Source organism: Phyllobates terribilis, unplaced genomic scaffold (genome assembly GCF_046119375.1).
Source record: "Phyllobates terribilis strain yellow unplaced genomic scaffold, ASM4611937v1 Scaffold_1__5_contigs__length_1240528914, whole genome shotgun sequence".
Lineage (NCBI taxonomy): Eukaryota > Metazoa > Chordata > Amphibia > Anura > Dendrobatidae > Phyllobates > Phyllobates terribilis.
The window spans coordinates 1201827664-1201899752 of NW_027362761.1; the positions used below are offsets into that span (position 1 = coordinate 1201827664).

General features: G+C 45.6%; 1 protein-coding gene across 1 annotated transcript; it reads left to right on the forward strand.

The window, feature by feature from the left end:
- Positions 1-40890: 40890 nt before the first annotated feature.
- Positions 40891-44937, forward strand: LOC141218976 (vomeronasal type-2 receptor 26-like). Its single transcript, XM_073666009.1, has 2 exons — positions 40891-41029; positions 44039-44937. Exons 1-2 carry the CDS (start codon positions 40891-40893, stop codon positions 44935-44937), a joined length of 1038 nt encoding a protein of 345 aa, XP_073522110.1.
- The last annotated feature ends 27152 nt before the right edge of the window (positions 44938-72089 follow it).

Consider the following 72089-nt stretch of genomic DNA (forward strand, 5'->3'; position numbering starts at 1 on the left):
CCTGTCCATGCCTACTCGTCCAAGTGTCTGTGGTGAAATGCACCCTGTCACACACAGAGTTTCTCAAAGAAGCGGTGATGTTGTGTGCGACATGCTGGTGGAGCGCAGGCACACCTTTCTTTGAGAAGTAGTGCCGACTGGGCATCTGGTACTGGGGCACTGCGACGGACATAAGGTCTCGAAAATCCTCTGTGTCCACCAGGCGGAAAGGCAGCATTTCTGTAGCCAAGAGCTTGCAGATGGTGAAATTCAACCTCTTAGCTTTCTCATGGCTAGGAGGAAATGGTCTTTTACTTGTCCACATCTGAGGGACCGAGGGCTGGCTATTGTGCTTAGACGGGGTTGATAAGGGTGTCCCCGGCAAACTGCCGGTCTGTGAGGAAGATGCAGGCGGACATGTTAGGTTGCCTTGATCCAAAGGTGGTGCTATCGATGTCGGACAGCGCTCAAGACCAGCTGGTGTTACCACCTCCAAAGAAAATGATGACCTGCCAATCACGCTGGCTGTTGCGGGTAAAGAGGTGGCAGGTCTGCGCCCCAAAACAGGTGTGACTGCTGTCCCCCCAGTCACAGAGGATGAAGAGGCCGCGGATGCACAAGATATGGCAGACGGTGGTTGGCCCGGACGGCTAGGCCGCATTTTAGCACACTGAGCTTCCCACTGCAACTTATGCTTCATGTCCATGTGCCGGTTCATGCATGAAGTACTCAAACTATGTATTTTTTGGCCTCTACTTAGCTTTTGCTGACAAATGTTACAGATAACACGAGTTGGGTCATCTTTATCGATCTGAAAAAATGCCCAGGCTATGCAAGGCTTAGCACCCATGCGACCTGAAGAGCCACCACGACTTGTGGTGAGAGGCAGAGTTGTGTTTGAGGATGCAGTTGTTGACGTGCTTCCAGTACTACGTCTCTGTCCAGGAAGGCGCAACCTGACCTCGTCGTCACTAGCATCTTCCTCCACCTCCTCTGCTGACCTCATCTCTTGGCTGACTGTGGGTTGACAGTAAGTGGGATCTCCGACCTCATCATCATCACCCTGTGCGTTATCACACCCGTCGTCCTCAGAGCCAACCTGTTCCTGCCCTGACAAAAAACTAAAGTTGTCGCTCCAATCAGGTATTTGAGTCCTATCATCGTCTTCCTCATTGTCTCCACCAACAGGAGTTACAGTTTGGGAATGAGGGTCTACATTATGGTCAGAACCTTCTGCGTCTGGTCCTGGATCTGACTCATAAAGATTCTGGGCATCAGTGCAGATCATTTCCTCGTCTGGATTCACAGAAGCGCTGGAGTCGACCTCTGATTCCCAGGCTATAGTATGAGTAAACAGCTCTGCAGACTCAACCATCTGTTCTACCTCATACTCAGACGGGCAGCTGGAGATTTGGGAGCTGTGAGGAAGCAAGTGCGATTTGGGTGACACCTTTGAGGACTGGAGTATTTGTGATGTTGAAGTTGATGTGGAGGAGAGCCCACTTAAAGGAGCACTTGATATCCGTTGAAGCACCTGCTGTTTTTGTGCCTCATCTGGAATTTGTAGCGATTGGCGTGGCCGTAAGAAAGGGATCTTATCACATTGTCCGCTAAAAGAAGTAGACATTTTAGTTTGGCTGGAAGATGGTCTTTCTTCTGCACCTACCCCACGGACACAACCTTTTTTCCCCTTCCCAACACGCCTATTCCCCTTTCCACCAGCAGCAGGCCTTTTTCCACTCATTTTGGTGGTTAACTAATTCACAACTCTGGAGTTGTTTGCACAAAAAAACAATGGATGGTAACCGAGCAGAGCTGAGTGGCCAAACTGTGGTATTAGGCCAAAACTATTGGCTGGGTTAGATGCAGAAAAAAATTATTTTTAATTTGCAACCTGATGGATGTCAGTATAGATGGACTAATAGACCAAGTCCCACACACCGCTAGAAGCCCAAATATTTTTTCAGAGCTAGATGCAGAAATTTTTTTTATTCAATTTGCAACCTGATGGAGGTCAGTATAGATGGACTAATAGACCAAGTCCCACACACTGCTAGAAGCCCAAATATTTTTTCAGAGCTAGATGCAGAAAAAAATTATTTTTAATTTGCAACCTGATGGAGGTCAGTATAGATGGACTAATAGACCAAGTCCCACACACCGCTAGAAGCCCAAATATTTTTTCAGAGCTAGATGCAGAAAAAAATTATTTTTAATTTGCAACCTGATGGAGGTCAGTATAGATGGACTAATAGACCAAGTCCCACACACCGCTAGAAGCCCAAATATTTTTTCAGAGCTAGATGCAGAAAAAAATTATATTCAATTTGCAACCTGCTGGAGGTCAGTATAGAAGGACTAATAGAACAAGTCCCACACACTGCTAGAAGCCCAAATATTTTTTCAGAGCTAAATGAAGAAAAAAATTATTTTTAATTTGCAACCTGATGGAGGTCAGTATAGATGGACTAATAGACCAAGTCCCACACACTGCAAGAAGCCCAAATATTTTTTCAGAGCTAGATGCAGAAAAAAATTATTTTTAATTTGCAACCTGATGGAGGTCAGTATAGATGGACTAATAGACCAAGTCCCACACACCGCTAGAAGCCCAAATATTTTTTCAGAGCTAGATGCAGAAAATTTTTTTATCAATTTGCAACCTGATGGAGGTCAGTATAGATGGACTAATAGACCAAGTCCCACACACTGCTAGAAGCCCAAATATTTTTTCAGAGCTAGATGCAGAAAAAAATTATTTTTAATTTGCAACCTGATGGAGGTCAGTATAGATGGACTAATAGACCAAGTCCCACACACCGCTAGAAGCCCAAATATTTTTTCAGAGCTAGATGCAGAAAATTTTTTTATTCAATTTGCAACCTGATGGAGGTCAGTATAGATGGACTAATAGACCAAGTCCCACACACTGCTAGAAGCCCAAATATTTTTTCAGAGCTAGATGCAGAAAAAAATTATTTTTAATTTGCAACCTGATGGAGGTCAGTATAGATGGACTAATAGAACAAGTCCCACACGCTGCTAGAAGCCCAAATATTTTTTCAGAGATAAATGAAGAAAAAAATTATTTTTAATTTGCAACCTGATGGAGGTCAGTATAGATGGACTAATAGACCAAGTCCCACACACTGCTAGAAGACCAAATATTTTTTCAGAGCTAGATGCAGAAAAAAATTATTTTTAATTTGCAACCTGATGGAGGTCAGTATAGATGGACTAATAGACCAAGTCCCACTCACCGCTAGAAGCCCAAATATTTTTTCAGAGCTAGATGCAGAAAAAAATTATATTCAATTTGCAACCTGCTGGAGGTCAGTATAGAAGGACTAATAGAACAAGTCCCACACACTGCTAGAAGCCCAAATATTTTTTCAGAGCTAAATGAAGAAAAAAATTATTTTTAATTTGCAACCTGATGGAGGTCAGTATAGATGGACTAATAGACCAAGTCCCACACACTGCTAGAAGCCCAAATATTTTTTCAGAGCTAGATGCAGAAAAAAATTATATTCAGTTTGCAACCTGATGGAGGTCAGTATAGATGGACTAATAGAATGATGCTATGCCCAAAAGATTTTACTTCACTAGGTGCAGTAAAAAAATTGGTGTTCTATACACAGGTGGTATATCTTGCAACACAGATAGGCTACTCCACTGACTAACACACTCTGCAATAGGCCAAAAAGGATTAGCTTTGCTAGATTCAGCCAAATGCTGTGAAAAAAAACTTGCACAGCACTGGCACAGACCTGCCTGGCAAAAACTGATAGGAACTGATGTAACCTAGTCCTGAAAAGGACTCCAATTACAATTAGTCTTTACTCCCACAATCTATCTATTTAAGAGCACAGACCTGCTTGATAAAAGTCGTAGGAAATGCTGTAACCTAGTCCTTAAAAGGACTGCAATCACAACTATTCCCTACTCCCAAGCTATCTGTATATTTGTGCGAAAATTGGCTTGAAATTAACAAGGTATAGCGCACACATCAACAGCGGTGCCGTCTAACACGCAGCTGCAGCAGTGAGAAAATGGTGGCGACGGGGAAAATGGCTTGGTCTTATAGGGCAAGGACATGTGACATACACTGCCAATCACACATGCCCTTGCTTGTGTGAAAAAAAGCACTTCGCTCCGTGTGTGCGCTGCTGATAGGCTGACAGATTGCACCTCCCCACTGCAAATGCGGGAAAGAGAAAAAAAAATGGAGATCTTCATTGTTCCTGCAGAGATCCATCCCCTGCCCCTCCCCCCGCCCCGCTGTACACTCAAACTGCGTATTAACATTAATTTTCATCATTACTGAGAAAAAATCCAGTTATGATTTTGGTGCACGAACAGTTATCGAACATAACCTCGAACAGCCGAATTTTTCTCAAATTGTTCGTGTTCGCCGACCGGCTCGAACACCGCCCAAAACAGCTCGAATTTGAGATTGGCGAACAGTTCGAGTAGAACAACGCTCATCTCTAGTGAGGAGTACCACACATACCCGGTTTGGGGGGTGAGGGGACCATGCATACTAGAATTGAGGGGTGAGGGTACCATGCATACTAGGATTGATGGGAGAGGGTTTGCCATACATGCCAGGATTGGGGGTGAGGGGTACCACACATGCCAGGATTGGGGGGTGAGGGGACAATGCATACCAGGATTGTGGGGTGAGGGGTCCATGCATACCAGGATGAGGGGTACCATGCATATCAGGATTGGGGATGAGGGTTGCCATGCATACCAGAATTGTGGGGTGAGGGGACCATGCATACCAGGATTGGGAGGTGAGAAGTGCCACACATACTAGGATTGGGGGGTTAGGAAACCATGTATACCAGGATTGGGAGGTGAGGAGTACCACACATACCCGGTTTGGGGGGTGAGGGGACCATGCATACTAGAATTGAGGGGTGAGGGTACCATGCATACTAGGATTGATGGGAGAGGAGTGCCATACATGCCAGGATTGGGGGTGAGGGGTACTACACATACCAGGATTGGGGGGTGAGGGGATAATGCATACCAGGATTGTGGGGTGAGGGGTCCATGCATACCAGGATGAGGGGTACCATGCATATCAGGATTGTGGGGTGAGGGACCACGCATACCAGGATTGGGGGGTGAGGGGTGCCATACATACCAGGATTGGGGGGTGAGGTGACCATGCATTCCAGGATTGGTGGATGAGGGGTGCCATACATGCCAGGTTTGGGGGTAAGGCGTACCACACATACCAGGATTGGGGGGTGAGGAGTACCACACATACCAGGATTGGGGTGAGGGGACAATGCATACCAGGTTGATGGGTACCATACATACCAGGATTGAGGGGGTGAGGGGACCATTTATACCAGGTTTGGTGGGTGAGGGGTGCCACACATACCAGGATTGGGGGGTGAGGGACCACGCATACCAGGATTTGGGGGGTGAGTGGTGCCATATGTACCAGGATTAAGCGGTGAGTGGTACCACACATATCAGGATTGGGAGTTGAGATGACCATGCATACCCGGATTGGGGGATGAGGGGGCTACACATACCAGGATTAGGTGGTGAGAGGACCATGCTTACCAGGATTGGGGGGTGAGGGGTGCCACACATACCAGAATTGGGGGATGAGGGGTGCCATGCATACCAGGATTAGGAATGAGGGGTGCCATGCATACCAGGATTGGGGATGAGGGTTGCCATGCATACCAGAATTGTGGGGTGAGGGGACCATGCATACCAGGATTGGGAGGTGAGGAGTGCCACACATACTAAGATTGGGGGGTTAGGAAACCATGTATACCAGGATTGGGAGGTGAGGAGTACCACACATACCCGGTTTGGGGGGTGAGGGGACCATGCATACTAGAATTGAGGGGTGAGGGTACCATGCATACTAGGATTGATGGGAGAGGGGTGCCATACATGCCAGGATTGGGGGTGAGGGGTACCACACATACCAGGATTGGGGGGTGAGGGGACAATGCATACCAGGATTGTGGGGTGAGGGGTCCATGCATACCAGGATGAGGGGTACCATGCATATCAGGATTGTGGGGTGAGGGACCACGCATACCAGGATTGGGGGGTGAGGGGTGCCATACATACCAGGATTGGGGGGTGAGGTGACCATGCATTCCAGGATTGGTGGGTGAGGGGTGCCATACATGCCAGGTTTGGGGGTAAGGCGTACCACACATACCAGGATTGGGGGGTGAGGAGTACCACACATACCAGGATTGGGGTGAGGGGACCATGCATATCAGGATTGGAGGGTTAGTTGTAACACGCATACCTGGATTTGGGGGTGAGGGGCACCACACATACGAGGATTGGTGGGTGAGGGGACCATGGAAACCAGGATTGGGGATGAGGTCGCTACACATACCAGGATTGAGAGGTGAGGGGACCATTTATTCCAGGATTGGGGGGTGAGGGGTACCATACATACCAGGATAGGGGGGTAAGGAGTACCACACATACCAGGATTGGGGGGGTGAGGGGACCATGCTTACCAGGATTTGGAGGTGAGGTGTATCATGCATACCTGGATTGGGGGGTGAGGGGTACCACACATACCATGATTGGGGTGTGAGGGGAGCATGCAAACCAAGATTTGGGGATGAGGGGTCTACACATACCAGGATTGAGGGGTGAGGGGACCATGAATACCAGGATTGGGAGGTGAGGGGTACCATATATATCAGGATTGAGGGGTTAGTAGTACCACACATACCAGGATTGGAGGGTGAGGGGACAATGTATACCAGGATTGGGGGGTGAGGTGTACCACACATACCAGCATTGGGAGGTGAGGGGACCATGCATTCCAGGATGAGGGGGACCATGCATACCAGGGTGAGGGGGACACCATGCACCTAGATTGGGGGGTGACGGGACCATCTATAACAGGATTGGGGGGTGAGGGGACCATGCATACCAAGATTGGGGGGTGAGTGGTGCCATGCATACCGGGATTGGGGGTGAGGGGTGCCACGCATTCCGGGATTGGGGGTGAGGGGAGCCATGCATACCAGGATCGGCGTTGAGGGGTGCCACGCATAATGGGATTGGGGGGGTGAGGGGTGCCATGCATACTGGGATTGGGGGTGAGGAGTGCCACGCATACCAGGATTGGGGATGAGGGGTGCCACGCATTCCAGGATTTGGGATGAGGGGTGCCATGCATACCAGGAAAGGATGGTGGAGACAGGATGGGGGCAGCGCAAATACCAGGAGGGGGGCAGCACATATCAGCATGGGAGACCATATACCAATAAAAATGCTCGCCACCCGGGAGTAGAACGGGTTCAATAGCCAGTATTATTAATAATTAATAGTGATGAGCGAGTATGTTTTGTTAACCCTTTCGCCGAGTATACTCGGCCGATCACCGAGTATTTATAGCGTGCTCGGGCTTTAAGTTTTCGTTGCTCCGTGACCATGATTTGCAACTGTTTGACAGATTTAATACATGTGAGGAATGCTGGAAAAACAGGCATTCCTCACATGTATTAATTCTGTCAAACAGTTGCAAATCATATTCACCGAGCAACGAAAACTTAAAGCCCGAGCATGCTATAAATACTTGGTACTCGGCCGAGTATACTCGGCGAAAAGGTTAAGAAAACATACTCGCTCATCACTAATAATTAACTTATAGAGACGCAATTTGGGACATTCCAACTGGATGCTATTATGTATGGAGGTAGAAATGCGTTACTATTGTACTGTTGCCACTAGGGAGGGGTTATTAATATTGTATTTAAGCACAAAGTTGGACTTTACAACTGAATGTGATCACAAGAGGAATTTTAGTATTGCACGGGAACTACAAAAGGGGAGATAAACATTAATTCTGTATGAGAGCCACTGAGGCATTTGGAGCATATTTGGGGCATTTCTACACTAAAGAGGAAAGAAAGGGAGACGTCACTATTGTAATATATTTTATTTGTTTGGATACTGTTACTATAGGGACAACTAAAAGGAGAGGTACTTTGACTCTACAAGGCACCAGTGCGGAACTATTGTACTTTTTTTCACAGTGCAGAAGTGGGGAAAAACTGTGGAGGGTCCTGTAGAAGTCAAGCCTACAACCTGCAGTAACCACCGCTCCACCATACCGCTGCACGACCAGCCCTACCCTCACCTACTGTATCCTCACCCATCCCTTGTAGATTGGGAACCCTCGCAGGCAGGGTCCTTGCTCCTCCTGTACCAGTCGCTGTCACATTGTGTTCAAGATTATTGTAATTGTTTTTTGCTATGCATGCTCCTTTTTCACATGTAAAGTGCCATGAAATAAATGGCACTAGAATAATAATAAATAATAATAATAATAATAATCAGTCATGGATGTACTGTATGTGTGGAACTTTCTTGAAAAGTGAGACCTAGATGGAAGTAGTAATAGTGGTCTATGCTGGATGAAATAGGAAAGAGTAAATGAATGACTTCATTTGGATGCGTTGAACAGATTTACCCTAGATATCAATGGGGGGTATATTCACTACTGATAATAATCAAGTTTTAGCAGCAAAGTGGTATTTAAAGTATAATCTTTAATAAATAAGATTAAAGGAACAAAAAAGTACAAATACTGAAACTAAGACAAAAAAACAATAGAACTCTCGACCTAGTTGATCCTTAGACCAAAAGGCTGACAAAACACACATGCAAAAAAGATCAAACCAGTAGGTAGCTCTGCCACTAGTATAGAGATCAATATTCCCAGTACTGGCAATTAAGTATACTTTTGACCTATATGCCCTATCAAGTCTGTAACAGCAGATCAGGGGCACCTACCATATATTCTTTTGGTCCCAAGTACAATGTTATAGGCAAAGAATTTTTTTCATACACAATGCAAACTGTACCAACAGACACTTATGTTAAAGGTGTGTCCGATAATGGTGATTAGTACATGCATAGTTTATGTGCTTATAGCAAGAAATCAGTGTAAGTTGAGATCACATATAGTATTGGTAAGGCAATTCATAGAACACCATGGAGCCTTCTTGTATGACAATGAAACAGTGATTATGCCAAACCATAAATAGCAATTAGTGATGAGCGAGCACTAAAATGCTGGGGTACTCATTGCTCGGGTCGAGCACATTGGAATACTCGGGTGCTCGACCCGAGCAATGAGCCCAATCTAAGTCTATGGAAAACTCGAGCATTTTTCAGGTGACTCCCTCCGGCGGTCTGCAGAGGTCCTAAAAATTGCCCTAAATCGATGGGAACAGTACTCAAATGAAATGGGAACAGCATGGGGAAGACCCCTGGAAGCATTTCTGACTCCCAGGTCATCGCTGTCAACAACGTTGTCAGAGTATTATGCCACTTTTACGGACTCCACACCTTGGGCTATATTCACACGTAGCATTTTTGATTCGTTTTTGCACTTTTGCATTGCTTTCAACCAAGAGAAATGCATTCACCAAGAAATGTAATTTTAACATTTTACAACCTTATCTGTCCATGCGGTGTGTGACACATCTTCAGACACATGCATACAGTGCTGAAAAGACATGGGAACAGCATGGGAAAGACCTTTGGAAGCATCTCTGACTCACAGCTCATTGCCTAAAAGTGTGCCCATCATAAGTGATCCTTGGCACATGCGAAGATGCCTCCCGCCATGCACCTGTCATTGCAGACTTGCAACAATCACCGTCAACATCCTTGTCCCAGTGCAGCATTCAGTTGTCCCTACTCCATTCCTTGGAATGCAAGCGCAAGTATGCAGCCAACCACCCACCAACCCACAGGCTGCAATACTATACTGCCAAATTTTGACAGCTGCTTGGACTTCAAATTTGGCCTTTTAGGCTCGTGGAGGCAGAAGCTGTTCACAATCTTATGGCGGCGGCCACCGGGTATCCATACTCGGTTCCCATGTATTTTCCTGCCAGGGACAAGCGGAAGTGAAGCGTTCTTCACATGCATTTCCGCATGCGGGTTGTCAAGCGCTTTCCAAGCGATTTTAGCATCACTTGGAAAGTGCTTGACAAATTGGTCACACTATATAAATCCATGCAAACAGCATGGATTTATATAGTGTGACCGTAAAGAATGGTAAAAAATAAAAAAATAAATCTATACTTACCTTCTGATGGCCCCCGGTCTCTTAATTCGATGCGTCTCGGCTTGCCGGCAGCTCGCGATAGACTAAAGGGCCTGCTGACGTCAGCGGTCGCGTGACCTGTCACATGACTAAATGACGTCATGGCAGGTCCGTATCAGACCATCGCGAGCTGCCGGCAAGCCAGGATGCATCGCTATGGAGACCGGGGGCCATCAGATGGTGAGTATAATGTATATTTTTTATTTTATTCTTTTTTTTCCAAGGTTCTATGGTACCCGGGTCTGAAGGAGAGTCTCCTCTTCTCCAAACCCGGGTACCATCCACACATTAAAACGCATGGATTCCGCATCTGCAGATGCAGTGATGCGGATTCCATGCGTTCCAATGCAAGAGTCAATGGCGGCAAAAACGTTGCGTTTACGCAAAAAAATTGGTAGTGTTGCGGATTTTTCCGCAATGATAATCTGCAGCGGAAATTTCCACAGCATGTGCACAGCACATGCGGATTATCATTGGGGAACATGGCAGACCTTCTACTAAGCATTTTTAAGCGTTTCTGCAGCGGAATTGTAGCTGCGGAAACGCTTAAAAAACGCATAGTGGGCACAGAGCCTTAGGCTCGTGGAGGCGGAAGCTTTTCATAACCTCATGCAGGCTGCGGCCGGGTGTCCATACTCGGTCCCCAGCCGCCACTGTTTCTCCCGGTATCGTCTCAGACTTCCAAAAGCACGGTCCCACAACATTCCCCGTGCCCTCCCCAGTGCAGGACTGCCTAACCACAAACACGTGGACAGGTGAATGTGGCCAGGGACGGTACGGAGCCAGTCCACAGCTTTTTTTGCTGAGAGTTGCACAAGCACATCCGATCCACATTAAAAAAACAGCCCTAGAGTGTCCGGGAACCTTCCCCCACACTTTTTTTTAGTCAGGGCTGCTTCTCGGCAGGGTTGGAAAGACCCACCAGAAAACTGGAGACTCCTCTGGTGGGCCCTGGCTTCTTCTTCAGGAGAGTTCATAGTGCCGAGGTGGGGCCATGATGACGATAGAGGCCACTATCTGCTTAGTTTTCTGTTACTTGGAATGCAAGCGCAAGTATGCAGCCAGCCACCCACCCACGGGCTGCAATACTAAACTGCCAGATTTTTGGGCAGCTGCTTGAACTTGAAATGTGGCCTTTTAGGCTCGTGGAGGAAGAAGCTTTTCACAACCTCATGCGTCATGCCTCATGTCCATACTCAGTCCGCAGCCATCACTATTTCTCCCGGTGTTGTCTCCACCTTCTACAAGCGCGGGTACCTGAACATTACTGCTGGTATTTTTCTGTGGGAATTTGCTTACCTCCTACCAGTCTGTAATATTTCCAGTAAACTATGGTACGACGTCATGGTATTAGCACTGCAGCCAGTAACAGTAGCGAAGCCATCCTCAATTTTCTTCTCAGGAATTTTATTTGGTAGACTGAGTGGCTGCCCAAATAATTAGTTTCTCACACAGGAGCTGAAGAGAGAGTGACAGTAGGTACAAGTTTCTCCAGTTCTCCAGCCTGTTAAATATTAGAGGGTGAACGGCAGCACATTGGATCAGTGGTTAGCACTAGTGTTGAGCATTCCGATACTGAAATATCGGGTATCGGCCGATATTCGCGGTATCGAAGTTCCGATACTGAGTTCCGATACTTTTGGAATATCGAATACCGGAATCAGAAGTTCCCAAAATGCCTGCACTCTGCAGTGTCTCTGAAGGATGACAAGCTGGATGGCAGCGCTCAGCTTACTGTACTTGTCATTTAGTGTAAAGGATTTATTAAAAAAAATAATAGTGTTTTCATGCACCGTCTCTTAAAAAAAGCCGGCCGGCAATTCAGCAGCGGTACCCGACAATTTAGAATAGAAAGAATAGAGAATCACACATAGATTAGATAGATAAAAACATGTCAGTCACATATATAATAAGTACAGTGACAGTGTTGCTTACTGCACTTGTCATTTAGTGTTAAAATAAAGGATTTATTAAAAAAAAATTGGCGTGGGGTTCCCCGTAATTTTAGTCTCTAGCGGAGGTTAAGCAGACGGCTGGGGCAGATGTTTGAAGCCTGGGAAGGGGGTAATGCCCACGGAGCTTCCCAGGCTACTAATATCAGCCCCCAGCTGAATACCTAGCCTTTACTAGCTATTAAAATGGGGGACCCCCCCAAAAAAAAATGACGTGGGGTCACCCCTATTTTAATAGCTAGCAAAGGCTAGGCAGACAGCTGGGGGCTGATATTAATAGCTCAGGAAGGGTGCCATGAATATTGGCCCCCTCCCAGGCTAGAAACACCAGCCGTCAGCCACCCCAGAAATGGCGCCACCATAGGGGCGGCTGACGGCTGGTGTTTGCTAGCTATTAAAATAGGGGGGACCCCACGTAATTTTTTTGGGGTCCGACATTTTAATAGCTAGTAAAGGCTAGGTATTCAGCTGGGGGCTGATATTAGTAGCCTGGGAAGCTCCGTGGGTATTACCCCCTTCCCAAGCTTCAAACATCTGCCCCAGCCGTCTGCTTAACCTCCGCTAGAGACTAAAATTACGGGGAACCCCACGCCAATTTTTTTTTTAATAAATCTTTATTTTAACACTAAATGACAAGTATCTATCTAATCTATGTGTGATGCTCTATCTTTCTGTTCTTAATTGTCGGGTACCGCTGCTGAATTGCTGGCCGGCTTTTTTAAAGAGACGGTGCACAAAAACACTATTATTTTTTTAAATAAATCCTTTACACTAAATGACAAGTACAGTAAGCAACACTGTCCCTGTACTTCTTATATATGTGGCTGACATGTTTCTATCTATCTTATCTATGTGTGAAGCTCTATTCATTTTGTTTTAAATTGTCGGGTACCGGTGTATGCCGCTGATGAATTGCCGGCTTTTCATGTTTCACTGTGAGCACTGTTCCCATCGATTTGGGCAACCACCTCCCCCAATACATTCTACATTATTGTTAGTTGTTTTCCTTCATGTAGAATTAAACTTCAAGGAAAGAAAGGGTTTATTTTCATTCCGATATTTGTGTCCCATTGACTTGCATTGGTTTCCAGTATCGGAATCGGCGATATCCGATACTTTTTGAGTATCTGCCCGATCCAATCCGATCCGATATTTCCTGATATCGGAAGGTATCGCTCAACACTAGTTAGCACTGATGCCTTGCAGCGCTGGGATGTTTGCATGGGTTTACACCTCAGTAAAACAGCAGCCATAGAGTGTCCGGGAACTTTCCCATACACTTTTCTTAGCCAGGACTGCTTCTCGGCCGGGTTGGACGGTCCCACCAGAGAATCCTCTGGTGTGCCTTGGCTTCTACATCAGGAGAGTTCATGATAGTGCTAACTTTGCAGCTGCTATGGGGCTCTTGAGCGGGGGAGAAAGGTGAGCCCTCACAATCAAATCCTCTGGTGGGCAAACACGAGCATGACTGGGTCTATGTTTAGCGGTGAGAGCCACAGATCAAGCTGCTGTGTTACAGCTTTCAACAACTCTGCAGCGCTGGACGGTTTGTCACCTAAGCATTAAGCATGTTATCTTCAGCATAGCCTGTTGCCGCTTGGAAAGGCAGTGCTGCACTGCTTTCAGCTTGTGACTGATGTGGACATTACGTAGATGGAGGAATAGGTGCAGGAGCTGAACAATGTGATTACATTGAAGTTACATTGGTGACTGTGATTTATACTAAAGCAAGATCCTACTGTTTTCTTTTTTTACGTTATTTTTAAGGCAAATGCATTCACCGGGAAAAGTCATTTTAACATTTTACAACCTTATCTGGCAATGTGGTGTGTGACACATCATCAGACACATCCAGTTTCATTGATGATGGAGGGACTCTGAAAGACACATAGAGCAGGGCCACAGTAACGAGTACGACATGTTCCCATTAGAAAGGAGACATTCTGCTATAAAGTTATAGGGTATGCAGTGAGTCCAACGGCAGACCAAATTTTAGAAAAACCCAACTAAGAATTTATAGACACATAGAGCAGGGCCACAGTAACAAGTACAACATGTTCCCATTAGAAAGGAGAGGGTCTGCTATTCAGTTATAGGGTATGCAGTGAGTCCAACGGCTGACCAAATTTAGGAAAAACCCCAATAAGAATTTAAAGAGACATAGAGCAGGGCCACAGTAACGACAAATTCCCATTAGAAAGGAGAGAGTCTCCCATAGTGTTGGCCTATGCAGTGAATGCAAGGGCTGCCAAAAATTTGGAGGCACTTCAATGCCCCTTGGAAGAGATATGGAGGTCAGAGGGCCTCCTCAAAACAATGTTACCATTACTAGGAAGTGGCTCTCAAATAGTGTTGGCCTATGCAGTGAATGCAAGGGTTGCCAAAACTTTGGAGGCACTCCAATGCCCCTTGGAAGAGACGTGGAGGAGGGCCTCATAAAAAAATGTTACTATTAGAAAGGAGCGGGCCTCCTATACTTGTAATGCCCATGCACTTAGTGTTTGGGATGACAAACATTTACCCCTGGGGGGTATACATGAACATAATGTATAATTTTTTTTTTTCCGGGCATCATAAACACCCTTTAAAAAAATTATGTGAGTGTTGCATCATGGAACATGGTCACCTTGGTGATATGGTGGTGGAGGAGGAGGAGAAGGAAGAGATCAAGAGCAAATAGCCAAAAATCAGAAAGCGTATACCCATGTGTGGTTGTGAAAAGGTGCATGGGAATACACCTCCCAAGAAAAGACACTGGATTTGAGTTTATGTCACGCTGCTATCATTCGATGGTGTTGCGAAGTCTGGCCCAATCCAGCCCTTGTTAATTTTTATAAGAGTCAGCCTGTCAGCATTTTCAGTTGACAGGCGGATGCGCTTATCAGTTATAATTCAACCAGAGGCACTAAAACCCCGCTCTGATAAAACGCTGGCTGCAGTGCAGGCCAGGACCTCCAAGGCATAGAGAGACAGTTCATTCCACATATCCAGCTTGGATACCCAATAATTATAAGGCACAGAGGAATGTTGGTACAGTCAGCAAGGTACTCCCTCAGCATCGTCCAAAACGTTGCACTCCTTTTGAGAGTACCCCGTGCGTCGGGGCCTGTGCAATGGGAGGGTCTGAGGAAACTCTCCCAGAACTTTGACAATGTTCCCCTGCCTCTGCTGGATTGAAGTTGTGTCTCTCTTGCCTGTACTCCTTTGTTGTCCAACAAAGTGTGCCCTCTGATGCCAGCATTTTCAGATGGGAATTTTTTTAATAGTTCCGCAACAAGGGTCTTCTGGTGCAGTCCCATTTTTGTAGACCTGTCCGCCTCAGGATTAAGAGATATAAAGTTCTCCTTGTAGCGTGGGTATAGAAGTGTCACCAACCAGTAATGACTGTCACCCAACATTTTGAGAACACGAGGATCATGGGAAAGGCAGTGTAACATAAACTCAGCCATGTGTGCCAGACTACTAACACGCAAGACTTCCGTGTCCTCACCAAGTGGATGACTGACCATGCTCTCCTCCTCCTCCTCCCTGTCCTTTGGCCATCCACGCTGAGCAGAGGGTATTACACCTGTGCAGGTAGTAACGTCCATAGCACATGAAACTAGCTCCTGTCCTTCCTCCTCCTCCTAATCCTCCTCTTCCTCATTGTCACCCAATCCACATTGGGATGAGATGAGTCTGGGCTGTGTGTAATCACCCTGTATGGTTCCTTGCTCTATCTCATTGTGCTCCACCTGCAATGTATCCTCTTTGATTATGAGCAGAGAGCATTTCAGAAGACAGACAAGCGGGATAGTGACGCTAATTATGGCTTCATCGAAGCTCACCATCTTGGTGGAGTCCTCAAAATTTTGGAGGATGGTACATATGTCTGACATCCATGTCCACTCCTGAGGTCTTATGTGTGGAGTCTCACCTGAATACCGACGGCCTTGTTGATGTTGGTACTCAACAACTGCCCTCTTCTGCTCACAAATTCTTCCCAACATCTGCAGTGTAGAGTTCCAATGCGTGGGGACGTGACACACCAGTCTGTGAGCCGGAAGCTGCAAATGCTGCTGAAACACAGCAAGGGCGGCGGAAACTGTAGCTGACTTTCTAAAATGGGCACAAAAGTGGCGTACTTTAACAAGCAGATACGGCAGCTCCGGGTTGGATTTGAGAAACCGCTGAATCATGAGGTTAAGCACATGGGCCAGGCATGGTACGTGTGTGAGCTTGCCTCACCTAAGAGCTGGCACCAGGTTCCGGCCATTGTCACACATGACCATGCCTGGCTGTAGGTTCAGCGTTGTGAGCCACAGATTTGCCTGCTCTTTCAGAGCTGTCCACAACTCTTCAGCATTGTGTGGTTTGTCACCTAAGCATATTAGCTTCAGCACAGCCTGTTGCCACTTGGCCGAGACAGTGCTGCAGTGCTTCCAGCTTGTGACTGATGTGATCATTTCGGAGATGGAGGCTGAAGAGGAGGAGGAGGCTGAGGAGGATGAGGTGCAGGAGCTGTAGACCATGGGGGCAACCGTGATTGACCTATGGCCCGCAATCCTTGGCGTCGGGAGGATGTGTTCTGTCCAAAGGTCCGACTGGGTACCGGCTTCCACTATGTTAACCCAGTGTGCCATCAGCGAGTTATACCATCCCTGCCCACAAGCACTTGTCCACGTGTCCGTGGTTAGGTGGACTTTCCCGGTAACTGTGTTGTTGAGGGCACGGCTAATGTTTTGGGACACGTACTTGTGTAATGCGGGGACGGCACACAGGGAGAAATAGTGGCGGCTGTGGACCAAGTACCAAGGGACGGCTGCCACCATCAGGTTGCAGAATGCTTCTGTCTCCACGAGCCTACAATGCAACATTTTGAACGCAAGCAGTTGTGAATTGTGAGAATTTAGTAGTGTGGCCGGTGGAGCGTTGGCTGCATATTTGCGCTTGCTTTCCATGGGCTGGGGAATGGACAACTGCTGCGCTGCTGGGACAAGGACATGGACGTACTTCCTGATGCTGCTACTAAAGAGTGAGCAACGACAGGGGCAGGGCAGGAGGCATCTTTGCATGCACCATGGACAGGGTATTGGCATGCATGCACAACAGCTGAAGAAGCAATGGTGCCACCTGCAGACACTGTTCCTGGACCCTGGGGTTTGGCCCACAAAGTCGGTTGCTTTGCTGCCATGTGCTTGGTCATGCTGGTGGTGGTCAGGCTTGTCATTTTGCCACCCCTGCTGATGCTGGCCTGGCAGGTGGTGCAAATGGCCTTTTTGTGGTTATCGGCAGAGTTTTTAAAAACAACCAGACTCGGGAAGACCCAACTGGCAACTTCCTTCGTTTTGTTGTTACGGGGAATGGTTGCCTGCTTTCTGTCTCTCTGTTTTTCCTGCTCTGCCTCCCCCCCCTCTGTGCTGCTCTCCTCACTTGGCATGTCCTCCTGCCAGGTTGGCTCAGTTACTATATCATCCATCACCTCGTCTTCCACTTCTGCATCCTGGTCCTCCTCCTGACTTTCTGGCAATTGTGTCTCATCATCGTCCACCTCTTGTGACACTTTCCCACCGTCGCCTTCATGTGAACGTGGTTTCTCAAGTATTTGGGCTTCGCTACACGCGATCTCCTCTTGCCCCACTTCAAGTGGATTGGGCGAGAGGCCCGAATCTATAAATGGAAAAGTGAACAGCTCTTCAGAGTGTCCAAGTGTGGGATCAGTTGTCTCCGGGCACTCAGAATGGTGGCAGGAAGGAGGATCAGGGCGAGGAATATGCAGTCCAAACTCATTGCTTCTGAGACTTGACCATGTGGAAGACAGGGTGGTAGTGGTAGCTAAGTGACAGAAAAAATTATCCGCTATCTAACCAACAATCTTTTGACATTGCTCTGGGTTCAATAGTGGTGTGCTGCGGTCCCCTAGGAATTGGGACAGGAAGGTCGGGCGCGAAGATGTGGGTGTTTGTTGTGACACAATTTCAGCATACCCACGGCCTTGTCCTCGACCTCTGCATGCACCATCACCACTACGTCCAGTTCCCCGTCCCTTCCCATGTGCCTTGCCAATTTTAAATGGAGGACAGTATCTTCCACGCTCACTACAAATGACTGAGTTTGGAATGAACTTATATGTGATCCGTGTGACAGAGAAAACAGAGTTTTAAATACCTGGCCTGTAGGTAACTAGTTTGAACTGCAAACTGGTGTGAAATGCTTCACTGATACAATGAAAAAATTTTTTAGTGGAGGCTGAAATGACAGTATTTTCCCTAAGTGTTCGGTCGCCACAGAGGTATTGCATCTCACCCAGAGGTGTGGTTTCTCACTCTCAGGTACGGAAGGAGTATGGCTCAGGTCCCTAACACTACATCCACTACACCACATTTCCGGGGGACAGGGCGAGATTGCTCCTACTAGAGAGCACAGTCCCTGATCCCTGGCTGGAGTGGGGAGGAACCACTTAGAGAGGGGGAACTATTTAGTGGATGGGTAGAGGATGTAGATCCTGGGAGCACTGTAGTAGGAAGTATAAAAGTATTGAACCATCTTGGTTCAGGGAGTGAAGAGAGTGCAGTTCCAGTCAGTCAGACTGAGGTGCTGACAGGGGGCAGAGGCTCTGTACGAGCTCTGCTCCACAGGCAGGCCCAGCCAGGAGGCCTGAGCCTGAAGGAGAAAGGAGAGGAAATAGGAAGCAGGAAGGCTCCAGGACGAAGAGTGAAGGGACCCTAGGGGTATGGGCCATGCAACCGCCACCTGTACGCCCGCCGCTGCCGGTAGGTAGGGGGGTCAGGCCAAAGAAGGGGAACCGGGTCCCCCAGCCAGCGGAGACTACAGGGCTAAACTGGGAACCGGAGGATGCAGCACTTCAAGTACAGCAGGCCGTCCACACCAGCCACTAGGAAAGTAGCCACATAGGGCCAGGGGACGGAACACACGTCGCCCACTTAGGTCCGAGGACACTGGACAGAGGTGCCACTAGGTGTGAGGTACAAAGAGATAGGTGAGAGAGGACACACAGAAGGGGGACAAGGAAAATACTCTGGAGTACCCCAAGGGTCGACCGGGCCCCTCAATGCGTGAGCACAGGACGTCGTGGGCTCTTACACTGGCCCTGTAAGTGGAGTATGGCTTAGGACCCTAACATTACATCCACTACACCACATTTCCGGGGGACAGGGCGAGATTGCTCCTACGGGAGAGCACAGTCCCTGATCCCTGGCTGGAGTGGGGAGGAACCACTAAGAGAGGGGGAACTATGTAGTGGATGGGTGGAGGACGTAGATCCTGGGAGCGCTGTAGTAGGAAGTATAAAAGTAAGGAACCATCTTAGTACAGGGAGTGAAGAGGGTGCAGTTCCAGTCAGTCAGACTGAGGTGTTGACAGGGGGCAGAGGCTCTGTACGAGCTCCAGGACGAGGAGTGAAGGGACCCTAGGGGTACGGGCCGTGCAGCCGCCACCCGTACGCCCGCCGCTGCCAGTAGGTAGGGGGCTCAGGCCAAAGAAGGGGAACCGGGTCCCCCAGCCAGCGGAGACTACAGGGCTCAACTGGGAACCAGAGGCTGCAGCACTTCAAGTACAACAGGCCGTCCACACCAGCCACTAGGAAAGTAGCCACATTGGAATGGAGGCCAGAAATGGCAATATTTTCTAAAAACGTATATGTGATCTGTGTGATGGAGAAAACAGAGTTTTAAATACCTGGCCTGTAGATAACTAGTTTGAACAGCAAACTGATGTGAAATGCTCCACTGACACACTGAAAGAAATTTTTAATGGAGGCCAGAAATGGCAGTATTTTCTGACAACGTATATGTAATCCGTGTGATGGAGAAAACAGAGTTTTAAATACCTGGCCTGTAGGTAAGTAGTTTGAACAGCAAACCGGTTTCAAAAACTTAGAAGTCTCCATTGCTTTCTTTCAAACCATTTTATAGTGCTTTTGGAAGTGTGTTTTGGGTCATTGTCCTGCTGAAAGACCCATGACCTCTGAGGGAGACCCAGCTTTCTCACACTGGGCCCTACATTATGCTGCAAAATTTGTTGGTAGTCTTCAGACTTCATAATGCCATGCACATGGTCAAGCAGTCCAGTGCCAGAGGCAGCAAAGCAACCCCAAAACATCAGGGAACCTCTGCCATGTTTGACTGTAGGGACCGTGTTCTTTTCTTTGAATGCCTCTTTTTTTCCTGTACACTATATGTTGATGCTTTTTCCCAAAAAGCTCTACTTTTGTCTCATGTAACCAGAGAACATTCTTCCAAAACATTTTAGGCTTTCTCAGTTAAGTTTTGGCAAACTCCAGCCTGGCTTTTTTATGTCTCGGGGTAAGAAGTGGGATCTTCCTGGGTATCCTACCATACAGTCCCTTTTCATTCAGACGCCGACGGATAGTACGGGTTGACACTGTTGTACCCTCGGACTGCAGGGCAGCTTGAACTTGCTTGGATGTTAGTCGAGGTTCTTTATCCACCATCCGCACAATCTTGCGTTGAAATCTCTCATCAATTTTTCTTTTCCGTCCACATCTAGGGAGGTTAGCCACAGTGCCATGGGCTTTAAACTTCTTGATGACACAGCGCACGGAAGACACAGGAACATTCAGGTCTTTGGAGATGGACTTGTAGCCTTGAGATTGCCCATGCTTCCTCACAATTTGGTTTCTCAAGTCCTCAGACAGTTCTTTGGTCTTCTTTCTTTTCTCCATGCTCAATGTGGTACACACAAGGACACAGGACAGAGGTTGAGTCAACTTTAATCCATGTTAACTGGCTGCAAGTGTGATTTAGTTATTGCCAACACCTGTTAGGTGCCACAGGTAAATTACAGGTGCTGTTAATTACACGAATTAGAGAAGCATCACATAATTTTTCAAGCAGTGCCAATAATTTTGTCCACCCCCTTTTTTAGGTTTGGTGTGGAATTATATCTAATTTGGCTTTAGGACAATTCTTTTTGTGTTTTTTAATTGAAGACAAATTAAATGAAGATAATAATACCAAAGAATTTGTGATTGCAATCATTTTCAGGAAGAAACTGAGAATTATCTGACAGAATTGCAGGGGTGCCATTACTTTTGGCCACCACTGTATATGTGATCCGTGTGATGAAGAAAACAGAGTTTTAATTACCTGGCCAGTAGGTAACTAGTTTGAACAGCAAACCGGTATCAAAAACTTCGCTGACACACTGAAGGAAATTTTTAATTGAGGCCAGAAATGGCAGTATTTTCTGACAACGTATATGTGATCCGTGTGATGAAGTAAACAGAGTTTTAAATACCTGGCCTGTAGGTAAGTAGTTTCAACAGTAAACTGCTGTGAATTGCTTCCCTGACACTATGAAAATTTTTAATGGAGGCCAGAAATGGCAGTATTTTCTGACAATGTATATGTGATCTGTTTGACGGAGAAAACAGAGTTTTAAATAACTGGATTTCTAGCGCTGTAATATGGAAAGGACCTGGCTGTATTCTGCAGTGCCAACAAGAAAATGGCACAGAAAAACGGTGGTCTCTGGATTGCTTTTTAAGCAAATAATGAGAATTAAGATCCAAAAAAAAGTATTCGTGGACCCTGAGACCTGGGCCTTTGTATAGACATATCTAACAGCAGCAGAAGGCAGAATTAGAATGGATCCTCTTGTGCTATTTGCACTGTAGTCTGCTATATACACTGCCTGCCTATATACCCTACCTGATATCTCAGCAAATTGATTAGTTAGTCCTCAAAAGGACTGTTAGTTAAAATGGATATGTGTAATGTACGGTTTTGCTCCCTACACTACTTAATAAACAGAGCAAATCTCTTCCTGACGCAGCAGCTGCTCTCCCTACACTGTCTGATCCGGAGTGACTGTGACGAGCATGGCGGCGCCAGGTCTGATATAGACATGATGACACTGTGCGGCCAGCCAATCACTGTAATGCCACAACCACCATGGCTGCAGGATTACAATGAGTGACAGGCAATCCCTGCATGTTAATTGGCGCTTTAAAGAGCGCCAAATATGCAGGCAGAGGATCGGGGTCTCGCTGAGCAACCCCAGAAATACTCAGCGAGCGCCGAGCATCTCAAGCAGTGAGATGCTGGGCTGAGCATCCTAAGCAGTGAGATGCTTGGGCGAGCACCGAGCAGTAGCGAGCATGCTCACTCATCACTAATAGCAATAGAGAAACTGTAACACTTATGGGCTGTAGCTGTCATATGTAAAATTAGAACAGTCTCACCCAATACTGCAGTGACAGGTCTGTAGACTCATCCTGGTATATATTCATGCTTCAAGGCAACATCACCAGGTGGTCTCATAGGGATCGGTAAAATGCTCCCAACGCGTTTCATCCCATAAAGATTCCTCACGGGAGACTTAGGTGGGCTTGGGGAACATCACCAGGCACACCCAGCCCGCAACCTCTTGTCAATGGTTGAATCAAAAGGATCCAGAGCCACATAGTCACTCCTGTCTTGGAGTTTCCGTTTAACTCAGCCTCGCTAGTGTACCTCTGCTACGTCACTACTGGTCACATGGAGTGCGACATCCGGCGCTTGGTGCGCATCCACCTTGGGACGAAACGCGCTCGGACTTCTCAAGATCATCACATCTGGTGACGTTATTACCGACATCCAGTGCTTGGAGCGCATACACCATATGGTGGAACACACTCGGCCTTTTCATGATCGTCACATCCGGTGACGTCATTTCCTGTTACAGGAACGCATGTCTATATTGCTGAAGCGCATTTCTTAGTAACTTCAAACTGCGCTACTTAGATAGGGACCGACACACCTCACTTAAACCTCACCCAGGGGCGGCAAAAAGGGAAAGTACAACCCCTGGCAAAAATTATGGAATCACTGGGCTCGAAGGATGTTCATTCAGTTGTTTAAAGTTGTTGAAAAAAAGCAAATCACAGACATGGCACAAAACTAAAGTCATTTCAAATGGAAACTTTAGGGCTTTAAGAAACACTAAAAGAAATCAAGATTAAAAATGTTGTGTAACGGGTCTGGGAGGCGGAACCTCTGAGCTACTATACAAGGGGGCGGTCCTTGTAAGGGAGCGGGTGGCGACCAGGGTAGACGGGCAGGCAGTCACAGCAGGTGACTGGGACAGTCTCTGAATGAACGGACAGGAGGTCACGGCAAGTGACCGGGGCAGTCTCTGGATGATCGGGCAGGAGGTCACGGCAAGTGACCGGGGCAGTCTCTGGATGAACGGGCAGGAGGTCACGGCAAGTGACCGGGGCAGTCTCTGGATGAACGGGCAGGAGGTCACGGCAAGTGACCGGGGCAGTCTCTGGATGAACGGGCAGGAGGTCACGGCAAGTGACCGGGGCAGTCTCTGGATGAACGGGCAGGAGGTCACGGCAAGTGACCGGGGCAGTCTCTGGGTAAAGGGTTGGTACGACCTGTGGCGGCTGATGGCAGACGTGAGCTCCCAGGTGAGCAGGCGAGAGTCTCTGGATAAACGGGTGGTCACAGCATGTGACGGCGGAGCCTCCAGGAAGACCAACAGACAGGCGGCAGATGAGCGCTCCCAGGTGAGCGGGCAGAAGTCTCTGGACAGGCAGGTGGTCACAGCACGTGACGGCAGAGCCTCCAGGTAGGCTAGCAGACAGGCAGCAGATGAGCGCTCCCAGGTGAGCGGGCAGGAGTCACTGGACAGGCAGGTGGTCACAGCACGTGACGGCAGAGCCTCCAGGTAGGCTAGCAGGCAGGTAGCAGATGTGCGCTGCCAGGTGAGCGGGCAAGCTGGTCCATAGACAGACTGACAAGAGTTGGAAGGCAGACCGTCGGACCTCAGGCAAGCAGGCAGGTAGTTGATGTGCGCTCCCAGGTGAGCGGGCAAGCTCGTCCTTAGACAGACTGACAGGAGTAGTAAGGCAGACCGTCGGACCTCAGGCTAGCAGGCAGGTAGCAGGAATATCAGGCAGGAAACAGACAGCAAACTGGCAGGACTCTGGCAGGAATCAGGCAGGTAACTGGCAACGGGACCTGAGGGCTGAAGCAGAGTAGTGAACTGTGCAACAACATTGCTCGGGCACCTCCATTTTGGAGGAGGTGCCTTATATATGGTGAAGTCCTCCGGCCATTGGCCGGGGACTCCTTAGGACGGCGCGCGCGGCCCCTTTAAGAGGGAGGAAGCGCGCGCGCGCCCTAAGCACTGGGGCCGGGAAGGAGCGCGCGCTGCCAGCAGAGCGGGAGGAGGATGCCGGGCTCGGAGCAGAGAGGTGAGGGGAACAGCGTCCCTGCCTAGCAGAGGGCAGGGACGCCGACGCTACATGTTGTACTCAGTAAGGGTAAATTTTAATACCAAGCAGAGGGAAAAAAATTATGGAATAACTCAATTCTGAGGAAAAAATTACAGAATCACCCTGTAAATTTTCATTTCTAAAAATAACACCTGCATCAAATTAGATCTGCTCGTTAGTCTGCATCTAAAAAGGAGTGATTACACCTTGAAGAGCTGTTGCACCAAGTGGACTGACATGAATCATTGCTCCAACATAGAGATGTCAATTGAAACAAAGGAGAGGATTATCAAACTCTTAAAAGAAGGTAAATCATCATGCAATGTTGCAAAAGATGTTTGTTGTTCACAGTCAGCTGTGTCTAAAATCTGGACCAAGTACAAACAACATGGGAAGGTTGTTAAATACAAACATTCTGGTAGACCAAGGAAGTCATCAAAATGTCAAGACCGGAAACTTTAAGCAATATGTCTCCAAAACAGGAAATGCACAAAAAAACAAATGAGGAACGAATGGGAGGAAACTGGAGTCAATGTCTGTGACCGAACTGTAAGGAACCGCCTCAAGGAAATGGTATTTACATATAGAAAAGCTAAACATAAGCCATCATTAACACCTAAACAGACAAAAAAAGGTTACAATGGGCTAAGGAAAAGCAATCGTGGACTGTGGATGACTGGATGAAAGTCATATTCAGTGATGAATCGCGACTCTGCATTGGGCAAGGTGATGATGCTGGAACTTTTGTTTGGTGCCGTTCCAATGAGATTTATAAAGATGACTGCAAGAAGAGAGCATGAAAATTTCCACAGTCATTGATGATATTTGGCTGCATGTCAGGTAAAGGCACTGTGGATATGGCTGTCATTACATCTTCAATAAATGCCCAAGTTTACATTGATATTTTGGACAGTTTTTTTATCCCATTAATTGAAAGGATGTTTGGGGATGATGACATAATTTTTCAAGATGATAATGCATCCTGCCATAGAGCAAAAACTGTGAAAACATTCCTTGAAAGAAGACACATAAGGTCAATGTCATGGCCTGCAAAGAGTCCGGATCTCAATCCAATTGAAAATCTTTGGTGGAAGTTGAAGAAAATGGTCCATGGCAAGGCTCCAACCTGCAAAGCTAATCTGGCAACAGCAATCAGAGAAAGTTGGAGCCAGATTGATGAAGAGTACTGTTTGTCACTCATTAAATCCATGCCTCAGAGACTGCAAGCTGTTATTAAAGCCAGAGGTGGTACAGCAAAATACTAGTGATGTATTGGAGTGTTCTTTTGTGTGTTTGTTTTCCATGATTCCATAATTTTTTCCTCAGAATTGAGTGATTCCATAAGTTTTTCCCTCTGCTTGGTCTGAAAAAAATTACCCTTTCTGAGTACCACATTTTTTATCTTGATTTCTTTTAGTGTTTCTTAAAGCCCTAAAGTTGCCATTTGAAATGACTTTAGTTTTGTGCCATGTCTGTGATTTGCTTTTCTTTCAACAACATTAAACAACTGAATGAACAACCTCCGAGCCCGGTGATTGCATAATTTTTGCCAGGGGTTGTATAAATATACACAGCCATCATTTTTTCATTTATGCTGAGTCTAATCTCCCAATTGTAAACTGGTGGTGTTCGCCATATATGTACAGCAAGCAAGCACTTGATTTAGGGACTAGGCTGACATATTCAGTCAAATATTTAATGCGCTATCCCACCCCATAAAAGGTAAAGAATAGTATCTGACCACATATCTTTCAGAATCAGCTGGGCCAGCCAGAAGAGATTAGACCAACACACATCATTTTCAAACCCGCAGTAGAATGACGTAGAATACAGAAGAAAAAAAAGATTTTTGATAATTCTCATTCACAAGGGAAATTCTTAGAAATATCGAGGATAAATCCTGGACAAAGAGCGACCGAGGCAAAGGATAAGAGGGCAATACATGAGCTAAGATTGTAGATAGAAAAGGGTGCAACCTATCGATGATACTAAAACACCCTATACACTATGTGCAGAATTATTAGGCAAATGAGTATTTTGATCACATGATACGGTTAGAACTCTCCTGTTAGGTTTTTTCTATCTTGCTGGTCACTTGACCTTTTTGCCTATTTAGTCCTGCTCCGCCCTTCTGGCCTTGCTGGACTTCATTGTAATTTCTACTCTTTAGCTAACCTGGTGCTTAGTTACCTTTCTCAGTCAGTTTTGCTAGGTCTTCGAACCTTTATGTTCTATGTTGTTTGTTTGTCTTTTGTAGCATCGGCGTCTCTGCCCCGTTCTAGGCAGAGACGCCGTTCCTCTCACCTCCCCGCTCCTGGCGCAGCGTCCTCCAGCGCTGCTCTCCCCGCTGCTTCCGGCACGCGCTCCTTCCCCGGCAGTGTGCTTAGGGCGCGCGCGCGCTCCCCCTCTCTTAAAGGGACCGCGCGCGCCGTCCTAAGTAGTCCCCGGCCAATTGCCGGAGGACCTCCCATATAAAAGGCACCTCCTCCAAAATGGAGGTGCCCGAGCAATGTTGTAGCACTGTTCACTACTCTGCTTCAGCCCTCAGGTCCCGTTGCCAGTTACCTGCCAGATACCTGCCAGATTCCTGCCAGTCTGCTGTCCAATTCCTTCCTGATATCCTGCTACCTGCCTGCTAGCCTGAGGTCCGACGGTCTGCCTTACTACTCCTGTCAGTCTGTCTATGGACCATCTTGCCCACTCACCTGGGAGCTCACTCCTGCTACCTGCCTGCTAGCCTACCTGGAGGCTCTGCCGTCACGTGCTGTGACCACCCGCCTGTCCAGAGACTTCTGCCCGCTCACCTGGGAGCGCTCATCTGCCGCCTGTCTGTTGGTCTTCCTGGAGGCTCCACCGTCACATGCTGTGACCACCCGTTTATCCAGAGACTCTCGCCTGCTCACCTTAGAGCTCACGTCTACCATCAGCCACCACAGGTCGTACCAACCCTTTACCCAGAGACTGCCCCGGTCACTTGCCGTGACCATCTGCCCGTTCACCCAGAGACTGCCCCGGTCACTTGCCGTGACCATCTGCCCGTTCACCCAGAGACTGCACCGGTCACTTGCCGTGACCATCTGCCCGTTCACCCAGAGACTGCCCCGGTCACTTGCCGTGACCATCTGCCCGTTCATCCAGAGACTGCCCCGGTCACTTGCCGTGACCTCCTGCCCGTTCTTCTAGAGACTGTCCAGGTCACCTGCTGTGACTGCCTGCCTGGTCGCCACCCGCTCCCTTACAAGGACCGCTCCCTTGTATAGTAGCTCAGAGGTTCCGCCTCCCAGACCCGTTACAGTTTGCTCGGGCCATGGAACCCGGTGGCACCCAAGCTCCCTCGCTCTCTGACCTATACCATGAACTCTCCCGTCAGAGATCCCAGCAGGAGTCCATCCTGAACCACCTGCGGAATGTCAACTCCCGCCTGGACACACTGTCTGCTCCACCAGCAACCACCGCTAGTGTCACGACTCGCGCCCCGGCAGCACCGTTGCCCACCAATACCATGGCATCCTGTCTCGGACCCCGGCTGTCTGCACCTCCTCGCTTCGGAGGGGACCCCGCTCAAGCTCGGGGCTTCATAAACCAGTGCACCCTGCACTTTGAACTCTTGACTCAGCAGTTTATCTCCGACCGGGCCAAAGTGGCATTAATCATGTCCCATCTCACTGGGGAGGCACTGGCATGGCTTAACCCCCTGTGGGAGAGAGGGGATCCCCTGGTGTCCGACCTGTCGTCTTTCCTCATTGCTTTCCGGAGAGTCTTCGATGAACCGGGACGAAAAACCTCATCTGCCTCCTCTTTGCTACGTCTCCGTCAAGGGAGTCTCACCGTGGGCCAATATGCCATACGGTTCCGCACCCTCGCTTCTGAGCTTGCCTGGGATAATGAGGCCCTGGTGTCCGTCTTCTGGGAGGGCCTTTCCGGTCGGATTAAAGATGAGCTCGCCGGTCGGGATATTCCTACCACCCTGGATGACCTGGTGTCGTTGGCTACCCGGATTGACATCCGGTTTCAAGAACGCACCAAAGAGACCACCCGAGAGAGAAGGTTTCCCCGCCTAGCTCCTACTTTCCAGAAACCTGTCTCCTCTTCTGTCACTCCCCGGGCACACTCACCCGAGCCCATGCAGGTCGACCAGACCAAGATGGTCAAATCTCGCCAGGAGTCTCGCCGAGCCGAGGGGAGCTGCTTCTATTGTGGCAGTAAGGAGCACTTGATTCGTTCCTGCCCGGAGAGGCCGGGAAACTCCAGTGTCTAGGACCGCTCGGAGAGGTCGCCCTAGACAAAAATAAATCCTCTCCAACCCTGACTTTGTCTGTATCTATCTCCTGGGGAGAGACCCGTCACTTTGAACTCGCCCACCTGGATTCTGGATCCGCTGGAAACCTCATCTCCCAGTCCCTGGTTGAGAAATACCGTATTCCTACCAAGTCTCTGGCTGAACCCTTGTCGGTCGCCTCAGTGGATGGAGGACTCCTTCCGGTGACCATCCTTCTCGCCACGGAACCCATAACCCTGCAGGTGGGAATGCTGCACTCTGAGGTAATCTCCTTCCATGTGTTGCCCGGACTCTCCCACTCCCTTTTGCTAGGTCTACCTTGGCTCCAAACACACGAACCCATGTTGAACTGGCATTCCGGTGAAGTACTCCGGTGGGGGCCGGACTGCCATAAGACCTGCCTGGTTCCGGTTCGTCCGGTTCGTCCTCCACCTACCCCAGCTAACTTACCCGGTCTTCCGGCTCCTTACTGGACCTATGCTGACGTCTTTGGTAAGAAGGAAGCAGAGACATTGCCACCTCATAGGCCATATGATTGCCCGATTGACCTGGTTCCTGGCGCCACTCCACCCCGTGGGCGTATTTATCCGTTGTCTGCGGCCGAAACCCGGGCCATGTCTGAGTACATAGAGGAGAATCTGGCCAGGGGATTCATCCGGAAGTCTACTTCCCCGGCAGGAGCCGGATTCTTCTTTGTCAAAAAAAAAGATGGCTCGCTACGCCCCTGTATTGACTATAGAGGACTCAATCAGATCACGGTTAAAAATAAATACCCCCTTCCGCTCATCTCCGAGTTATTTGATCGCCTTAAAGGCGCCAGGATCTTTTCCAAGCTGGATCTACGTGGAGCGTATAACCTGGTCCGTATCCGTCAGGGAGACGAGTGGAAAACGGCATTTAATACCCGTGACGGACACTATGAGTACCGTGTGATGCCCTTCGGTCTCTGCAATGCTCCCGCCATCTTCCAAGAACTGGTCAACGACATCTTCCGTGACCTTCTTTACTCCTCCGTGGTGGTATACCTGGATGATATCTTGGTCTTCTCTCCGGATCTTCCCTCACACTGGAGGGATGTTCGTCAGGTCCTGCTGAGGCTCAGGCAGAACCACCTCTATGCTAAATACGAGAAGTGCCTTTTTGAGCAGACCTCTCTTCCATTTCTGAGCTACGTTATCTCCCAGACGGGTTTGCGAATGGATCCCGAGAAGCTCTCTGCTGTCCTAAAGTGGCCCAGGCCGGAGGGCTTGAAGGCGATACAGCGATTCCTGGGCTTCGCTAATTACTATCGTCTCTTCATTCCTCACTTCTCGTCTCGGACTGCGCCCATATCTGCGCTCACCCGTAAGGGAGCAAATCCCAAGGTATGGCCACCCGGAGCTGAGGAGGCCTTCCTTTCCCTGAAGCAAGCCTTCTCCTCTGCCCCTGTGCTGCACCGTCCGGACTGCAACAAACAGTTCTACCTGGAAGTTGATGCTTCCTCCTCTGGAGCCGGAGCGGTGCTCACCCAAAAGTCTTCTTCCGGGAGAATGGTAACCTGCGGCTTCTTCTCTAAAATCTTCTCCTCCTCTGAGCGCAATTACTCCATTGGAGACCGAGAACTGTTAGCCGTTAAATTGGCGCTGGAGGAGTGGCGTTACCTGCTTGAAGGTGCTCTATACCCGGTGATCATCTACACGGATCACAAAAACCTGGCATATCTCCAAAATGCCCAGAGACTTAATCCACGTCAGGCCCGGTGGTCTTTGTTTTTTGCCCGCTTCGATTTCATCCTTCATTTCCGCCCGGCGGACAAGAATGTCAAAGCTGATGCCTTGTCCCGATCCTTCCTGTCCTCCGACCAAGAGGAGGAGCCTATGCACATTATCGACCCCTCCAAGGTGATGAATGTGGCCCCCCTGGATTTGACTCGTCTTCCACCCGGCAAGACGTTCGTGGCGCCTCCTGACCGTGAGAAGGTTCTTCACTGGGGTCATTCTTCTAAACTTGCTGGCCATGCCGGCCAAAAAAAGACCTTCCTACTCATTTCCCGGCATTACTGGTGGTCTACCCTGCGTAAGGATGTGGTAGACTTCGTCTCTGCATGTTCATCTTGTGGCCGCTACAAGGTTCCCAGACACTTACCAGCTGGTCATCTCCTGCCGCTTCCCATACCTGTTGCCCCGTGGCAACACATCGCTATGGACTTCATTACCGATCTTCCTGTCTCTGCCGGGTGTACTGTCATTTGGGTGGTCGCTGACCGCTTTTCTAAAATGGCCCACTTTATTCCCCTGCCTGGTCTTCCATCTGCACCTGAGCTGGCTAAGGACTTTATCCGCCATATCTTCCGTCTTCATGGCCTACCCCTCCACATCGTGTCGGATCGAGGAGTTCAGTTCACCTCGCGCTTCTGGAGAGCCACATGTAAACTGCTGGACGTCACCCTGGACTTCTCCTCCGCTTACCACCCTCAGTCCAATGGTCAAGTGGAGCGGATCAATCAGATCCTTACCAGCTATCTCCGGCACTTTGTTAATGCCCACCATTCTGATTGGGTGGACCTCCTCCCTTGGGCCGAGTTCTCTTACAATAACCACGAGAGCGAGTCCTCTTCCAAATCCCCGTTCTTTGTTGTCTTTGGCCAGCACCCCCGGATTCCGTTTCCCGTCTCCGCCTCTGTGGACAACCCTGCCGCGCAGTCTCTTGTCAGCGAGTTTTCTAACATTTGGGAGAGTACTAGATCCGCACTTCTTCTGTCCTCCGAGCGGATGAAGAGATATGCTGATAAGAGACGTCTGGATCCGCCTCAATTCCGTCCGGGAGACAAGGTTTGGCTCTCCTCCAAACATGTGCGGCTCAAGATACCCTCCTACAAGTTAGGTCCTCGCTTCATCGGCCCATTCGAAATCCTCAGGCAAATAAATCCGGTGGCCTACAAACTGAAACTCCCGGCCACCTTACGGATTCCTAACTCCTTCCATGTGTCTCTCCTCAAACCCGTTGTCTTTAACTCTTTTTCCAATAATCCAGGTGCCCCTCCTGCTCCGGTTTCCGCTGATGACGTCTTTGAGGTAGAGAGTATTCTGGCCTCCAAGAGGGTAAGAGGAAAGACCTTTTTTCTGGTAGATTGGAAGGGGTTTGGTCCTGAGGAGAGAACTTGGGAACCCAGGGAGAACATCAACGCCCCGCTTCTCCTTGAGAAATTTCTTTCTGGCCAAAAAAAGAGGGGTCTTAAAGGGGGGGGGGTACAGTAGCATCGGCGTCTCTGCCCCGTTCTAGGCAGAGACGCCATCCCTCTCACCTCCCCGCTCCTGGCGCGGCGTCCTCCAGCGCTGCTCTCCCCGCTGCTTCCGGCACGCGTTCCTTCCCCGGCAGTGTGCTTAGGGCGCGCGCGCGCGCGCTCCCCCTCTCTTAAAGGGACCGCGCGCGCCGTCCTAAGGAGTCCCCGGCCAATTGCCGGAGGACCTCCCATATAAAAGGCACCTCCTCCAAAATGGAGGTGCCCGAGCAATGTTGTAGCACTGTTCACTACTCTGCTTCAGCCCTCAGGTCCCGTTGCCAGTTACCTGCCAGATACCTGCCAGATTCCTGCCAGTCTGCTGTCCAATTGCTGCCTGATATCCTGCTACCTGCCTGCTAGCCTGAGGTCCGACAGTCTGCCTTACTACTCCTGTCAGTCTGTCTATGGACCAGCTTGCCCGCTCACCTGGGAGCGCACTCCTGCTACCTGCCTGCTAGCCTACCTGGAGGCTCTGCCGTCACGTGCTGTGACCACCCGCCTGTCCAGAGACTTCTGCCCGCTCACCTGGGAGCGCTCATCTGCCGCCTGTCTGTTGGTCTTCCTGGAGGCTCCGCCGTCACATGCTGTGACCACCCGTTTATCCAGAGACTCTCGCCTGCTCACCTGGGAGCTCACGTCTACCATCAGCCGCCACAGGTCATACCAACCCTTTACCCAGAGACTGCTCCGGTCACTTGCCGTGACCATCTGCCCGTTCACCCAGAGACTGCCCCGGTCACTTGCCGTGACAATCTGCCCGTTCACCCAGAGACTGCCCCGGTCACTTGCCGTGACCATCTGCCCGTTCACCCAGAGACTGCCCCGGTCACTTGCCGTGACCATCTGCCCGTTCATCCAGAGACTGCCCCGGTCACTTGCCGTGACCTCCTGCCCGTTCTTCTAGAGACTGTACCGGTCACCTGCTGTGACTGCCTGCCTGGTCGCCACCCGCTCCCTTACAAGGACCGCTCCCTTGTATAGTAGCTCAGAGGTTCCGCCTCCCAGACCCGTTACATCTTTTACTGCTACAATTTCTGCTAGGAGGTGTCCAACTTTATCCCAGTCCCTAGTTCTTGTAGGGATCCCTCCCTTGCATCTATAGGTCTTCTTACAGACTAGCCGAGGACTTTAGCGGGTCTGATCGCAGGATCAGGTTCCCCATTACATCGTAGGGATCTAGCTTAGTTCTATTGTAGGGACAGATCTCCTTTCTTTCCTTAGTGCTTGTAGCAGATCATAACAGTAAGTCCAGCCCATAAAATATCTCTAAGGAAAGACTTCCAGTTTCCATCATGGTGTCGGTTCAGGATTTGGCTCAACGCCTGCAGGGACTCTCTCTGGAGGTGGCCGAGCTCCAACAACACGTGAGTAGCTGTTCTGGAGCACATTTTTTGGAGCCAAAGGTATGTTTGCCTGATTTATTTTTTGGTGATCAACAAGATTTTTTTTTCTTTAAAAATGCTTGTTTGTTGTATTTTCGTTTGAGACCCAAATCCTCTGGTGATGAATCACAGCGCATAGGGTTCATAATGTCACTTTTGCACAAAGAACCTCAGGGATGGGCCTTTTCTCTCCAATCTAGTGATCCATGCTTTAGATCAGTGGATAGTTTTTTTTCTGCTTTGGGTTTGTTGTATGATGATCCTGATCGTGTCTCATCAGCTGAGACTGAATTGAGACGTTTGAGGCAGGGATCAGGTAATGTGGAAAAATATTGTTCTCACTTCCGTCGGTGGTCTGCCCAGGTGGGGTGGAACGATTCTGCTTTGAAAAGTTTGTTTCTTGCGGGGCTAGGTGAAAGGGTTAAGGATTTTCTGATTGCTTATCCCACACCTGGAAACTTGCAGGAGGCAATGCAATTAGCTATACGGGTGGACAGGAGACTGCGTGCAAGGGTTAATGAGAGTAAATCCTCTGCCATGTCAGCTCCGAGTCTTGAGAGGGTCTGTACTGACATTGGAGAGCCGATGGAGATTGGGGCGATGGCACCCCGCTCTCAGGAAAAAGACCGCAGGCTTTCTGAAGGTTTGTGCTTTTATTGTGGGAAATCTGACCATTTTATTAAGAACTGTGTGCTTCGTATGAACAAGGAAAAAAAAAAGGTCAGTTACACCCGTATAGCCTGTTTAAACACTAAGGGTGTATTTCTTTCTGCTACTACTGCTGCTCAGGAAGAATTAATTGAATTTCGGGTATTTGTGGATTGTGGTTCTACTCTGAATGTGATTGATGGGGGATTCTTGGAAAAACTTAAATTAATACCCAAACCTTTGTCATCCCCTATTGCTGTGGTTTCTGTTGATGGCTCTCCCTTGAAGAGTGTTACTCACAAGGTCTGTGAATTTCCCCTCACTATTAATGGTATTCACCAAGAGAATTTGGATTTGGTAGTATTAAATAATTTGCCTTCTCCAGTAGTTTTGGGGTTACCCCGGTTAAAATTGCACAATCCTGTACTGGATTGGTCTACCAATGAAATTAAGTCCTGGAGCCCTAAGTGTTATGACAAGTGTTGTAACGGACGTATTACTGCGGTGGAAAAAGGGGAATTACCTGTACCTATTCAGGATTTTTGGAGAGTTTTTTCTGAGGAGGAGTCGCAAATTTTGCCTCCCCATAGAGACTATGATTGTACCATTGAATTTGTCCCTGTAGCGACTCTTCCTAAAAGCCGTTTATTTAATCTTACTATTCCTGAGAGAAAGGCTTTGGAGGAATACATACAGACAAGCTTGGCCGGCGGTCACATTAGGCCTTTCAAGTCTCCTGTGGCTGTTGGATTTTTTTTTGATAAAAAAAAGGACAGCGGTTTACGTCCTTGTCTGGACTTTCGTGAGATTAATAAAATTACTGTACGCAATCCTTACCCACTGCCATTGATTCCTGATTTGTTTAACCAGTTAGTGGGGGCCAAATGGTTCTCTAAAATTGATCTCCGGGGGCATACAATTTGTTGCGCATGAAGGAGGGTGATGAATGGAAGACTGCTTTTAACACTCCTCTGGGTCATTTTGAGAATCTGGTTATGCCTTTTGGTCTTACCAATGCTCTAGCCATTTTTCAGAATCTTATTAATGACATCCTTAGACCTTTGATCGGCAAAAATGTGGTTGTGTATTTGGATGACATTTTTATTTATTCACCGGATCTGGAGTCTCATTGGCACAGCGTACGTGAGGTATTACAGTTATTAATTGACAATTCGCTTTTTGCTAAGCTGGAGAAATGTGAGTTCGCTGTACAGAGAATTAGTTTTTTGGGCTACATTATCTCCAGCGAGGGCTTTGAGATGGACCCGGTGAAAGTTCAAGCTGTGCAGGAATGGCCTAGGCCTATTGGTTTGAAATCGATACAGAGGTTTTTGGGTTTCACCAATTATTACAGAAAATTCATTAAAAAATTTTCTATTATTGTCAAACCACTGACCGATCTCACCAGGAAAGGTGCTAATGCGGTTCAGTGGACTACTGAGGCCATTGAAGCTTTTGTGTTTCTAAAGGAGAGGTTCAGCTCTGCTCCCATCCTTATGCAGCCTGATGTGACTAAGTCGTTTTTGGTTGAGGTTGATGCTTCTTCGGCAGGGGTCGGTGCGGTGTTGTCTCAGAAAAACAAGGATGGAGTACATCCCTGTGCTTTTTTTTCAAAAAAATTTTCTGAGAGTGAACTTAATTACGATGTTGGTAATCGGGAATTGCTGGCTATTAAACTCGCATTTGAACACTGGCGTCATCTCTTGGAAGGTGCTGAATTTCCCATTCAGGTTTTCACTGATCATAAAAATCTGATCTATCTTGATGCTGCCAAGCGCTTGAGCCCGTCAGGCTAGGTGGTCACTTTTTTCCTCGCGGTTTAATTTTTCCGTTACTTACATCCCGGGTACCAAGAATGTTAAAGCTGATGCTTTGTCTCGCAGCTTTTCTCCCATGGTCGGTGCTGAGGAGGAGGAGAGCATTTTACAAGAAGGTGTTGTGATTGCTGCTTTGGACTCCGTTTTGGAAGATGAGATTCTTAAAGCACATGAGAATAACCCATCTAACAATCCCCATGGGAGGTTGTTTGTGCCTAGGACCTTTAGAAGAGATTTGTTTGTTGAGTGTCATGTGTCTCGGTTGGCAGGTCATCCAGGAATTTCTGAGACCAAGAGACTTGTGGGTCGCAGTTTATGGTGGCCTGGATGGCAGAAGGAAGTCATTAAGTGGGTGCGTCAATGTACGGTGTGTGCTAGATCTAAGTCTTCACATACTCCTGCAGCGGGGTTGCTTTGCCCTCTGGAGGTTCCTAGTGCACCTTGGACACATCTGGCTATGGACTTTATTACTGACCTTTCCCCCTCTGAGGGTTTCACGGTCATCTGGGTGGTCGTGGACCGTTTTAGCAAGATGTGTCACTTGGTTCCTTTCATTAAACTGCCTTGCGCTAAGACACTCGCTAAGGCCTTTGTCAAGGAAATTGTCAGACTACATGGCGTTCCTACTGACATTGTTTCGGATAGGGGACCTCAGTTCGTGGCTCGTTTTTGGCGTGCTTTTTGTGACAGGTTGGGCGTTCATTTGTCGTTTTCATCCGGATATCATCCTGAGTCTAATGGCCAGACAGAAAGGAAGAATCAGGATGTTGAGCAGTTCTTGCGTTGTTTTGTGGCAGACAATCAGGAGGGGTGGGTTGAGTTTCTGCCACTTGCTGAGTTTGCCCTTAACAACCATACATCCTCTTCTGCTGGTTGTTCACCTTTTTTTTGTTGTTCTGGGAGACATCCGTCTTTTGGGTCATTCTCCAAATTGGTATTGGCTGTGCCTGAGGAGGAGAGTTTTTCCGGTGATTTGGAGAGAGTTTGGACAGATGTGCGTGGTAATCTTCAGGAGTCTAACAAAAAATCTAAGAGGCACTTTGATAGGAAACGGCAAGAGGTTTTGTTTGCTATTGGTGACATGGTTTGGTTGTCCTCTAAGAATCTGCGGTTGAGGATTCCTTCTAAAAAATTGGGTCCCAAGTTTGTAGGGCCCTTTAAGATGCTTCAGGTAGTTAACCAATCTGCTGTTAGGTTGGAGGTTCCTACTTCCTGGAAGATTAATCCGGTGTTTCATGTTTCTCTGTTGAAAAGAGCTTATGTGTCGGATGGAGACGCCTCTGCCACTGTTCCTCCGGTGGTGGAGGACGGGGAATACGAAATTTCCCGCATCCTAAATTCTAGACGGTATAGAGGGAGTTTGCAGTATCTCGTCGCTTGGAAGGGTTTCGGACCCGAGGATAACTCATGGGTGAGGGCGGATGATGTTTCTGCTTCCAGACTTGTCAGAGCGTTTCACAAGAGGTTTCCTGATAAGCCTGGGCCTAGGGGATCCAGAGGATCCTCTTAGAAGAGGGGGTACTGTTAGAAATCTCCTGTTAGGTTTTTTCGATCTTGCTGGTCACATGACCTTTTTGCCTATTTAGTCCTGCTCTGCCCTTCTGGCCTTCCTGGACTTCATTGTAATTTCTACTCTTTAGCTAGCCTGGTGCTTAGTTACCTTTCTCAGTCAGTTTTGCTAGGTCTTCGAACCTTTATGTTCTATGTTGTTTGTTTGTCTTTTACTGCTACAATTTCTGCTAGGAGGTGTCCAACTTTATCCTAGTCCCTAGTTCTTGTAGGGATCCCTCCCTTGCATCTATAGGTCTTCGTACAGACTAGCCGAGGACTTTAGCGGGTCTGATCGCAGGATCAGGTTCCCCGTTACATCGTAGGGATCTAGATTAGTTCTATTGTAGGGACAGATCTCCTTTCTTTCCTTAGTGCTTGTAGCAGATCATAACAGATACTTTTTATACATGTTGTCCTACTCCAAGCTGCACAGGCTTGAGAGCCAACTACCAATTAAGTAAATCTGGTGATGTGCATCTCTATAATGAGGAGGGGTGTTGACTAATGACATCAACACCCTATATAAGGTGTGCTTAATCATTAGGCAACTTCCTTTCCTTTGGCAAAATGGGTCAGAAGAGAGATTTGACGGGCTCTGAAAAGTCCAAAATTGTGAGATGTCTTGCCAAGGGATGCAGCAGTCTTGAAATTTCCAAACTTTTGAAGCATGATCACTGAACAATCAAGCGTTTCATGGAAAATAGCCAACAGGGTCGCAAGGAGCGTGTTGGCCAAAAAAGGCACAAAAAAACTGCCCATGAATTGAGGAAAATCAAGCGTGAATCTGCCAATATGCCATTCTCCACCAGTTTTGCCTTATTTTAGAGCTGGAACGTTACTGGAGTATCAAAAAGCACAAGGTGTGCGATACTCAGGGACATGGCCATGGTAAGGAAGGCTGAAAAACAACCACCTTTGAACAAGAAACATAAGATAAAATGTCAAGAATGGGCCAAGAAATATCTTAAGACTGATTTTTCAAAGGTTTTATGGACTGATGAAATGAGAGTGATTCTTGGTGGGCCAGATGGATGGGCCAGAGGATGGATCAGTAAAGGGCAGAGAGCTCCAATCCGACTCAGACGCCAGCAAGGTGGAGGTGGGGTACTGGTATGGGCTGGTATCATCAATGATGAACTAGTGAGACCTTTTCGGGTTGAGGATGGAGTGAAGCTCAACTCCCAGACCTACTGCCATTTTCTGGAAGACAACTTCTTCAAGCAGTGGTACAGGAAGAAGTCGGTATCATTCAAGAAAAACATGATTTTCATGCAGGACAATGCTCCATCATATGCATCCAACTACTCCACAGCGTGGCTGGCCAGTAAAGGTCTAAAAGAAGAAAAAATAATGACATGGCCCCCTGCTTCACCTGATCTGAACCCCATAGAGAACCTATGGTCCATCATAAAATGTGAGATCTACAGGAAGGGAAAACAGTACACCTCTGGGAGCAGTGTCTGGGAGGCTGGGGTGGCCTCTGCACGCAATGTTGATCGAAAACAGATCAAGCAACTGACAGAATCTATGGATGGAAGGCTGTTGAGTGTCATCATAAAGAAAGGTGGTTATATTGATCACTATTTTTTTTGGTTTTTGTTTTTGCATATCAGAAATGTTTATTTCTAAATTGGGTGCACTGATATTGGTTTACCTGGTGAAAATAAAAACAAGTGAGATGGGATTATATTTGGTTTTTATTAAGTTGCCTAATAATTCTGCACAGTAATAGTTACCTGCACAAACAGATATCCTCCTAATATAGCCAAATCTAAAAAAAACCCACTCCAACTTCCAAAAATATTAAGCTTGGATATTTATAAGTCTTTTGGGTTGATTGAGAACATAGTTGTTGATCAATAATAAAAATAATCCTCTAAAATACAACTTGCCTAATAATTCTACACACACTGTATACGTCACCATACCTATCAGTGGAGGTTGGCACCCTAGAAACCTGCACATTGGTGCCCCCACTCCTCGACGATAATCTATACACTCCTGTCCTTATCATGTCCGTGCGCTCATAATAAACATTTGCATGAAATTAACTCATTGAGTCCATTGGGTGTAATAGTACGCAGATCATGAATCCACTTGAGCTCTTTTTGAAGTAGGATCTTATCCCAGTCCCCACCTCTCTGTGGGATCTCAACCCTTTCAATCCCCACAAACTTAACACAATCACCTTGTCCTTGATGCATGTTGTTGACACGTTTTGCCAGGCATGTATCTCTTCTATTAATGATATCTCGTAAGCGTTCTCCTACTCGCTTTCTAAGTTCTCTTTTAGTTTTACCTAGATACTCGGCATTACACTGACACGTAGCCTTGTAGATAATCCCCCTTGATCTGCAGTTGATAAAGGAATTTATTTTGAACACTTTTACAGTGACATTACTGTTAAATATCTCACATTGCATAATCGCCTTGCACGCCACACAGCCACTACATCTAAAATAGCCCTTAACACTAGATTGTAGCCAATCTGCTTCTGATCTTGAGACATAGTGGCCATGTACCAGCCTATCCCGGAGCGTCCTACCCCTACGGTATGTAATTTGGGGGGTGGGCCCGACATAGTCACCAATGTTGTTATTCATGAGCAAGATTTTCCAATATTTTTGGAGGATCTGTTTGACCTCATAAGCTTTATTCAAGTATGTGGTGATAACTCGGCAGATAAAATTTTGTTCTTCAACACGTGGGGACGGGTTAAGTAGAGCCGTACGATCCTTCACCAACGTCGCCTCATATGCCCTAGATAAGACTTTACTCGGACAACCCCTTTCAATAAACCTCCTTCGCAGCTCATCAGCCTGTTGATCAAACATCGCACCTTCCGAGCAGCTCCTCCGAACCCTCATAAATTGCCCTTTAGGGATGCCCTTCTTTAAGGGCAAAGGGTGGTTACTCTCCCATTTTAACAGTGAATTGGTGGCTGTTTTTTTGCGATACGTCTGAGTGGTGATATTACCAGCTTCATTTTTACAAATCAAGATGTCCAAGAATGGAAGGGTATCCCTATGTATCTCAAATGTAAATCTTAGGTTGAGGTTTTTACGACTAAGTGCACTAACAAAGGTGTTAAACTGTGCAGGGTCTCAGTACCAAAAAATCAGGATATCATCGATATACCGTACCCACAGGGTTATCCTTTCACGTAACTCCATCGGGTGTTCACCAAAGATGACCGTTTCCTCCCACCAGCCCAGGTAAAGATTTGCATATGATGGGGCACAAGGACTCCCCATCGCTGTCCCCTTGAGCTGGTGGAAGTACTCTCGGTCGAAAAGCAACACATTTCTGTTATGGTAAAAATCAAGTGATCTCAGGATAAAGTCATTGTGATTGGCAAATTGACATCCTCTAGTACACAAGAAAAAATTCACAGCCTCCAGGATCAGTTTATGAGGTATCGATGAATATAAGGATTCTACAGCAATGCTGGCATGTATATGGCAAACATCACCAGTTCACAATTGGGAAATTAGACTCAGCACAAATGTAAAAATGATGGCAGTATATATACACTTTCCCTTTTTGCCATCCCTGGGTGAGGTTTAAGTGAGGTGTGGCGTTCTCTCTCTATATAGCGCAGTTTGAAGTTACTAAAATATGTGCTTCAGCAATATGCACATGCGTTCCGGTAACAGGAAATGACGTCACCGGATGTGACTATCATGAAAAGGCTCAGTGTGTTCCACCATATGGTAAATGTGCTCCAAGCGCCGGATGTCAGTAATGACGTCACCAGATGTGACGATCATGAGATGTCCGAGTGCGCCCCACCGCAAGGTGGATGTGCTCAAAGCGCCAGATGGCTCACTCCATGTGACCGGAAGTGACATAGCGGCGATATACAAACACGGCTGAGTTAAAAGGAAACTCCAAGACAGGAATGACTATGTGGCTCTGGATCCTTTTGATGCAACCAGAGACAGGAGGTTGCGGGCTGGATGTGCCTGGTGATGTCCCCCCAGGCCACCTAAGTCTCCCCTGAGGAATCTTTATGGGAGGAAATGCGCAGGGATCATTTTACCTCCAATCCCTATGAGACCACCTGGTGATGTAGCCTTGAAGCATGAATATACAGTATACCAGGATGAGTCTACAGACCTGTCACTGCAGCATTGGGTGAGACTGTGCTAATTTGACATATGACAGCTACAGCCCATAAGTGTTATAGTTTCTCTATTGCTATATATGGTTTGACATAAGCACTGTTTCATTGTCTTACAAGAAGGCTCCATGGTGTTCTATGAATTGCCTTACCAATACTATAAGTGATCTCAGCTTGCAATGATTTCTTGCTATAAGCACATAAACTATGCATGTACTAATCAACGTTATCGGACACACCTTTAACATAAGTGTCTGTTGGTACAGTTTGCATTGTGTATAAAAAATGTTTTTCTGCTATAAAATTGTACTTGGGACCAAAAGAATATATGGTAGGTGCCCCTGATCTGCAGTTACAGACTTGATAGGGCATATACTGTAGGTCCAAAGTATACTTAATTGCCAGTACTGGGAATATTGATCTCTATACTAGTGGCAGAGCTACCTACTAGTTTGATCTTTTTTGCATGTGTGTTTTGTCAGCCTTTTGGTCTAAGGATTATATAGGTCCAGAGATCTATTGTTTTTTTTTGTCTTAGTTTCAGTATTTGTACTTTTTTGTTCTTTTAATCGGATTTACCTTTACTATATAAACTTAGACAATCTACAGCACTCCAATGTATGATGTCACTGGTGGTATTATTAGTGTTATTACTGTTATTACAGTTTATAATAATCAGCATGGTTGTATTATTCAGCCACTATATGTGATAATATTTTGTGTGGTGGTATTTTTCCCATGTATGTGATCTTATTGCTATATTGGTCTTGCTATAATGGATTTTTTCAGTAAAAGGATGGTGCTTATACTCAGACACTAGAAGTATGAGATATGATAATATATGTGTATGAGACGTGATAATATATGGTCATTGAGTGTAGTTTTGTTGTAGAGGACCTGTTCAGTAACAATATGCAATGCTTATTATTTGGTAGTATGACTAATATCTAGAAGTATTACTTAGAAAATGATCTTATTGTCATGTTTCTTATGAGAGTTATATACTTCATTTCTTATGAATAGTATTTTTGTAATGGGGTGAGTGAACACATATGTTTTTATAGGATCGAAAACACTAGAGGGGCCCAAACATCTGATGAGCATACTGGTGAGGGACATTGTCTAAATTTTGCAGCAGAGTCTGTAGGACTCTAGATAGGCTACTGGATGTCGTTCTGTCTACACATGAACGACATTGGTTGTCAAACTAGGGATTGCATGACCCAACTTCTTATATTAAAGAGAAGGACTATAATTGTAACTGTAAATGTCAGACTTATTTATATACTATTTCATTAAGTGATTTCATTTGAGGTTTTCTAACAACAGACACTGATGGCGTATCAAATCACAGCAGTACAATATGACTAACCAGATTAATCACGGTGTTTGGTATAAATTATATCACCACGTGTCAAACAATTTACCAGTTGGTGCAGTAGATTCTAAGAAAACCAACAGACTCAGCATTCGTGATGTGCATATTTTTGAGTTTGTGTATATGAATAATTAATTGGAAGGGGGCATGTTCAAAATAATAGCAGTGTGGAGTTGAACTAGTGAGGTCAATCATTCTGTGAAGAAACAGATGTGAATCAGATAGCACTTACTTAAGGGTGAAGCCAGCTCATGTTGTACATGCATTTCTCCTTGAAAGCCTGAGAAATATAGGTTGTTCGAGTTATTGTTCAAAAGAACAGAGTACTTTGATTATGAAGTTGATTGGAGAGGGTAAAACTTATAAAGAAGTGCAGACAATAATAGGTGAAGCATGGTGGTGTATGCAACATGATATGGGCATGTTTCTCTTTCTATGGTGCTGAACCTATTTACCAGAGATCATAGACCAGTTTGGATATATTAAAATAATTGAAGAGGTCATGTTGCCTTACGCTGAAGAGGATATGCCCTTGAAATGGGTGTTTCAACAAGGCAATAACCCTAAACACACCAATAAATGAGTAAAATGTTTGTTCGAGTCCAACAAAATTGAGTTTATGGTGTGACCAGCCCAATCTCTGTACCTTAATCCGAAAGAATACTTGTGGGGTGACATCAAAAATGCCCTTTATGAGGTAAAGTTAACAAATGGCAAAAAATTGTGGGATGTAGTCAAAGCATCCTGGGCCGGAATAACAGGTGACAGGTGACAGTAGTTGGTTGACTCTATGCAACATAGATGTGAAGCAGTTCTAAAAAATAGTGGGTCTACAACTAAATATTAGGTTAGTGATTCACAGGAATGCTAAATCCCTATTGGATTGGAATGTTTATAGAAAAGTCCAAAATTCATTTTTGTTATTTTCTCTAAAGTATTTAAAAATTATACATATATTTCTCTTCATGTTTTGAATTTGAAAATAGTGTGCAATGAGTTTAACCATTGTGTGCTTAACATATGTTTGTGAACACATTGCTATTAATTTAATCATTACTCTATATTTCATTTAAAAGGCTTATCCTGGCCAAAAAGACAGATTTGAACCTTCTCCGACAGAAGCTTCAAATCTGTACGATGTCAGATCCTCTAGTTATCAGAAATAGCATGAGCATTAAGCAAGTCAAGTACTAAGGATCTCTAGTTTTGCACAGTGGCAAAATTTCAATGTACAAAAAAAAAATCTCAAGAACTGCTCTTTTATATATTTTTTATTTTGATTTTGATATATGTATTCTTCTTTTAGACAAGCCATCATGCATCAGATGTCAAAGAGACCAGTGGCCAAATGACAACAATCAATGTGCACCAAAAGAGACAGATTATTTATCTTATACCGATGACTCAATAACTCTTATTATAACTATTATTGTTATTTTTCTTTTCCTCAAAACTTCAGTTATCTTGGGCATCTTTACATTATTTAGAGATACTCCAGTAATAAAAGCATCTAATCAAAGCCTAAGCTTCATCTTACTTGTCTCCATTATATTAAGCTTCCTCTGTATATTTTTGTTCCTTGGTCGTCCTACAAGAGCCACCTGTATGCTTCGTCAGACTTTATTTGGGATCTTCTTCTCGGTAGCCATCTCTTCTATTCTGGCTAAGACTATTATGGTCTACACGGCCTTCAAAGCCACCAAACCTGGAAGCAAATGTCGAAAATTTATTGGAGTAAAGATCTCCAACTGTTTAGTGTTTGTTTGTTCATTTATCCAAGTTGTACTTTGTATCATCTGGTTATCTACTGCACCGCCATTCCCAGAAGATAACTTTGACTTGTATGTGGACAAAATTATACTTCAGTGTAATGAAGGCTCAATAGTAGCATTTTCCATTATCCTGGGTTACATGGGGATTCTTGCTGCAGTGAGTTTCTTTGTTGCTTTTCTTGCAAGAAATTTGCCAGATAGTTTCAATGAAGCTAAAAACATCACATTCAGCATGCTGGTTGTCTGCAGTGTCTGGGTGGCTTTTATTCCAGCCTATCTAAGTGTAACTGGAAAAAGTTCAGTTCTTGTAGAGATATTTGCTATATTATCTTCAAGTGTTGGTATTTTGGCTTGTATATTTTTTCCTAAATTTTATATTATTATCCTGAGACCAGACTTAAATTCAAAGGACAATTTGTTAAAAAAGCCTTAATATGATAGAGAAACTATAATCACATAAACCTTGTTTAGCAATTTAATGTATTCAGATATTTCCAATGTGATTTTTTTTTAATTTTCTTAATGACCAATCAATCAATTTCCATTTTAGATCTTTTTTACAATTTTGTTATGTATAATAAATGGTTTCAGAAATTTGGAACAGTGAAAACATTCAAAAGACTTTGCATTCAATAAATCTTTTAGTTACCTAATGAACTTATTACTTTATTTTAGTCATATCTTTGATGGCAACATTCAGAAAAGAGATCCTATTGCATGTCATTAAAAAAACAAGATTCTGGTCATTATTGATGAAGCAGTTTTCACCATTTTTCTGGTGTAAAACTGCCTGAAATATGGCAAAAGTTGTGCACAAAAATTTTGGAAAAGTATGGCTGAAAATATATAATAAATTCATCATCGTTTATACCAAAAAAGTAACAAATTATGACAGAAATGCACATTTCTTGCAGTGGCTCATGGTCAAAATTCATTAAGACACACAAGCTTCTAAATGAATGTGGCTCATCTTATTCCAGCTCACTCTTCATCAAGGCTGGTATAAAATATAAAAAAATAAAAAAAATACTTATATATATATATATTTATTTTTTCTAATTATGTTTACATCAGATTTTTGTTTATAACTCCTAATTCAAATGCAGATCAAAATACATCAATGCAAATGAGAATTTCTTTTTATATCAAATGCTATACTGACTCGCCCAGGGGGATATAGGGGACTCGGTACCCGGGCCTTTTACCTTGTTTAGGATGTCACGGCAGTCAGCTCCCGGGCCCGTACTCTGGGGTCTCTCTTGAAAGAGGGTTTTTTGGTTGGTAACAGCTTTTGTCTCGTGACGCCACCTGTGGTTTCAGTTTACGGGTACCAGCGCTGCTGCAGACCTCTGGGGCAGGTGTTAGGGCAGCTGGGTTGCTGCAGCTCTCCACAGCGCAGTGTAGGTGCAGATGGTGATTCTGGGCATTGTAGTGGAGACGAGATGGTGCAGCAGGAGTAACTGACAGAGACAGGAGATTCACTTCAGTACCTTTACTGGTGCAGGTGCCAGGTACAGTCCAGGGTACTCAGTAGGAAGGGTGCACTTCTGGACTCTCCCCAGTGAGCAGGTATAAGGCCTCCTGGTCCATTTCTCCCTCTCTCCAAGCTCCTGGCCAGCCTGCAACTGGGCCTAGCTTCTGTGATGTGTTGTTCTCTCAGTTGTCGCTTGATAGTAGGACCTTTCTCTGGCAACCACTATCCCTGGATGCTGGGGTCTTCGTGGTTCCTAGTCCTGTAAAGGGTTTAGCTTCAGGTCGACCAGGGATCTGTAATCCTCCTGGTATGCCGGTAATCCCTACTGGGTGTAGAGGACTCTGTAGGCGCGGACCCGGTGTCCAGTTTATATTCTGAGGTGAGCCTGTGATGCTCCTCTGCCCCCTTAACTCCTTTCTACTCTCCTCTTTGCCTCTGGCCACACTCGGGACCCTCAGTACACAACAGCTCACGTGCTGCTTCTTCACTGGTCTATGTGCCAGAACACTGTCTGACTTTCTGACTGCCTATCTCCACCCTCTATATACAGTACAGACCAAAAGTTTGGACACACCTTCTCATTTAAAGATTTTTCTGTATTTTCATGACTTTGAAAATTGTACATTCACACTGAAGGCATCAAAACTATGAATTAACACATGTGGAATTATATACTTAACAAAAAAGTGTGAAACAACTGAAAATATGTCTTATATTCTAGGTTCTTCAAAGTAGCCACCTTTTGCTTTGATGACTGCTTTGCACACTCTTGGCATTCTCTTGATGAGCTTCAAGAGGTAGTCACCGGAAATGGTTTTCACTTCACAGGTGTGCCCTGTCAGGTTTAATAAGTGGGATTTCTTGCCTTATAAATGGGGTTGGGACCATCAGTTGTGCAGAAGTCAGGTGGATACACAGCTCATAGTCCCACTGAATAGACTGTTAGAATTTGTATTATGGCAAGAAAAAAGCAGCTAAGTAAAGAAAAACAAGTGTCCATCATTACTTTAAGAAATGAAGGTCAGTCAGTCCAAAAAATTGGGCAAACTTTGAAAGTGTCCCCAAGTGCAGTTGCAAAAACCATCAAGCGCTACAAAGAAACTGGCTCACATGAGGACTGCCCCAGGAAAGGAAGACCAAGAGTCACCTCTGCTTCTGAGGATAAGTTTATCTGAGTCACCAGCCTCAGAAATCGCAGGTTAACAGCAGCTCAGATTAGAGACCAGGTCAATGCCACATAGAGTTCTAGCAGCAGACACATCTCTACAACAACTGTTAAGAGGAGACTTTGTGCAGCTGGCCTTCATGGTAAAATAGGTGCTAGGAAACCACTGCTAAGGACAGGCAACAAGCCGAAGAGACTTGTTTGGGCTAAAGAACACAAGGAATGGACATTAGACCAGTGGAAATCTGTGCTTTCGTCTGATGAGTCCAAATTTGAGATCTTTGGTTCCAACCACCGTGTCTTTGTGCAATGCAGAAAAGGTGAACGGATGGACTCTACATGCCTGGTTCCCACCGTGAAGCATGAAGGAGGAGGTGTGATGGTGTGGGGGGCTTTGATGGTGACACTGTTGGTGATTTATTCAAAATTGAAGGCATACTGAACCAGCATGGCTACCACAGCATCTTGCAGCGGCATGCTATTCCATCCGGTTTGCGTTTAGTTAGACCATTATTTATTTTTCAACAGGACAATGACCCCAAACACACCTCCAGGCTGTGTAAGGGCTATTTGACCAAGAAAGGGAGTGATGGAGTGCTATGCCAGATGACCTGGCCTCCACAGTCACCAGATCTGAACCCAATCGAGATGGTTTGGGGTTAGCTGGACCGCAGAGTTAAGGCAAAAGGGCCAACAAGTGCTAAGCATCTCTGGGAACTCCTTCAAGATTGTTGGAAGACCATTTCAGGTAACTACCTCTTGAAGCTCATCAAGAGAATGCCAAGAGTGTGCAAAGCAGTCATCAAAGCAAAAGGTGGCTTCTTTGAAGAACCTAGAATATAAGACATATTTTCAGTTGTTTCACATATTTTTGTTAAGTATATAATTCCACATGTGTTAATTCATAGTTTTGATGCCTTCAGTGTGAATGTACAATTTTCATAGTCATGAAAATACAGAAAAATCTTTAAATGAGAAGGTGTGTCCAAACTTTTGGTCTGTACTGTATATATATCCCTAACAGGGCTCCCTCTGGTGGTATGAGGTAGAAGGGTGGAGGTGTTTGTAATATAGTGAGGGCCTCTTGTGGAGAAGTTCATCCATGCACCCTTTTGGGTCCTGTGGTACTTGTAGTAGCAGGGTGCCACAATACCATAGATGTATAATTCTGACATCATTCCTCAGATTTCTATTTATATCACTTTAACACCCTAGGGTGATTCAGACTGGGTGAAGTAAAGCTGTTTTGCCAAAGTTTCATAGTCATAACACCAAAAATTGGATATATTTTGGGCAAACATGGCTAGTAGTCATCAGTGGTCCAATCTGCTGACCCAAAAGTCAATGAGATCAAGGATCGATTTATCTACTGGAGAAAGAACACAAAGCATAGGACATTTCTTTTTTTTTCATTTTGTGATCCTCAGAAATCGAATTGCAAAGTGTTTAAATTCACAGGAATCTGTGATTTTCAGGAATCAATAGATCGATCGGCATATCTCTAATTATTACTGATACCTGCTCTGCTGCAATGTTTTTGTGTTTCTCAACAGAAAGGAAATTTCTCAGTAATTCCAAATAAATAACATCTATATTAGCAAGCCTCATTGAAGAAAACATTTAATAAAAATGCTAACCACGATAGATAACATACTTTCTGTTCAAATCAGTGATGCCATAATACTCATGATATTAGAATCACACGGCTAAAGCTAGAATCTTGTGTAACAATAGGTTCCCACATGCGGAGCCTGCCCGGTTATCTCTTCTCTACTACTCATAGTTCCAAAAATATTTAGAAGGTAGTGGACAATCATAAACCTGAACATTTCCACCTTCTTAATGAGTTCGATAGATTTCTGAGTTCTGTTAATATTTATATAGATAAGTCTATGAGTTCATTCAATTCTGTCTCCATTCAGTAGTGATTGATGATGTACTCCATTCACTATTTCACTAAAAGTATTGATGACCTTTCAAAATTATAGGTCATTGATATTTAAACCCCACAATACCCCTTTAATGTTTCTTACTTACCCTGTATTTATAGTCATTGTTTGTTGAAGGATTGTATTTCTCATGAATATCGAGAACTGTATTCATAGTATGTAAAGCCTGAGCCATTGGTAAGACTGTGATGTACACTTGATAAGGTGTTGAGTCTTCAGGAAAATAAAAATAAATTTAAACCCCTCACTGACATAAGAAGTAACCCTTACCTGACTTGAATGCCGGCTTGCACACCGAGCCAAGATGTTTCCCAGTACATGACGGCTGTTTTAATTAGCCATTGTGTGCCTTTAACAGCCACTCCGCTCGCAGTTATTACACTGTTATGCTCATAGGCGCACCCGTGATGTGATTGTGGAGGGCCGATGGTTTGTCATGGCAGCCAGGGACCTGTTGATGACCCCCATTATGATCGTCAAAGCAAGTCTGTGACTGGCATTCAGAGGACATTGTGATGCTGATGCACTGCTATGTATAGCACAAACTATCAGACTATCGCAGATTCAAGTCCTCTGTGGGGACTAATAAGTAGAGATAAGCAAACATTTCAATGTTCGGTTCGGTTTACGATTGCCTAATATGCAATATTCGCTGATTAATTCGTAGAACATTTGCCGAACATATCAAAGCCCCATTTGATTCAATGGAAGGCAGAATGAAATACATAGATAACACCTTCAAACGGGCCCTAAAGCTGCCAAAACAGATCAAATTATGGGCAGACACCAGGAAAGTGGTCTCAATTGACCCACAGCACATATTTTATAATGGCACAGCAGCAATCAGCCTTGGGCCATGCATAATGTATCAGGGACTGGGCCAGCATTTACAGCTTTGAATTGAACTTCAAATTAAGACGAGTTGGTTGAGGGATCGATGTAGGCCTGCTGTGCTGGAAACCATAATATCACATGCAACAGTTCAACCTGCTTTTATGCTCAGCCACACTCGAATGGCAGAAAAATCAGTTTCATAGATTAGTATTGGTAGAAAAATGTAATGATAGTAATACAGGTAGTTGGCTGAAAGTAAGAGGAGCCCTGCTGGTCTGGGAGGCCTACTGCTACAGGCAACACACATGAAGGAGACCCAAACAGCAGTCTCCTCATTTCCAAAAATTTGGTGCTGATAACACCAAAGTGCCATCAATTCCAGTAGAGTAGAAATAGTATAGTTAAGACCAACATCTCTTCCACTACAGCCAACCCAGCGGATGGAGACCCAATCAGGAGTGTCAACATTTCCAAAATTAGTGGCAGACCGCACCAAAGTGGCATCAACTTCACCAGAGTATAAATTGTATAATTAGGACCAACACCTCTTCCACTAAACCCAACCCAGCAGATGGAGACCCAACCAGGAGTCTCCCCTAGTGATGAGCGAGCAATGAAATGCTCGGGTACTCATTACTCGGGTCGAGTAAATCATAATGCTTGGTTGCTCAACCCAAGTAACAAGCCCAATGTAAGTCTATGAGAAACCCGAGCATTTTTCCAGCACCAACCCGGAGGTCTAGAGGGGGGCCTAAAAATTGGTCAAATTGATGGAAACAGTGCTGAAATGACATGGGAACAGCTTAGGGAAGACCCCTGGAAGCATTTCTTACTCCCAGGTCACTGCTGTGAACAATGTTGTCAGAGTATTGCGCCACTTTTACGTCCTGACAATAAAACATACAAAAACAAAGCTAAAATGGATATTCCTGGAATAAATATTAAGCAACATTCTTTCCAGGGTCATGACTTGTATATAAGGCCAAATAAATAACAAAAACAAAAATGCTTCTCCACACCTTGGGCTTTGTTTACACGTAGTGTTTTTGACGCATTTTTGCAGTTTTGCATTTATTTCAAAGGTGAAAAATACTTTCACCAGTAATTGTAATTTTAACAGCTACTACCTTATCTGGCCATGTCGTGTGTGAGACATGATCAAACACATCCAGAATGAACATTCATTTCTAGCTGATAATACCATCTATCACCTGTCCATATTTTAACAGCAGCTAACAGCATTATCAATAGAGAATAGAATTTTTTTTTTCAGCATGAAGTATTATACAATAATCCCGAACTAGATGCCTGTAAGACACTATCCCAACTGCAAAAGGTCACCTTTACACGAATCTCAGATAAGAGATGTAATATAGTACACTATAAAATAGAATTTAACCAGCTCCGAAGAGGTTTTTTGGTACATTGCACAACCATATTGCGGAGGACTGCAAGCAACCCTGTTTGCTTTCATCAATTTCTAATTTCAGATCACAGTTAAAAATGATGAATAGGTCAAAGAATGTATGGAAAAAATTAATCAAGTTATGCACTGTGGAAGATACAGTATGTATGGGACCAGAATCTGAACACTCATTTCCAGCTGATGATACCTAGCACATGTCTTTTTTCTAAAAGCAGCTAACAGTAGGGATTTACTCGGCACTCTGCGAGCATCGGCTGATGCTAGGATTTGAAGCTTGAATCCTCACCCCTTATGTTTGTCACCTGTTACACAGCAAATAAAAATGTGGGAATTGCCTGCCAGTCACTGTAATGCAGTTGCCATCTTGGTGATGGCATTACTGTGATTGGTTGGCTGCATTTCATCATCAGGGGTTATAAAACAACAGGCGTCACCACACTCGGCACATTGACGCCAGTGCATAGCTCAGGGACAGTTCTTATGGGAGGGAGGAAGTGGTTTTCCAGGTCTGTGTGTGCACAGTTTAACAAATCTGATTCCTTTGGTGTTGATACTGGTGTTGATGCTGAATCATCATATTAACAGTCCTTCTAAGGGCTAATCCTGTGTTTTGCTGTTTGTACCAGATACATTCTGCATTTAGCCTAGGGAGTAGAGATGAGCGTTGTTCTACTCGAACTGTTCACCAATCTCAAATTCGAGCTGTTTTGGGCGGTGTTCGAGCCGTTCGGCGAACACGAACGATTTGAGAAAAATTCGGCTGTTCGAGGTTATGTTCGATAACTGTTCGTGCACCAAAATCATAACTGGATTTTTTCTCAGTAATGATGAAAATTAATGTTAATATGCAGTTTGAGTGTACAGCGGGGTGGGGGGAGGGGCAGGGGATGGATCTCTGCAGGAATAATGAAGATCTCCATTTTTTTTTCTCTTTCCCGCATTTACAGTGGGGAGGTGCAATCTGTCAGCCTATCAGCAGCGCACACACGGAGCGAAGTGCTTTTTTCACACAAGCAAGGGCATGCGTCATTGGCAGTGTATGTCACATGTCCTTGCCCTATAAGACCAAGCTATTTTCCCCGTCGCCACCATTTTCTCACTGCTGCAGCTGCGTGTTAGACGGCACCGCTGTTGCTGTGTGCGCTATACCTTGTTAATTTCAAGCGAATTTTCGCACAAATCTACAGAATGCTTGGGAGTAGGGAATAGTTGTGATTGCAGTCCTTTTAAGGACTAGGTTACAGCATTTCCTACGACTTTTATCAGGCAGGTCTGTGCTCTTAAATAGATAGATTGTGGGAGTAAAGACTAATTGTAATTGCAGTCCTTTTCAGGACTAGGTTACATCAGTTCCTATCAGTTTTTGCCAGACAGGTCTGTGCCAGTGCTGTGCAAGTTTTTTTCACAGCATTTGGCTGAATCTAGCAAAGCTAATCCTTTTTGGCCTATTGCAGAGTGTGTTAGTCAGTGGAGTAGCCTATCTGTGTTGCAAGATATACCACCTGTGTATAGAATACCAATTTTTTTACTGCACCAAGGGAAGTAAAACCTTTTGGGCATAGCATCATGCTATTAGTCCATCTATACTGACCTCCATCAGGTTGCAAATTGAATATAATTTTTTTCTGCATCTAGCTCTGAAAAAATATTTGGGCTTTTAGCCGTGTGTGGGACTTGTTCTATTAGTCCATCTATACTGACCTCCATCAGGTTGCAAACTGAATATAATTTTTTTCTCCATCTAGCTCTGAAAAAATATTTGGCCTTCTAGCAGTGTGTGGGACTTTCTCTATTAGTCCATCTATACTGACCTCCATCAGGTTGCAAACTGAATAAATTTTTTTTCTGCATCTACCTCTGAAAAAATATTGGGCTTCTAGCTGTGTGTGGGACTTGTTCTATTAATCCATCTATACAGACCTCCATCAGGTTGCAAACTGAATATAATTTTTTTCTGCATCTACCTCTGAAAAAATATTTGGGCTTCTAGCTGTGTGTGGGACTTGTTCTATTAGTCCATCTATACTGACCTCCATCAGGTTGCAAATTAAAAATAATTTTTATCTGCATCTACCTCTGAAAAAATATTTGGGCTTCTAGCTGTGTGTGGGACTTGTTCTATTAGTCCATCTATACTGACCTCCATCAGGTTGCAAATTAAAAATAATTTTTATCTGCATCTACCTCTGAAAAAAAATTTGGGCTTCTAGCTGTGTGTGGGACTTGTTCTATTAGTCCATCTATACTGACCTCCATCAGGTTGCAAACTAAATATAATTTTTTTCTGCATCTAGCTCTGAAAAAATATTTGGCCTTCTAGCAGTGTGTGGGACTTTCTCTATTAGTCCATCTATACTGACCTACATCAGGTTGCAAATTAAAAATAATTTTTATCTGCATCCAGCTCTGAAAAAATATTTGGCCTTCTAGCAGTGTGTGGGACTTTCTCTATTAGTCCATCTATACTGACCTCCATCAGGTTGCAAATTAAAAATAATTTTTATCTGCATCCAGCTCTGAAAAAATATTTGGCCTTCTAGCAGTGTGTGGGACTTTCTCTATTAGTCCATCTATACTGACCTCCATCAGGTTGCAAACTGAATATATTTTTTTTCTACATCTACCTCTGAAAAAATATTGGGCTTCTAGCTGTGTGTGGGACTTGTTCTATTAATCCATCTATACAGACCTCCATCAGGTTGCAAACTAAATATAATTTTTTTCTGCATCTACCTCTGAAAAAATATTTGGGCTTCTAGCTGTGTGTGGGACTTGTTCTATTAGTCCATCTATACTGACCTCCATCAGGTTGCAAACTGAATATAATTTTTTTCTGCATCTACCTCTGAAAAAATATTTGGGCTTCTAGCTGTGTGTGGGACTTGTTCTATAAGTCCATCTATACTGACCTCCATCAGGTTGCAAACTGAAAATAATTTTTTGTCTGCATCTAGCTCTGAAAAAATATTTGGCCTTCTAGCAGTGTGTGGGACTTTCTCTATTAGTCCATCTATACTGACCTCCATCAGGTTGCAAACTGAATATATTTTTTTTCTGCATCTACCTCTGAAAAAATATTTGGGCTTCTAGCTGTGTGTGGGACTTTCTCTATTAGTCCATCTATACTGACCTCCATCAGGTTGCAAATTGAATATAATTTTTTTCTGCATCTAACCCAGCCAATAGTTTTGGCCTAATACCACAGTTTGTTCACTCAGCTCTGCTCGGTTCCCATCCATTGTTTTTTTGTGCAAACAACTCCAGAGTTGTGAATTAGTTAACCACCAAAATGAGTGGAAAAAGGCCTGCTGCTGGTGGAAAGGGGAATAGGTGTGTTGGGAAGGGGAAAAAAGGTTGTGTCTGTGGGGTAGGTGTTAAAGCAACAGTAACATCTGCAGAAGAAAGACCATCTTCCAGCCAAACTAAAATGTCTACTTCTTTTAGCGGACAATGTGATAAGATCCCTTTCTAACGGCCACGCCAATCGCTACAAATTCCAGATGAGGCACAAAAACAGCAGGTGCTTCAACGGATATCAAGTGTTCCTTTAAGTGGGCTCTCCTCCACATCAACTTCAACATCACAAATACTCCAGTCCTCAAATGTGTCACCCCAATCGCACTTGCTTCCTCACAGCTCCCAAATCTCCAGCTGCCCGTCTGAGTATGAGGTAGAACAGATGGTTGAGTCTGCAGAGCTGTTTACTCATACTATAGCCTGGGAATCAGAGGTCGACTCCAGCGCTTCTGTGAATCCAGACGAGGAAATGATCTGCACTGATGCCCAGAATCTTTATGAATCGGATCCAGGACAAGACGCAGAAGGTTCTGACCATAATGTAGACCATCATTCCCAAACTGTAACTCCTGTTGGTGGAGACAATGAGGAAGACGATGATGAGACTCAAATACCTGATTGGAGCGACAACTTTAGTTTTTTGTCAGGGCAGGAACAGGTTGGCTCTGAGGAAGACGGGTGTGATAACGCACAGGGTGATGATGATGAGGTTAGAGATCCCACTTACTGTCAACCCACAGTCAGCCAAGAGATGAGGTCAGCAGAGGAGGTGGAGGAAGATGCTAGTGACGACGAGGTCAGGTTGCGCCTTCCTGGACAGAGACGCAGTACTGGAAGCACGTCAACAACTGCATCCTCAAACACAACTCTGCCTCTCACCACAAGTCGTGGTGGCTCTTCAGGTCGCATGGGTGCTAAGCCTTGCATAGCCTGGGCATTTTTTCAGATCGATAAAGATGACCCAACTCGTGTTATCTGTAACATTTGTCAGCAAAAGCTAAGTAGAGGCCAAAAAATACATAGTTTGAGTACTTCATGCATGAACCGGCACATGGACATGAAGCATAAGTTGCAGTGGGAAGCTCAGTGTGCTACAATGCGGCCTAGCCGGCCGGGCCAACCACCGTCTGCCATATCTTGTGCATCCGCGGCCTCTTCATCCTCTGTGACTGGGGGGACAGCAGTCACACCTGTTTTGGGGCGCAGACCTGCCACCTCTTTACCCGCAACAGCCAGCGTGATTGGCAGGTCATCATTTTCTTTGGAGGTGGTAACACCAGCTGGTGTTGAGCGCTGTCCGACATCGATAGCACCACCTTTGGATCAAGGCAACCTAACATGTCCGCCTGCATCTTCCTCACAGACCGGCAGTTTACCGGGGACACCCTTATCAACCCCGTCTAAGCACAATAGCCAGCCCTCGGTCCCTCAGATGTGGACAAGTAAAAGACCATTTCCTCCTAGCCATGAGAAAGCTAAGAGGTTGAATTTCACCATCTGCAAGCTCTTGGCTACAGAAATGCTGCCTTTCCGCCTGGTGGACACAGAGGATTTTCGAGACCTTATGTCCGTCGCAGTGCCCCAGTACCAGATGCCCAGTCGGCACTACTTCTCAAAGAAAGTTGTGCCTGTGCTCCACCAGCATGTCGAACACAACATCACCGCTTCTTTGAGAAACTCTCTGTGTGACAGGGTGCATTTCACCAAGGACACTTGGACGAGTAGGCATGGACAGGGGCGTTACATGTCGCTGACAGGGCACTGGGTAACTATGGTGACAGCAGGACAAGGGGCTGCTGTCCAAGTCTTGCCGTCCCCACAAGTTGTGCGTCAATCCTCTTTATGTCAAAGTTCCTCCACTGCTTCTGCCTCCTCAACCTCCTCTCGGTCTTCCACCTGCACCCAAAGCCTGTCTGGTCATGCCACAAGCTTTCTAACTGCGCAGAAGGGATCCTGCACACCTCCTTACTATGCTGGCAGTAGGGCTCAACGTCATCAGGCGGTTTTTAATTTGAAATGTCTGGGAAATGTGAGTCACACAGCTGAGGAGTTGTGGTCAGCTCTGGAGAACCAATTTCATGAATGGTTGTCTCCACTGGACCTGAAACCAGGGAAGGCCGTGTGCGACATTGCTGCAAACCTGGGTGCGGCCCTTCGTCGGGGCAATGTCACACACGTGCCTTGTATGGCTCACGTGTTGAACCTGGTTGTCCAGCAATTTTTAGCCCACTATCCCAGACTAGATGGCCTTCTGCAGAGGGCACGGTCGCTGTGTGCTCACTTCCGCAGTTCGCATCCCGCAGCTCAGCGACTTACATCTCTACAGAAGTCGTTGGGCCTTCCACTTCACCGGCTAAAATGCGATGTGCCTACCCGGTGGAATTCAACTCTGCACATGTTGCAGCGACTGTGGCAGCACCGACAAGCCCTGGTGCAATACGTTCTGATGTATAGCCTGGGCCAACGAGATCCTTAGGTGGGGCAAATCACGCTGGAGGAGTGGTCTCAGATCAGGGACCTATGCACCCTTCTGCACAGTTTTGAAATGGCGACGAAGATGTTTAGTGCTGACGATGCCATTATCAGCATGACTATTCTGGTGATTTACATGCTGGAGCACATGTTAAACAGAATTCGGAGTCAGGTGGTGGCACAAGAGGAGGTGGAGGATATAGAGGAGGAGGAGTTGTATGCGGAAGGGCTAACATCTGCAAGGTCCAGACGGTCGGCAGCACCAAGGTGGCAGGCATGTGAGGGTGGGGGAGATGGTTTTACCAGGGCGCATGGTAGCAGCCAAACTAGTGAGGAAGGTGCAGGAGCCCAGGAAGAAGTGGAGGACGAACTGATGGAAGACTCATCAGATGAGGGAGACCTTGATCACATTTCTGTTGTGTGAGGTTGGGGGGAGAGGACAGAGGAAGGAGGCATGATTGTTACCTCTCCACCAACACAACAGGGACTTGGTGCTCCTGCATGCGCAACACACATGAGTGCCTTCTTGCTGCACTACCTGCAACATGACCCTCGAATTGTGAGAATTAGAAATAATCCTGACTACTGGGTTGCCACACTGTTAGATCCCCGGTACAAAAGTAAATTTGCAGAAATTATTCCTGCCATAGAAAGGGATGCACGCATGCAGGAGTATCAGCAGAGACTGTTGCAGAATCTTACATGTGCTTTTCCACAAAACACCAGTGGTGCACGTGGTGAATCTCACAGTTCCAACTTGCCAACCGTGGGACCGTCAAGTGTTCAGCACTCAAACCGTAACAGAACCACAGTATCTGCTGGTAACATCAATTTTGCGGAATCATTTCACCACTTTTTTAGCCCATCCTTTGCAAGGCCACAGGAGACAAGAAGTCTGACACATAGTCAACGCCTAGAGACGATGGTACAGGAGTATCTCCAAGTAAACATTGAAGCCATGACTGTGTCACTGGACCCTTGCTCTTTTTGGGCTTCCAATCTGGATAAATGGCCGGAGCTAGCCACTTACGCCTTGGAGATCTTGTCATGCCCCGCAGCCAGCATTCTGTCTGAACGTGTGTTCAGCGCTGCTGGTGGTGTGCTGACAGATAAGCGCACGCGGCTCTCCACTGATAATGTAGACAGACTCACGTTCATAAAGATGAACAAATCATGGATCCAAAACGACTTTTCTACCCCTGTGTCATCCTGGGGAGAGTAAAAGCTTGATGTTTGGTTAAAATCACCCTACCAACCGTTTTAAGCTTTCAAATTACTAATCATGTTTATCTGTATCTTGACTGGAAAATAATTTGGGCTTTGTAGCAGTGTGCAGCACGGATCCTATTAGCCCATCTATACTAAGCTCCACCAGATTTAAAATTAATAATAATTTGTAGCTGCATCTAGCCCGGAAAATAATTTTGGGGCTCCGAGATGCGCAAGACACATAAGTGCCTTCTTGCTGCACTACCTGCAACATGACCCTCATATTGTCAGAATTCAAAGTAATCATGACTACTGGGCTGCCACACTCTTAGATCCCCCAAACTTTTCGATCAACCTTTTCATTTTAATAAAGACCAAAAAAATGGTCATTTTTGAAATTATAAGCATTAGCAGGTTGTTAGAAACTGAAATCAAACAGTTTTCAACTCAAAACTTTATTCTAGGTGATGTTACATTTTCACATAGGACCCCTTGTTCGAAAGGAGCTTCTGAACTCTCTCGTCCATTGAATTTGTCAGGTTTTGGATGGTTTCTGCTTCAATTGTTTTGCATGAGGACAGAATATCCTCCCAGAGCTGTTGCTTAGATGTGAACTGCCTCCCGCCATCATAGACACTCCTTTTGATGATGCTCCAGAGGTTCTGAATGGGGTAGAGGTCAGGGGAGCATGGGGGTCACACCATAAGTTTGTCCCCTTTTATGCCCATATCAGCCAGAGATGCAGATGTTTTATGTGCAGCATGAGATGGTGCATTATCATGCAAAAAAATGATCTTGCTGTGAAATACATGGTTCTTCTTCTTGAACCATAGCAGGAAGTGCTGTTTGAGAAAATCCACATACATTATGGAGTTCATCTTTAGCGCCTTCAGGGATCCTAAAGGGGCCGACAATCTCTCTCCCCATGATTCCAGCCCAAAACATTACTCCACCTCCTCCTTGTTGGCGCTGTAGCCGTGTTTGCGTGGGGTGTCCATCAACCAGCCATCCTCCACTCCATCCATCTGGACCATCGAGCGCTGCACGGCACTCATCCATGAACAAAACAGTTTTGAAATCAGTCTTCATGTAATGTTTGGCCCACTGGAGCCGTTTCTGCTTGTGTGAAGTGGATAGAGGAGGTCGACAGCATGGCATATGCACAGCTGCAAACCTCTGAAGGACCCTGCATCTTGTTGTTCGGGGGACGTTGGAGGCACCAGAAGCTTCAAAAACTTGTCTGCTGCTATGACAAGGCTTTTTTGCCGCTGCTCTTTTAACCTGACGTAATTGCCTGTAGGAAAGAGTCCTCAATTTGCCCTTATCAGCACGCACACGTGTGTACTGTGAATCAGCTACATACTTCTTGATTGCCAAGACACTTCATCCTGATCATCGCACAATGTTGATTGTAGTCATGCCTTGACCTAAACACTCCACAATTTGTTGCTTCTCAGCAGCCGACACATTCTTTTTCTTTCCCATTTTGGCAGAAAATGTAGGCTGCTTAATAATGTGAGACAGCCTTCTTAAGTAGTCTTGCCTTTCATTGGACACACCTGCCAAACTAATTAGCACAGGTGTCTGCAATTGCTTACAGTGATATAAAGAGCCCTGACACACATCACCATCAATGAGTTTAACTGACAAACAAACAAATTCTTCCCTTATCACTCCTAAACACTTTTTGCATAATAATTTGGAACACAGTGTACATGTGCTTTTCCACAAAACACCAGTGGTTCACGTAGTGAATCTTACAGTTCTAACTTGCCAACCGTGGTCTGTAAGGAGTTGTTCAATAAAGGGCCCAAAATTAAGATAACATAGATGGGAGAGGTCTCTATGAATAGGAATTCCTAACTATTTGATACCCTGTGAGGGCCAGGCAAAGGGAAAGTTGGACTGGATGGAATCCTATATGGATTTGGGGAGGGAGACATCGAGGGCCTCAGACTTCGCTGCATTGATTTTAAAATTTGACCACGTAACAAAGTGATCTATATCAGCCATAACAGCATGGATGGATATATGTGATTGAGTGATATATACTAGGACATCATCAGCAAATAGAGAGCACTTGTACTCGGTGCCTCCCACCTCAATCCACCTAATATTGGGGTTATGGCGAATTGATGAGAGCAGGTGCTCCGTCACTAGGATGTATAAGAGAGGGGACAGAGGACATCCCTGCCTTGTCCCATTGGTGATTGTGAAAGGTGATGAAAATGTTCTGATGCACCCCCTGGGCCTTGGGACACCTGGAGCCGGACCCTTTTTGGTGGATGCTGGTGGTTGTAGTCTTCGTGGCGGCGACCCAGGTCCGTGGCTCAGGGTGGTCAAACCAGTGGCGGAACTATTTATGTGGTATTGATGTTTAAATGTCCGACTATGCCACCCGTGGATTGCGGTCAGAGTGAACCGCCGCTGCAGGGCAGACCGCTGAGGCTGGTGTTGTGGGTGCAGCAGAGCGTAGCATAACTCCCCACGGGAAGAGTATAGCTTCAGGGCAGTGTATGCGGAGGATGGGGGTGATGGTGCAGGGCAGCAGCAGAAACGACACGGAGTCAGTGATGCAGTCCAGGGCCTTTACTCACAGTTCTTATTATCCAGACCACGTCTGCAGGTAACGGCTGCCCACGTCGTACTGTGCTCACCAGGTGAGGGGCTCAGACAACTCCCAGATAACTTTGGAGCGCTTCACAGGACTCCCTTTGTGTGTCCTTTGTCTGGCCTTTCTTACCAACCCTTCTGTCCGGCTGCCTCGGGCCTCCTCTTGGTAAACTTGGCACCAGTTTCCCTGACCCTATGTGCTGCCCTCCTAGCGGGTGTAGCGAGGGGCTGCGCCACATAAAATGTCACAGCCTCCGGTTTCTAGCTGAGGGTCGTTTCCTGCCTCCACTAGTTTCGGGGACCGGTCGCCCCCTTTGGCCTGACCCCTCCATGCAGGTGGATTCGGGCGTGCGGTGGCGACTCGCCCGTGCGCACCCCTGGGATCCCTTCGTTCCTCGTTCCTGGAGCCTTCTCCGCTCCTCTTCCATCCTTCTCCCTCTTCCAGGCCTGGGCCTCTGTTACTAGGCCCGCCTCCGGAGCAGAGCTCATGCAGAGCCCCTGCTCCCTGCCACTTCTGCTCAGACTTCTCTGCACTGAACTAAGATGGTGCCCACCTTTTATACTCCCTTCTCAATGCACCCAGGAACTGCTTCCTCCCTGCTCCTGCACTACAGGGTTCCCCTTCCTTAGTGTTCCCTCCCCCCACTCCAGCCAGGGACAGGGACTGTCGTGCCCATCTCAGGGGCATATTGGTCGCCCTGCCCCACGGCAATGTGGTGTAATGCATGCAGGTGTCGGGTCCAGATCCACACTCCATCCTTACCTGAGAGTGAGATATCACACCTCTGGGTGAGGTGCAATACCTCTGTAGCAACCGAGCCCTCAGGGTGCTACAGTTCCATTTATCTTCAGACTAGGTGACATATTGCGATACAGGGCCGTGATTTTGGCTATAAAAGGGTCCCCTAGACCCCTACCCCAAGCTTTTTAAGAGAATCATATATGGCGTGCCAGGAGACTCTATGGAATGCTTTCTCAGCATCCAACGAGAGTATCTAATTACAAATTTTTAACTGCATCTAGCCCAGGAAATACTTTGTGCCTAGTAGCAGTGTCTGCTAGTCAGCGGATTATCCCGGCTGTTAAGCAAGCTACACCACCTGTAGTTTGGACACCTAATTTTTTCAAAGGAAATGCTTCGGGACCACGGGATACTCAGTGAAGAGCATCAGGAGGCACCCCAAGGCATAGGGGCTGGGACTGGCAGTAGGATACCTTGCGGTGGACAGCCGAGCTCGATCCTTATAAAAGCTTTTTAACTGCAGCAGCTTTAGTGGACGCTACTGGAGCTGGAATTATGCGGCTGCTGGCATGAGACTTGCCCTCCAATAGATCCTTGTAAATGGATTTAAAGTGTATTCATTCAAATTAGAGAGACAATTTAAATTAAAAAGCTTAGAGCTGCCTCCACCACAGGGGGGCTCGCTCGACCCACCAGCGTACAGGCACCAGTATTGGGAGAGGGGGGCTGGCCATCAGGGTTCACCGCAGCTCTGGCACAAACCCGGTGACACAGAGGTGGCACGGGCAGGAGCGGACTGAACGTGTCGGCCTCTCAGTTTATGGATTTTAGAAGGTCATGACATGCCTATATCTGTGTCTCCCCCTCCTTTTACTCCTCCACCTCTTTTCTTTTCTCATGACTATATGTACTTGTCACTTTTCCATGTGTTAGTTGTGTCTTCTCAGCAAATTGTCAGCTTTTGGACACCTTTGAAGGTGTTTTCTATGTGTTTCTATGTGTTTTTGTTTGCCTGCCATTGGTTTTAACGGTGTTCGAAGCTGTTCGACGAACAGTTCGACGAACAGTTCGGCGAACGCACGGGTGTTCGACGAACCGAACCGAACTCGAACACTACGGGGGTGGCTTAACACTACTAGGGAGAGACAGTTGCAGCTGCAGGGACAGTGGCAGAATATAGCCTCCAGGCAAAGTTTAGGGCTCTGCAGTCCGTTGCTAAATATTTATCTGCTGCAGGTGACTACATTCTTTTTTCGGGGGGCGAGTGAAAAAATTAACCTTATTGTCATCCATAGAGTTTAACGTGGTTAATCTTAACTTACAGTAATATATAAAATTAAAAAATAAGTAAAAACAGGTTTCTGGAGTGAATTAGTGATTCATACAGTGTAACATGCTTAGTGTTACAATACGGTGGTATTACTCTCCCAAAAAACATTAAAAATCTTTATGGATTCAGTTTGTCATCCATACAGTGTAGCGTGCTTAGTGTTACATTACGGTGCTATTACCCTCCAAAAAATGTTCAAAAAATCTTCCTGGAATGAATTAGCAATGCATATCGTGCTTCGAGTTACATTAGGCTGGTATTACTGTACAAAAAAAAGTTAAAAAAATCTTTCTGGATTCTATTAGGTTTCCATATAGTGTAACGTGCTTTGTGTTCCATTACGGTGGTATATTAAACTCCCAAAAACCACATAGCCTGTTGGAGGTGACTATTCTAGCAAAATTGGCACTCGAAAACATTTGTTTACAGCCAGATATGGGAGATTGTTGTACCTAAGAGAAATTTCACTTTTGTGGTCCATTTTCTCCAGCTACTCTTGTGAAATTGTAAAAAAATTGGGGCGAAAACAACATTCATGTGGAAAAATTTAATTTTTTATTTTGATTTCCAGATGTTATAAAATTTCATGAATCACTTATGAGTTCAAGAGGGTCACCACTAGTGTTGAGCGAATTTGTTCGGCATTTCAAATTCGGGTTGGTGTTCAGGGTTCCGGCTTGTTCACGCCAAAAAATCGGCTCCGCCCATGAACATCCCTGATTTGTCAAGCAGATGTTATCTGCGTGTCAGAGTGGCAAATCAGGGATGCTCATGGATGGAGCCAATTTTTTTGGCGCGAACAAGACCGAACCCGAACACGAACCCGAATTTGAAATGCTGAAGAAATTGGCTCAACACTAGTTACCACACCCCTAGATGAACTCCTTTATGTATTTTCCAAAATGGGGTCAATAGTGGGGGGTTTCTACTGTTTTAGCACGTAAAGTATCTGCAATCTATTCCAGCCAAATTGTGCTCCAAAATTCAAACAGCATTCCTTTCTGTTGAGCCCTGCCGTGTGCACATGCAGTAGTTTTTGCCTACATTTTGGGCGTAAGTGTACTCAGGAGAAATTGCACAACAAATTGTTTGATCCATTTTCTTCTGTTACCCTAGTGAAAATGAAAAAATTGGGGCTATAACAAAATGTTTGTGGAAATTAATTATTTTTTCATTTTTTGCTCCTACTTTGTTTTAAAGTGTGAAACACCTGAAGGGTTAAACAATTTCCTAAATGTGATTTTGAATACTTTGAAGGGATTTTCAAATAGGGTCACTTTGTGCGTTTTTTTTACTTATAAAAAAGTCACTTCAAATTTGAAGTGTTCCTTAACATAACAATAACAGGTTTTGTAAATTGTGTTGTAAAAATGCAAAATTGCTGGTTTAACCCTTTTACATTTCTAACAAGAAAATGATATGATGCTGATATAAATTAAACAAGTGGCAAATGTTAATTATTAATTATTTCTAGTGGTATGACTACCTGCTTTAAGGGCATGAAAATTAAAAAAATCAAATAAAAAAAAAATAATAATCAAATTTCTGTTTTTTTTTTTATAAATAAACACAAATCATATTGACCTAAATTTAACACTAGTATGATGTACAATGTGTCATGAAAAAACTGATCCACTGAAATATGTTGAAGCATTTCTGATTACCACATAAAGTGACACTAGTCAGAATTGAGACATTAGTATTAATCACTTTAGATATTAATTTAGTATCATTTAGTATATGTTTAGTATCAATCACTATGTTAGATATTACTCTGATTCTACTCATATAACAGATGACATATCGGGGCTGCAGTCACATGTGTCACACTCCGCTGCCCTCCCGCGCTCCTCACTACATGGATAAATCTGTATTACATCCAGGAGTCAGTTACCTGGATACATAATTACACAGTGAATCAAAGTTACTAGAAAGTAAAAAATGATCCAAGTGACAGGAGTGACCCCCTCCTCACATCTCACAATGCCGCTCAGTGTAGAATTTCCCCGCCATATGCCGCTCATTCAGAATCATAATGACAGGGGAGAAACCTTATGTCGCTTTAATGACGACTTTGGAGAACAAAGACAAAACTTTTACTTGTTTACAACTCTTGATCTTTCCAATGAGAATTGATCACCAAATTTTTCGTAACCCATCTGTAACATGAGAGAAAATGATGAGTAGTGCCTCGTCATTAGCAATAGTTGAAATCAATATCAAAATAGACTGAAAAAATACATTAAAAATAAGGTTCAATGTTAGGAATAATGGAATATACACTAGCACCCTGAGTATAAGGATCTTAGGCTGTAAGGGTCAAAAAGTATAGAAGCTGCAGGCAGATGCATGGATACTGCGGAGGAATCCAAGTGGAGATAAATTACAAAGAAAGTTGTTTGGCTATCAGAAATAATTCATAAATCAAAATTCAACCTGCAGAACACATAGCATGCTAAAAAATAGGATTGTAAATATAAATAAATAAATAAGGAAAGGATCTTGATAAAAAGACCAAAGGCAGGACTTTATAAGGAATACAATAATTATATTTATTTATTATGAAAAATTTAGTTATTTTCCCCTCTGTTCTTTTTACTTTTAGTAAGTGCGGTAGATACCCAAACAACTTTCCTTGTACGGTTCAATGTTATAAATGACACAGGAGTGATAAGCAAAATGTGTATTTTAGCATTTTAACTGTTTAAGTTATTGGATTTTATTAATCTTATTTTTATATTTGCTAAGTTTTCTTTTCCAAGCCATAAATCAGCAGTAAAAACTACTACTACTGTTATTAATAATACTACTAATAATATTAATAATAGCAATCCTACTACTACTACTACTACTACTAATAATAATAATAATAGCATTATACCTCACTGTGTAAAAGTGTGTGGAGGATATTTTTTGCTGCAAGGTAATCACATTGATGGTGGTAACACCCTGCCCCACGAATGATTAATTGCATGCAGTCTCGTGAGGATTAATAAGGGTGATGAAGGGAGGGGTGTAAAAAAAACAATCATGTAAGAGACAAACCTCAATCCATGTTTGTAATTATATATGTTTTTATGCCTGAGGAAGGGGGTTTTGTTTTTATTCTGACATTAAATAACTTTTTTCACCATACTCATGGGTATCTGTGGGCGTAATCCATCATTACCTACTGCAAGAGGAGTTAACGGTATTCAGCTGTGTTACAAATCTGCTGACCCGGCATTCTGACAGCGCATGCAGAGCTGCACATCACATCCAGCGGGGTGACAGCCGTGTGAGCACCACAACTGAAGGCACGGTCACGGGTTTCCTTTGCACCAGTATACAGGGGATGGGGGCTAGCTGCCTCCCCCTCTAGCATGTGAGTTTCCTTATCTGTATTATTACCTTCCACGGTTTATGAATTGTCCACTGTCACTTCTTCTTTTTTCCTGTTTGTTCAGTGCTCTCTTTGGAGCATCAAGGTAGATGTCAGGTGAAAGCTGCAGGCTGATTACAATTCACTGTAGACAGAGTTTAAGTTGCCCATTTATCGTTAGTCATTTATAGAGATGAGCGTTGTTCTACTCGAACTGTTCGCCAATCTCAAATTCGAGCTGTTTTGGGCGGTGTTCGAGCCGGTCGGCGAACACGAACAATTTGAGAAAAATTCGGCTGTTCGAGGTTATGTTCGATAACTGTTCGTGCACCAAAATCATAACTGGATTTTTTCTCAGTAATGATGAAAATTAATGTTAATACGCAGTTTGAGTGTACAGCGGGGCGGGGGGAGGGGCAGGGGATGGATCTCTGCAGGAACAATGAAGATCTCCATTTTTTTTTCTCTTTCCCGCATTTGCAGTGGGGAGGTGCAATCTGTCAGCCTATCAGCAGCGCACACACGGAGCGAAGTGCTTTTTTTCACACAAGCAAGGGCATGTGTGATTGGCAGTGTATGTCACATGTCCTTGCCCTATAAGACCAAGCCATTTTCCCCGTCGCCACCATTTTCTCACTGCTGCAGCTGCGTGTTAGACGGCACCGCTGTTGCTGTGTGCGCTATACCTTGTTAATTTCAAGCCAATTTTCGCACAAATATACAGATAGCTTGGGAGTAGGGAATAGTTGTGATTGCAGTCCTTTTAAGGACTAGGTTACAGCATTTCCTACGACTTTTATCAGGCAGGTCTGTGCTCTTAAATAGATAGATTGTGGGAGTAAAGACTAATTGTAATTGGAGTCCTTTTCAGGACTAGGTTACATCAGTTCCTATCAGTTTTTGCCAGGCAGGTCTGTGCCAGTGCTGTGCAAGTTTTTTTCACAGCATTTGGCTGAATCTAGCAAAGCTAATCATTTTTGGCCTATTGCAGAGTGTGTTAGTCAGTGGAGTAGCCTATCTGTGTTGCAAGATATACCACCTGTGTATAGAATACCAATTTTTTTACTGCACCTAGTGAAGTAAAATCTTTTGGGCATAGCATCATTCTATTAGTCCATCTATACTGACCTCCATCAGGTTGCAAACTGAATATAATTTTTTTCTGCATCTAGCTCTGAAAAAATATTTGGGCTTCTAGCGGTGTGTGAGACTTGGTCTATAAGTCCATCTATACTGACCTCCATCAGGTTGCAAATTAAAAATAATTTTTTTCTGCATCTAGCTCTGAAAAAATATTTGGGCTTCTAGCAGTGTGTGGGACTTGGTCTATTAGTCCATCTATACTGACCTCCATCAGGTTGCAAATTAAAAATAATTTTTTTCTTCATTTATCTCTGAAAAAATATTTGGGCTTCTAGCAGCGTGTGGGACTTGTTCTATTAGTCCATCTATACTGACCTCCATCAGGTTGCAAATTAAAAATAATTTTTTTCTGCATCTAGCTCTGAAAAAATATTTGGGCTTCTAGCAGTGTGTGGGACTTGGTCTATTAGTCCATCTATACTGACCTCCATCAGGTTGCAAATTAAAAATAATTTTTTTCTGCATCTAGCTCTGAAAAAATATTTGGGCTTCTAGCAGTGTGTGGGACTTGGTCTATTAGTCCATCTATACTGACCTCCATCAGGTTGCAAATTGAATAAAAAAATTTTCTGCATCTAGCTCTGAAAAAATATTTGGGCTTCCAGCGGTGTGTGGGACTTGGTCTATTAGTCCATCTATACTGACCTCCATCAGGTTGCAAATTAAAAATAATTTTTTTCTGCATCTAGCTCTGAAAAAATATTTGGGCTTCTAGCAGTGTGTGGGACTTGGTCTATTAGTCCATCTATACTGACCACCATCAGGTTGCAAATTAAAAAAAAATTTTTTCTTCATTTAGCTCTGAAAAAATATTTGGGCTTCTAGCAGTGTGTGGGACTTGTTCTATTAGTCCTTCTATACTGACGTCCAGCAGGTTGCAAATTGAATATAATTTTTTTCTGCATCTAGCTCTGAAAAAATATTTGGGCTTCTAGCGGTGTGTGGGACTTGGTCTATTAGTCCATCTATACTGACCTCCATCAGGTTGCAAATTAAAAATAATTTTTTTCTGCATCTAGCTCTGAAAAAATATTTGGGCTTCTAGCAGTGTGTGGGACTTGGTCTATTAGTCCATCTATACTGACCTCCATCAGGTTGCAAATTAAAAATAATTTTTTTCTGCATCTAGCTCTGAAAAAATATTTGGGCTTCTAGCAGTGTGTGGGACTTGGTCTATTAGTCCATCTATACTGACCTCCATCAGGTTGCAAATTAAAAATAATTTTTTTCTGCATCTAGCTCTGAAAAAATATTTGGGCTTCTAGCAGTGTGTGGGACTTGGTCTATTAGTCCATCTATACTGACCTCCATCAGGTTGCAAATTGAATAAAAAAATTTTCTGCATCTAGCTCTGAAAAAATATTTGGGCTTCTAGCGGTGTGTGGGACTTGGTCTATTAGTCCATCTATACTGACCTCCATCAGGTTGCAAATTAAAAATAATTTTTTTCTGCATCTAACCCAGCCAATAGTTTTGGCCTAATACCACAGTTTGGCCACTCAGCTCTGCTCGGTTACCATCCATTGTTTTTTTGTGCAAACAACTCCAGAGTTGTGAATTAGTTAACCACCAAAATGAGTGGAAAAAGGCCTGCTGCTGGTGGAAAGGGGAATAGGCGTGTTGGGAAGGGGAAAAAAGGTTGTGTCCGTGGGGTAGGTGCAGAAGAAAGACCATCTTCCAGCCAAACTAAAATGTCTACTTCTTTTAGCGGACAATGTGATAAGATCCCTTTCTTACGGCCACGCCAATCGCTACAAATTCCAGATGAGGCACAAAAACAGCAGGTGCTTCAACGGATATCAAGTGCTCCTTTAAGTGGGCTCTCCTCCACATCAACTTCAACATCACAAATACTCCAGTCCTCAAAGGTGTCACCCAAATCGCACTTGCTTCCTCACAGCTCCCAAATCTCCAGCTGCCCGTCTGAGTATGAGGTAGAACAGATGGTTGAGTCTGCAGAGCTGTTTACTCATACTATAGCCTGGGAATCAGAGGTCGACTCCAGCGCTTCTGTGAATCCAGACGAGGAAATGATCTGCACTGATGCCCAGAATCTTTATGAGTCGGATCCAGGACCAGACGCAGAAGGTTCTGACCATAATGTAGACCCTCATTCCCAAACTGTAACTCCTGTTGGTGGAGACAATGAGGAAGACGATGATAAGACTCAAATACCTGATTGGAGCGACAACTTTAGTTTTTTGTCAGGGCAGGAACAGGTTGGCTCTGAGGACGACGGGTGTGATAACGCACAGGGTGATGATGATGAGGTCGGAGATCCCACTTACTGTCAACCCACAGTCAGCCAAGAGATGAGGTCAGCAGAGGAGGTGGAGGAAGATGCTAGTGACGACGAGGTCAGGTTGCGCCTTCCTGGACAGAGACGTAGTACTGGAAGCACGTCAACAACTGCATCCTCAAACACAACTCTGCCTCTCACCACAAGTCGTGGTGGCTCTTCAGGTTGCATGGGTGCTAAGCCTTGCATAGCCTGGGCATTTTTTCAGATCGATAAAGATGACCCAACTCGTGTTATCTGTAACATTTGTCAGCAAAAGCTAAGTAGAGGCCAAAAAATACATAGTTTGAGTACTTCATGCATGAACCGGCACATGGACATGAAGCATAAGTTGCAGTTGGAAGCTCAGTGTGCTACAATGCGGTCTAGCCGGCCGGGCCAACCACCGTCTGCCATATCTTGTGCATCCGCGGCCTCTTCATCCTCTGTGACTGGGGGGACAGCAGTCACACCTGTTTTGGGGCGCAGACCTGCCACCTCTTTACCCGCAACAGCCAGCGTGATTGGCAGGTCATCATTTTCTTTGGAGGTGGTAACACCAGCTGGTCTTGAGCGCTGTCCAACATCGATAGCACCACCTTTGGATCAAGGCAACCTAACATGTCCGCCTGCATCTTCCTCACAGACCGGCAGTTTGCCGGGGACACCCTTATCAACCCCGTCTAAGCACAATAGCCAGCCCTCGGTCCCTCAGATGTGGACAAGTAAAAGACCATTTCCTCCTAGCCATGAGAAAGCTAAGAGGTTGAATTTCACCATCTGCAAGCTCTTGGCTACAGAAATGCTGCCTTTCCGCCTGGTGGACACAGAGGATTTTCGAGACCTTATGTCCGTCGCAGTGCCCCAGTACCAGATGCCCAGTCGGCACTACTTCTCAAAGAAAGGTGTGCCTGCGCTCCACCAGCGTGTCGCACACAACATCACCGCTTCTTTGAGAAACTCTGTGTGTGACAGGGTGCATTTCACCACAGACACTTGGACAAGTAGGCATGGACAGGGGCGTTACATGTCGCTGACTGGGCACTGGGTAACTATGGTGACAGCAGGACAAGGGGCTGCTGTCCAAGTCTTGCCGTCCCCACGAGTTGTGCGTCAATCCTCTTTATGTCATTTTTCCTCCACTGCTTCTGCCTCCTCAACCTCCTCTCGGTCTTCCACCTGCACCCAAAGCCTGTCTGGTCATGCCACAAGCCTTCTAACTGCGCAGAAGGGATCCTGCACACCTCCTTACTATGCTGGCAGTAGGGCTCAACGTCATCAGGCGGTTTTTACATTGAAATGTCTGGGAAATGTGAGTCACACAGCTGAGGAGTTGTGGTCAGCTCTGGAGAACCAATTTCATGAATGGTTGTCTCCACTGGACCTGAAACCAGGGAAGGCCGTGTGCGACAATGCTGCAAACCTGGGTGCGGCCCTTCGCCGGGGCAGTGTCACACACGTGCCTTGTATGGCTCACGTGTTGAACCTGGTTGTCCAGCAATTTTTAGCCCACTATCCCAGACTAGATGGCCTTCTGCAGAGGGCATGGTCGCTGTGTGCTCACTTCCGCCGTTCGCATCCCGCAGCTCAGCGACTTACATCTCTACAGAAGTCGTTGGGCCTGCCACTTCACCGGCTAAAATGCGATGTGCCTACCCGGTGGAATTCAACTCTGCACATGTTGCAGCGACTGTGGCAGCACCGACAAGCCCTGGTGCAATACGTTCTGACGTATAGCCTGGGCCAACGAGATTCAGAGGTGGGGCAAATCACGCTGGAGGAGTGGTCTCAGATCAGGGACCTATGCACCCTTCTGCACAGTTTTGAAATGGCGACGAAGATGTTTAGTGCTGACGATGCCATTATCAGCATGACTATTCCGGTGATTTACATGCTGGAGCACATGTTAAACAGAATTCGGAGTCAGGTGGTGGCACAAGAGGAGGTGGAGGAAGTAGAGGAGGAGGAGTTGTATGCGGAAGGGCTAACATCTGCAAGGTCCAGACGGTCGGCAGCACCAAGGCGGCAGGCATGTGAGGGTGGGGGAGATGGTTTAACCAGGGCGCATGGTAGCAGCCAAACTAGTGAGGAAGGTGCAGGAGCCCAGGAAGAAGTGGAGGACGAACTGATGGAAGACTCATCAGATGAGGGAGACCTTGATCACATTTCTGTTGTGCGAGGTTGGGGGGAGAGGACAGAGGAAGGAAGCATGATTGTTACCTCGCCACCACCACAACAGGGACTTGGTGCTCCTGGATGCGCAACACACATGAGTGCCTTCTTGCTGCACTA

Excerpts from the sequence above, each read along its gene's own strand:
- LOC141218976 (XM_073666009.1), top strand. The coding sequence starts at position 40,891 with ATGACGTCACCGGATGTGACTATCATGAAAAGGCTCAGTGTGTTCCAC. Across the intron at positions 41,030-44,038 it reads CGAGTGCGCCCCACCGCAAG|ACAAGCCATCATGCATCAGA; the intron begins GTGGATGTGCTC and ends TTCTTCTTTTAG.